This window comes from Nicotiana tabacum, chromosome 6, assembly GCF_000715075.1.
Source record: "Nicotiana tabacum cultivar K326 chromosome 6, ASM71507v2, whole genome shotgun sequence".
Lineage (NCBI taxonomy): Eukaryota > Viridiplantae > Streptophyta > Magnoliopsida > Solanales > Solanaceae > Nicotiana > Nicotiana tabacum.
In genome coordinates, this window is record NC_134085.1 from 89,848,822 (window position 1) to 89,920,910 (window position 72,089).

At 38.4% G+C, this 72,089-nt stretch overlaps 1 protein-coding gene across 2 annotated transcripts; it reads right to left on the minus strand.

Moving 5' to 3' along the window:
- Nucleotides 1-36,285: 36,285 nt before the first annotated feature.
- LOC107808715 (uncharacterized) lies at nucleotides 36,286-42,848 on the minus strand. 2 transcript variants are annotated; one of them, XR_012710457.1, is made up of 8 exons: nucleotides 42,707-42,848; nucleotides 41,429-41,742; nucleotides 39,530-39,615; nucleotides 38,004-38,082; nucleotides 37,870-37,929; nucleotides 37,586-37,687; nucleotides 37,412-37,483; nucleotides 36,286-37,110 (listed from the first exon to the last, which is right to left on the minus strand). XR_012710457.1 is itself a non-coding variant. In XM_075254927.1 (8 exons), the coding sequence occupies exons 2-8, from the start codon at nucleotides 41,570-41,572 to the stop codon at nucleotides 37,008-37,010; spliced, it is 666 nt and encodes a 221-aa protein (XP_075111028.1). In that variant the 5' UTR covers nucleotides 41,573-41,742; nucleotides 42,707-42,848; the 3' UTR covers nucleotides 36,286-37,007. The 2 variants fall into 2 exon arrangements, 1 of the variants encoding a protein (XP_075111028.1); XM_075254927.1 differs by having other exon boundaries at nucleotides 37,566-37,687.
- Between the last annotated feature and the right edge of the window lie 29,241 nt (nucleotides 42,849-72,089).

Sequence of the window (72,089 nt, forward strand, 5' to 3'; positions counted from 1 at the left end):
GCTGGCTAAGTCCTGAACATCCATCGCCATAGGCCTATCCGATGCTGGTAAATAAGCCAAACTCCCCAAACTCTCTGCCCGGCGACTCAAGGCATCGGCCACCACATTAGCCTTGCCCGGATGATACAAAATAGTAATATCATAGTCCTTCAGTAACTCTAACCATCTCCTCTGCCGCAAATTTAGATCCTTTTGCTTGAACAGGTGCTGCAAGCTTCGATGATCAGTATAAATCTCACAAGGAACCCCATACAAATAATGACGCCAGATCTTCAGGGCGTGAACAATGGCAACTAACTCAAGGTCGTGGATAGGATAATTTTTCTCGTGAACCTTCAACTGTCTGGACGTGTAGGCAATCACCCTACCATCCTGCATCAAAACCGCTCCAAGGCCAATCCTCGAGGCATCACAATAGATAGTATAAGACCACGAACCTGTAGGCAATATCAAAACTGGGGTTGTAGTCAAAGCTGTCTTGAGCTTCTAAAAGCTCGCCTCACACTCTTCCGTCCACTGGAACAGAGCACTCTTCTGGGTCAGCTTGGCCATAGGGTTGCAATCGATGAAAACCCCTCCACAAAACGACGGTAGTAACCCGCCAAGCCAAGAAAACTACGGATCTCTGTAGCTGAGGATGGTATGGGCCAACTTTGCACTTCTCTACTTTCTTCGGATCTACCTAAATACCCTTACTCGATACCACATGTCCTGAGAATGCCACGGAATCTAACCAAAACTCACATTTCTAGAACTTAGCATATAACTTCTTTTCCTTCAGAGTCTGGAGCATAGTCCTCAGGTACTGCTCATGATCTTCCCGACTCCGGGAATACACCAGAATATCATCAATAAAAACAATGACAAATGAGTCAAGATATGGTCGGAACACACCGTGCATCAAGGCTGCTGGGGCATTGGTCAGCCCAAATAACATAACAAGGAACTCGTAATAACCATACCGAGTCCTGAAAGCAGTCTTCGGGATATCTGGCTCCTGAATCTTCAACTGATGGTACCCTAAATGAAAGTCAATCTTAGAAAACACTCGTGCACCCTGTAGCTGGTCAAACAAATCATCAATACGAGGCAAAGGATAACGGTTCTTCACTGTAACTTTGTTCAACTAGTGATAATCAATGCACATACGCATAAAACCATCCTTCTTCTTCTTCTTCTTCTTCTTCTTCTTCTTCTTCACAAACAAGATAGGAGCACGCCACTATTGATACACTGGGCTGAATAAAACCCTTATCAAGTAATTCCTGTAACTGATCCTTCAACTCCTTCAACTCAGGAGGAGCCATATGATAAAGAGAAATAGAAATGGGTTGAGTGCCCAGCAACAGATCAATGCCAAAATTAATATCTATATCAGGCGGCATGCCCGAAAGATCAGCTGGAAACACATTAGGAAAATCCCGTACTACTGGGACTGAATCAACCGAAGGGGTATCAATACTGACATCTCTCACATAAGCTAGATACGCGTTAGACCCCTTCTCAACCATTCGCTAAGCCTTAAGGAAAGAAATAACTCTACTAGTAGTATGATCTAAAGTACCCCGCCACTCAACACGCGGTACACCTGGCATAGCCAGCATCGCAGTTTTTGCATGACAATCAAGAATAGCATAATAGGGCGATAACCAGTCCATGCCCAAGATAATATCAAAATCTACCATGCTGATCAACAATAAATCGGCTCTGGTCTTAAAACCACTAAGATCAACCAAACACGATCGATAAATGCGGTCAACAACAAGAGAATCTCCCACAGGAGTAGAAACATAAACAGGAAAACTCAAAGAATCCCGAGGTATACCCAAATGCAGAGCAAAATAAGAAGAAACATAAGAGTAAGTGGATCCTGGATCGAATAGAACCGATGCATCTCTGTGACAAACCAGTATAATACATGTGATAACACAATCGAAGGCAACAACCTCGATACGGCCAGGAAGGGCATAGTATCTGGCCTGGCCTCCCCCTTTAGGGCGACCTCTACCTCCCTGACCTCCACCTCTAGCTGGCTGAGCAGGTGGGGTAGCAATTGGAGCTGTAACCATAGCCTGAGAACTCTGCGGGGCACGTTGTGGCTGAGAAGTCTGTGGAGGTGCACCCCTCCTAAGTCTAGGGCAATCCCTCACCACATGGTGTGTGTCACCACACTCAAAACAAGCTCTAGGAGGACGTGGTGGCTGTGACTGGCTCGATCCAGGTCTACTGGACTGATCTCTGAAAGCACCCCACACATGAGGTGCGCTAGATACCGGAGGTGCATAATAAGGCTCTTGAGGCCTAGGAGGAGCTAAAATACCACTGGATGCTGGAAGAGCTGAATGAACAGGGTAACTCATATAACCCCTACCATGACAACCTGCAACTGGGGCACAAGTACCAGAATAATGGCCCGACTCGAGACCTCTTGGCCTCCCTCTCCTCTCTCTCCCTAGCACGCATACCCTCAATCGTCCTAACAATGCTCACCACCTACAGATAAGAAATATCTATCTCTAACTCATGAGCCATGCTAGACCTGATGCTTGGAATAAGCCCCTCAATAAATCGGCGAACCCTCTCGCGAACAGTAGAAACCAAGGCCGGTGCATGTCTAACCAAACTAGTGTAACAGACAGCATACTCTGAGTCAGTCATAGCACCCTGGCGCAAATGTTCAAACTCTGCACGCCATACGTCCTTGAGGCTCTAAGGAACATACTCTCTCAGGAACATATCTGAAAACTGAGTCCAAGTTAGTGAAGTAGCCTAATCTAGACTATCTAACTCATAGGTGTGCCACCACTCATAGGCGGCTCCTCAAAGCTGAAAAGTAGTGAAGGAAACCCCGCTCGATCCTGATATATCCATGGTACGGAGAATACGGTAACACTCATCTAGAAATACCAGAGCATCATTCGATGCTAGATCACTGAATACAGGAGGCTTGTACTTCTTGAAACTCTCAAGCCTCAGCTGCTCATCCTCGGAAACCGCTACCCTATCCTCGGGCTGATCTCGGACTGCAGGCTGTACAAGAATAATCTCAAGGACCTGCTTAACAGGCACTCACTGATCATGAGTGCGGGCGGCGAGAGTCTGTACTCCTCCCCCGGCCTGAGATGTAGCTGCAGCAAGGGAAAGCAACCCTGCCTGAGCCAAAGTGGTGTACATGCTCATGAACTATGCCAGAGTCTCCTGAAGTGTAGGAGTAGTAGTAGCAGTAAGCGTATCAGGTGCCTGAACTCTAGCTGGAACTGCTGGTGGTACCTCGGTGGCAGCTCGCGTAGGTGCTCTGGCTGCACCACGTGCGCGTCCTCGGCCTCTACCCCGGCCCCGACCTCTAATGGCTGCAGTAGGGGGCGCGGGTGCCTGATCATCTCAGGTAGCACGTGTCCTCATGATCCTGGTTCGCCCTCCATGATCCATTATGACGACACCTAGTCTCTACGACTAGGTAAGCCTAACAATGCGGAAAATAAACAAAATTTGCGGAAGAAATAATTAAAAACTGAAATAGTAAAATAAAATAGCGTTTAAGATGCCGCCCGACATATACAATAACAACTCTCGAAACAAACAACATTTCCCAAAACCTGGAATCTCATGATCACAAGCCTTTGAATGTCTACAAGTATCTAACTCCAGAATGTCTAACAAAGAAACGAAAGTATAGAAGGACTAATAAAAAGGAAGAGTAGAAAGGGACTCTTCGGTCTGCGGATGCGGCAGATACACCTCAGAGTCTCTACGAATGCCTCGTCTCAAGCGTGATAAGCCTAAATGGAGATACTTGGATCTGCACATAAAAAACATGCACAGAAAGGGCATGAGTACACCACAACGATACTCAATAAGTGCCAAGCCTAACCTCGGTTGGGAAGTGATGAGGAAGGTCAGGGCCCTACTGAGATTAAATGAAATATAAGGTGCGACAGTATAAGATAAAGCAGTACAGTTGAAAGATAACAATAAGAATTAATACAGGATAATAAGGATAACTACAACTGAAACAGAGGCATAAACAATCATTAGGAATACCACTCTTCACAAATATAATATCCGGGGATCTCTCAATATCCCGAGGATCTCTTAGTACCCTCAATATATGCCAGGGATCTCTTGGTATCCCGAGGATCTCTTGGTATCCTCAATATATGCTAAGGATCTCTTGGTATCCCGAGGATCTCTTGGTATCCTCAATATATGCTAGGGATCTCTTGGTATCCCGAGGATCTCTTGGCATCCTCAATATACGTGCTGGGGATCTCTCAGTATCCCGAACCTTAGCTCAAATCATAAAATAGGCACATAGGATCTCTCGAGATGTCGTCCCATAGTCCTAAAGTAAAACACACAGCAATAACACAAAGAATACTCAATTAAACTCAATTTCGTACCAAAGTAAAACAGGTAATTCTAACCTAACATGCTTCACATAATACAAATAAGTCAATTCAAGCAATAAGGTAATTAAACATGCTTCTCTAAGCTAACAACAGGCTTAAATTTCAAGTAGAATAAGTAGGAAAGGAAAACACAATTAAAGCTACTTTAGTGAAAACAGGATTTTCAACAATTAGCACAAGTATGCACTCGTCATCTCACGTACAACGCATTTCAATTACCAAAAATACCAAATCCTACGGCGAATGTCCCCCACACAAGGTTAGGCAAGCCACTTACCTCGAACCAGCTCAAAATCAACCCGAAACCACAACTTTGCCACGAGTACTCGACTCCAAATGGCCCAAATCCAATGATCTTCTCTTCAAAAACCCCACAGAATCGCCCTACCCCGAGCTCCAATTCGATTTTTCCAAGTATTGAACTAAACCCTCAAAATTTCATATTTCTGCCCAGCGATTACCGCATCTGCGGTTATGGGAGCGCACCTACGGTCCTGCACCTGCAGAAGAAGGCATCGAAGTTGTGAAAATCATTTAACGGGCTGGGTCCGCTTCTGCCGGTCGCTTGGCCGCATCTGCGGCACCGCATTTGCAAAAACCCAGCCGCACCTGCGGTCCTAGAGTGTTGGCTCAAACTCGCTTCTGCGGCCACCTAGCCGCTTTTACGGTGCTGCACCTGCGGCCCCACACACGCAGGTGCGGTTATGACAGGTTCAGCAATTCAAATTCTTCCTAAGTCCAATTTAATTTCTGTTAAGCACTTGAAACTCATCCGAGGCCCCTGGGACCTCAACCAAACATGCCAACCAATCCTAAAACTTCATTCAAACTTGTTCCAGCCTTCGGAATGCTCGAAACAACATCAAAACGCCAATTTAGCATCGGATTCAAGCCTAAGAACTTAAAAACTCTCAAAATACTCTTTCGATCTAAAAGTCTATCAAACCTCATTTGAATGACCTGAAACTTTGCACACACGTCACATTCAACCTTATGGAACTACTCCAACTTCCGGAATTCCATTTCGGCCCTCGTATCAAAATCTCACTATCGAACCGAAAACTTCAAAAATTCGACTTTCAGAGTTTCAAGCCTAAATTAGCTACGAACCTCCAACGCATGATCCGAACACGCTCCTAAACCCGAAATCACCCATTGGAGCTAACGGAACCATCAGAATTCTATTCCGAGGGCGTCTTCACACTGTTCTGACTATAGTCAAATTTCCAAAACTTAAGCTTTCATTTAGGGACTTGGTGTCCCAAAACTCTCCGAAACTCCAAATAATTTCTCCCGACAACTCACAACAACAGAAACAAACACAAAGAAAGTAGTTAATAGGGGATCGAGGTGTTAATTCCTAAGACAACCGGCCGAGTCGTCACAGTTCGTCCACTCAATTCGAACACTATATAAACCCCTCCCCAATTTCCCCTTTAGAGACCGAATTTTCACTGTTATTACACCTTACTATACTCTTCTCTCACTCATTCACTTATTCTGAGACACTTGAATATTTTCTAGAATCATTGAATTCTTCGCCGGCTGAAAGCCAAGGCCCTAATATTGTTAAAACGACCTCATCTGGTGCAACCACTGCTCGGAGCCCTTCTCGAGGCTCTTGTGAACTCTGAAGCATCGGGGATCTGGGTTTCTCTTGCTACCAGTATTCTAAACTCTTCATTCTTTGATCATTTAACTTTGTTATTGGTTAGTATCCTTGACTCTTGCAATGTTAACTGTTTTCCTTTCTGTTTATCTATGACATGTGTATTTTATGTTCTAATGTTTTTCAAATTTTGTAAGCATGATTCAATTTCTTTGTTATTCATGAATCCCTAATACTGTATTCTTTACTGCCATGATATTGTTTTTATAAACCCCCCTTCAACTCTTTGTTCTTTATTAGTTGAATTTATTAAGTTTCAGTTCAATTAATGTGCTTTCATTATTGGAATACATTCCAACTTTCTTAGGTGCTTCTAGACTAATGTGGGTTCTCTACCTTGTCCTGTATCTCTATGTTTTCTTCTAGCCCAATATGATAGATCTTTAAGGCTGTATTAATTAGTTAAAGCATGTTTCCATTTAAGTTCTATTGCATGTTTGGTTTAGAATGGATTCTAGGGCAAATTGCTATGTTAGTTTCCCTACTGTCTAGGTAAATGGCATAAATGGTTATGCCTGCCTATCTCATTCCCTTTTAAGTTTTGTATATTCTCATGAGTTAGGACACTGTTGAGGTTTATAGTAGACCATGTTATTAGTGTTGCAATGTTGCTTGTGGTCATCTTCGTGCGGAATTGCATGTCCCTCTAACTATAACTATTTTGTATACGGCGAAATCGGAGGAACCAATTTATCGTTAATAAGGTGTCTCGAAAGATCACCTCGAAGGCTCGAGATCACACACCAAGTACCCTCCCTCGAGGCCTATCGGCACCCAACCTGGGAAATTTCCGAAGAGTGCAGCCCAGGCCGGCAAAATCTGTCAGGCTAGTCTGAAGCTAGTCTAAACCCGCATCATGAAGTTAGTTAGCTGTCTCATCCCGGTTTCTTTATCATTAATGTATTTTGTACTATGTTGGGATTTCCCTTCCTATATAAGGGGGACCCTTGGCACTTTGTAACCCCCTGTTGTTCCAGCTTCTCCATAAGAAATATAGAAGAACACATTCTTTGCTCTCTCACACTCTCTTGATACTATAGCTTTTATTTTTTATCCCCGTATTTGTTCATCATTTATTTCTTATCATTTACCATAAAGATCCCTCTTTAATCGCCTCACAATTGTTATCCCTACCCCGATCACCCACGATATCTCGAGTCCGAGCCCCGAAATCGACCTCGAGGCCCCCAAATCGACCGGCCCGAGGCCCCGAATAACTGACCTATCGGTTTGATTATAACTCTCTCCTTTACTTTATTTCGTCTCTAAATCTCATATCTTTAGCATCAACTGCTTAACAAACTAGCATAAAAATAGATCACGTATTTTTAGAGTCTCATCAACAAATTTAATTGTTATTACCATTTTCACGATAAACAGTTTGGTGCCCACCATGGGGCTAAAAATAATAGTGATTATTTTCTTGCTGGTTTTACTACATAATGCAAGTTATCTTTCATGCTTTTTCTTGTCCAAGATCTTCGATTTCAGGTCGAAATGTCTAACTCGGTAAACAGAGATGAAAACAACGATCTTGAGGACCATGGGGAAAATTGTGTGGCTGTTCCAGGCGTTGTTATGCCACCATAAAACCCTGGGAATGCATCGGATCCAGTCCTGGTGGACGCGGTCTCATGAGACGCCCAACGCATGTACATAAGCTCCCACACTAACAGGAGCGTGCACCAAGGGAACCAACAAAAAGCGCGGGAAACCCTAATTAGGGAAGAACGTGAGGTTAGCCTTCATGTTATTTTTGAAATGTCGCAGGCACAATATCTAGCTATTGCTCAGCTGAAAAGTTATCAGAAAACTCCCAGCACGGTAGCACCAGAGACAGCTCCCCCAGCCGAGCAGGTATCTGAGAGATCAAGCAATAATGGATCGATAGCCGACCCTGCCATCGTAAAAATGCTCGAGGAACTCACCAAAAGGATCGAATCGGGCAAGAAAATGATAGAAGCCAACGATAAGAAGGTTAAGACCTACAACTCCAGCGTTGACCAGATTCCCGGCGCACCCTTGGTCCTAAAAGGAGTGGATTCAAAGAAGTTTATACAAAGGCCGTTCCTCGAAGAAGAGGCCCCAAAACCCATTCCAAAGAAGTTTAGAATGCCGAAACTCCCAAAGTACAACGGGACCTTAGACACCAATGAATATGTTACTTCCTACACTTGTGCGGTAAAGGGCAACAATATAAAGAACGATGAGATCGAGTCCGTATTACTGAAAAGTTCAGGGAAACACTTTCGAAGGGGGCCATGATGTGGTATCACAACTTGGCTCCTAACTCCATAGATTCATTCGTCATGCTAGCAGACTCCTTTGTAAAGGCACATGACGGTGCAATCAAAGTAGGGACGAGGAAATCCGACATTTTCAAAATTAAGCAAAGGTAGAACGAGATGCCGCGGGAATTTGTGTCTCACTTTCAAATAGAACGGATGGAGCTACCACTAGTCTCCGATGGCTGGGCAGTGAAGGCTTTCACTCAAGGTCTGAACAAACGAAGCTCGGTGGCTTCAAAACAGTTGAAACAGAATTTGATCGAGTATCTAGCTGTGACCTAGTCGGACGTCCACAACCGGTACCAATCGAAAATCAGGTATGAGGATGACCAGTTGGGAGCCCCCTCAGGCTCAGTATACCCAAGCATGCTCCTGGAAAAGGAGCCAAAACCAAACAAAGAAAGATATTAGCCGTACATTAAAGATATGAGGAATGCCCCGAGGCACAACCCACCTCACAATGATCGAAGAATAGACCGAGGACAAGATCCTCGGGGACTTATCAATAGAGCCAGATTTGATAGGAACGCTGGGCCAACGGGCGCATCTCACTTGTCGGAATACAACTTCAACGTCGATGTATCAGACATCGTGTTCGCCATCAGTAAAATCAGAGATGCCAAGTAGCCCAGGCCTTTACAATCGGATCCTTCACAAAGGAATCACAACTTAGTGTGCGAGTTTCATGACACACATGGCCACAGGACCGAGGATTGCCACAAACTCCGAGAAGAGGTAGCTTGACTACTTAACAAAGGGCATCTCTGGGAATTCCTTAGCGATCGAGCCAAAAATCAATTCCGGGAAAGAGAGGCGACCAAGAAGAATGAGGCAGATGGGCCACAACATGTCATCCACATGATCTTGGGAGGCGTCGATGCCCCGCAGGAACCCGTATGAGAAGGACAAAAATATCCATCACTAGAGAAAAGCGGACTCGGGGATATATTTTCGAGGACGCCCTCACATTCAACGAAGAGGACGCCGAACCTTGTCTCAACCTCACAATGACGCACTGGTAATCTTTTTCCTTGTAAATTCTTTTCAAATAAAACATATACTTGTGAATCCAGGTAGCTCTACCAACATTATCAGGTCGAGGGTGATAGAGCAGCTCGGACTGCTTGACCAAATCGTGTCCGCCACTCAGTCCTCAATGGATTCAACATGGAAAGTGAAACAACAAAAGGAGAAATCATCCTCCCGGTCACCGTGGCCGGCATGACCCAAAACGCCAAATTCTATGTCATCAAAGGAGACATGAGGTATAATGCCTTATTCGGACGGCCGTGGATACACTGCATGAGGGCAGTACTGTCCACTCTACACCAAATAATGAAATTTTCGACAAAAGATGGGATTAAAATCATCTACGGGGAACAACATGCAGCAAAAAATGTTCGCGGTGCACGACGTGGCACCGGTACCCATACCTCCCCTCGCAAAAAATCCAAAGGGTAATCAAGCCACACCCCTGATCAAGCCCAATCAAATGAAATAAAGGACCATACTGCATCCCCACCTCGAATGATTGGAACATATCGATCCTCAAAACACCGCCGGCGCATCTCGCACTAAGATATAACCATCCCCCTTTTCATTTCATATTTCAGACTAACCCTTGCGCAGGCACCCGATCGAAGTAGTCAGAATGTTAACCCAGCCTGAAGACCTTAAGGTTTTAAAGCATCTGTTTCCCTCTTTTCCTTCGACCGAGTTTTTGTCCGAAAAAGCTTTTACCGATAAGGTTTTTAACGAGGCAACATCTACATGCTACCTAAGGGAGACTCAACAAGTGCCCGAGGCTTTTTTTGCAATCAACCTCGAACACTGAGGGGCATCCCCCCTGAAGGTCATCCACTTGAAAAAGCCAAGAGACACCGAATTGGGTCCCTATAGGAAAATGATGTACCTGTCCAAACGATCGAACGAACCGTGTCCATATAGCCGGGCCCCCGACGGTGAAAACGTGTACACTTACACCAAATATGTCACGCCCCAAACCTGGGGAGGCGTGGCTGGCATCCGGTGCCGTGCTGGCCCGAGCGAACCACTCTGCAACTCATGATCGTTCGAACAAAATTATAACATACATAGGTCGAATTAGCTTAACTAATTTCTTTCGTAACTATCATGGGCCCACATGGCCACAACTCATAATGAACAACTTGTAAGTGAGAAAACTATGTATCACTAAACTATTTTTCTTAAAACATGAATACATACGGGCCGTCAAAGCCTCTGATATACTGTACAAAATGAACCTTTGTCTACAAAGCCTTTAAAATTATTAGACATCTAATGGGACAGGGTATCGGGGTACCCATAGGTCCGTAGCAAAACTTTGACACGATGACTCACAAACTGGATTACACTCCGAATGAGGTGGAGTCTTATCGATCCTTCGCTGAATGCTAACCTCGTATACTATGAGGGCTCATCAAACCGATTATCTATACCTGCAGGCATGAATGCAGCGTCCCCAATAAAAGGATATCAGTACGAATAATGTACTGAGTATGCAAGGCATTTGAATAAGTATATAAAGAACATGGAAGGAATATGGAGTAAAGGACTTAACCTGTAAGTCTGGATAACTCTGTAAATCACTTATAGTGTCATGCATATGCGTATGAATGTCATGTCGTACATAGGTACATGTGTTCATAACATCATCAAGCCTCTAAGGGCATCCCATCGTATCATCTCAGCCATTGTGGGCAAAATCATCATCGTATACCAACTGATCAGGTGGTGGTGCGTATATAATGCCATAACCTTTCCCATATCCCATATAAATATATATACATACATATATACGCGTATATAACGCCGTCTGAGTCATGGGTCAATGTATAAATGCATGAAATGCATATGAGGGCATCCCGTCATATCATCTCGGTCACTGTGGGCGAATCACCAACATATACCAGCTGATCAGGTGGTGGTGCGTATATAACGCCATAACCTTCCCATATCCCATGTACATATAAATATATATATATATATATATATATATATATATATATACGTGTATATAACGCCATCACATCATCACGCCTCTGAGGGCTTCCCGTCATATCATCTCGGTTCACTGTGGGCAAATCATCAATATATACCAGCTGATTAGGTGGTGGTGCGTATATAATGCCATAACCTTTCCATATTCCATATACATATATATACGCGTACATTATGTCATCTGATCATAGGTTGATGTGTATGTATAAATGCATGAGATGCATTAATAAAATCTCTCGGTACGTCATAAGACCATTATACCTCTGATAAATATCATGAAACAAACTTTATCAACTTATGTATTTTCTGAGACCCATGAACATATGATAAAATAATAGGACACAAGGGAATTCAAGAATATAGACACCTCTAATACTTCTATAAATAGAGTCATTTATGGAAATTGTGCATTTTCTCTTTTCGTTTGTATCGTATGGATCATGCCAAAAGAAAGGAGGGAAAACCTTAACATGCAGAAACTCAACGAACATTCCAGAATTAATTAGTACCAAACCGAAGCAACACCACTTCATTTGTTATTAAGCAGATTGAGGATAAGGAATAACAAAAATACTTTTACCAAACACACATGAGTTAGAGCTATTGCATTAGGCAAACCAACATTGATGAATGAAATAATCAAACAAAACAAAATATCCATATTCATTTAGAAAGAATCATTCTTTCCTGTGATAAGTTTGAATTAATGGATATGACAAAGAGATGGAATAATAAAGACAGTATTATCAACCCCACATGGGTAAAAAATGAAGCTTGATTAATGACAAAATCAAACAAAGAAGATACACATGTTCATTCACAAAGCAACATGCTTTCTTGTATACCAGTAAGCTTTAAACTAAAGAGTATAAAACAGATATTGAAATGGAACAAATATAATAGAATTATAAACCCCACATAAGTAAAAATTGAAACTTGCAATAGACGTACCAACAGTAATGAATTAAGCAACCAAACAAAGAGAACTACATATTCATTATGAAAGAACAATTCTTTCTTCACTTGTGAGTTTTAAAGTAAAGGGTACTTATTAAAATCAAAGAAAGCTCAAGAAAATGCAGAGTATAATAATACTATTACCGCACAAGCTAGAAGGCCTCACTGTTTAAGCAGAGGCAGAGGGATATAGAAAATGTTATTTTTGCTTTCTCGGTAACACATTTTTTCTTTTTTACCAAAATGAGATAAGGTTTTCATCTCTTTAAATGTTTCCACCTATTTAATGGTGTGGTAGTCACTTATTTGAGCTAAATCTTGTTGCGACATTAGGGGCTTCATCCTTATCCAAAGATTCTTAAATAATCTCCCACTAAAATTCATTAATTACCCAATTATCCACATAATTAAGAATTATCTCAACTTACTTAAAATATAACTCACTTTTAACACACTTTATACATCTTTCTATTATGGTCATGTGGTACCATATAAAATAAATGCATACACTATTATTTTTATTAAAACATCCATAAAAAAAATACATATATTTTCTCAACTTATAAGTTTTCTAATCTCATATAAAGCGTAAAAACTTTTGTACGCTTAATTCTTAAAATGGTAAAAAGATAACCTTCTTTTCTTGTAAGAAAATAATTTCTATCTTTACAATAAAGAAAATCTCCTTTATAGACTTTCTCATATTATGTGTATAATTTAAAACATATTTGAAACTATTAATATTAATAACTATATAAAATCATATTTTTCAATCTTTTTTTACAAAAATATTTCACTCAAAATACCACATCAAACGTATATAACGGTATTAATATTATTAAACTTATAGGATCTTACAATAACAATGTCTTAAATCCTCCATAACCTTCTAATAGATATAATCCCTTTCGTACTCATGTGGATTTACTACGACACATCCTAATGCTAAGGTACGGGATGTCACAAAATAATTGAAAGATATTTTTTATCAAAGAATCTCATGCTCCAAAAGAGGCTCATTACCTTCGCACAGACAACTCCTCTGCTAAAAACATTCCGAACACTCAGGGACTGGCGTCGACAATTCAACACCTAAACGCATGACCTCCGGGTCGGGACTCCAAAATCATAAGCCCTTGATGAGACAATACAAAGTTTGCAAAAAATGGCTTCCCGAGTCAAGAAACTCTCAACGACTCGGGGACTGCCGTCAAGCGCCACCTCCATTGACTTATCAAAACCCGAGGCCCTAAGACCCTGAGCGGGCAGACTCGGTCTCGTAAGACCTACTTAAGGCAACAACTATATCTGTAAGACCTCAACGGCATGAAAAACCTGTAAAACCTCAATGGCATGATAAACCTGTAAGACCTCAACGACATGAAAAATCTGTAAGACATCAAGCAAGGCATGAACCACACTTGTACCAAGTGACAAAACTGTAAGACCTCAACGGTATGAAAAACTTGTAAGACCTTACTAAAGGCATAGACCTGATCTCAAAGTTTCGGCTATATATCGAACTTGTAAGACCCCTAAAAAGGCATACCCTCGATATATATGTCGAAACTACTTCATTTGGGACTCAAAGGCTCCGGCCAAACACAAGTGACTCCGGTCACACGGCTGTACCAGCCGAACTAACGCGACTCGGGGACGCCCGACCGTCGCTACAAGGCGTAAGAGCCATTGTCGCCATCCCACACAGGCCTTCAATTACTCCGAATCTACTTCGAAAAGAACCGGTTAAACAGGATACCCTCGGCATAGGCAAAAGAGCTTCGACCATGTCAGCTCCAAATCACAAGCTTTGAGCTACTCAGCCTCCGAGCCAAACCTCCTGAGGTGCTCGAACATCACCGCAAGTTACTCAAAATCGAGGTTCTTCCCGGACCGACGACGAGTCAGGCAAAAATTACTTTACAAGTCCTTAACGAGAGGAAAATAAAGCCTACATAAATGGTCGCATCGACCAAGCGCGTAAGAGCCATTGTCGCCAGCCTAATAAGCCTCAGAGTCGTACACACAAAAGGTCGCATCAACCAAAATCGTAAGAGCTACTATCGCCAGCTTGAAATCTGAAAACTTAAGGGTCAAAATGAGCTCGAGTCGTAACTTGATTCAGAGACTGGACCCAAAATAGTTAACTATATATTCCTAAGGCAAAACATAAAAGCCATTGTCGCCAGCTTACAATAAAAGGTCGCTTTGACCCAAAGAGTGAGATCTATTGTCGCCAGCTTACATTAAAAGGTCGCTTCGACCCAAAACGTGAGAGCCATTGTCGCTACCTTACATTAAAAGATCGCTTCGACCCAAACCGTGAGAGCCATTGTCGCCAGCTTACATTAAAAGGCTGCTTCGACCCAAAACGTGAGAGCCATTGTTGCCAGTTTACATTAAAAGGTCACTTCGACCCAAAGCGCGAGAGCCATTGTCGCCAGCTTACATTGAAATGCCACACCGGCCCAAGGCATAAAAGCTATTGTCACCATCCCACATACATTAAAAGGTCGCATCGACCAAAAGCGTAAGAGCCACTATCGCCAGCCTAAAATTAGGCCATTCGAAGGTCAAATAAGCTTGAGTCGATGCCCGACTCGGGGACTGAGCCCAAAATAGGTGGCCTAAGTATGCCTAAGAGCAAAAATACGTAAGAGCCTACAAGCTAGTCTAGTGAGCCTTGGGGCCACATCATTACTCCAAGGATTCCTACCAACGCAAAAACCAGCTCGCCTAGTCAAAATCAAGACAGAAAAAGATATGAAAGGAGTAGAGCTGCAAGGTTTTCTTTCATATACATGCAAGAAATGCAACCTCCAGCTACAAACATGCTTTGAAAATGCTACGTACAAATGACAAAATCTATGCCCCCCTAGGGGTTACGGCCTGCTAGTCTCATCCTCACTTTCCTCGGCATTGGGTAAAAGTAACCGAGCATCACGTTCATCCGCCCTTGCTAGCGCCAATTTTTCTGAGAGGGCGAAAACCCTATCACGGATCTCCTCGAGGGTATTTCTTCATGACTTGCAACGAGCATATTATTCAATCATCCCTTTGCAGTCGAGGATCCTTCTCAGCTTGGCTTGAGCATCGACATCATCCTTTGAGTAGATCGCCATCTCCGGGTCAGCCTATGTCCGGCTCATTGCAGCTTCTGCCCGGGCATCAACGATCTCTGCCCTGATTTTCGAAAGCTCAGACTCAAGCTTTGCAATCATTTCTGTCTTAACCAAAGCATTGTCGCGAGCTATGAGAAGTTGAGCTTCAAAAGCAGGAACTTTGGCCAGAGCATCCTTCCCATCTAAAGCCTGAGTCTCCGCCTGAGCTTCCAATTCATCATGCTCACACTTGGCCGGGCAAACTTCATCTCAAAGGCGCTCTAGGGCCTCCATCTTTTTTTGAAGCTGAAATAAACTAACTATTAGCCCTAGGAACCAGGAGGCAGAATGCACACTCACCCGGGACAGAAAACTACCTGCTCCTTCAGGTGGTTCTCGTAATTCAGGCTCCGGCCCACCTCATACTACAAGTGTACTAGGTCGACTTCTTTTTCATCACATAGGAGCCTCAGGGATCTCTTCTTTTCCAGAGCTTTCCGTAGCCTGACTTCACAACAAAGCAGCCCGGACTTAAGCTTGTCGAATTCCTACAAAAGAAGACTTAATAAGGAAGGGAAGGCGCAAAACTCGAAAAACCTGTGCCAAAACTTACCGCAAAGTGAAGACGCTGGGCTTCCTCGAAGGCCGAACGCACACCTACCAATCCAGTCCCTTCGGCCCTGAAAGAGCCTACTCCGGTCAAAGCACGGGGTATATGCAACCCCAGATTTTTGATATCTCCCGAAATGCTATGGATGGAAAAAGAAGGTGACTGCAACGGAGAAGCCCTCTTTCCGGAACCGGGAGCCGCGAACACGACAGGCTCGAATGATGCTTCCATTCCAAAGCCCCGATCCCGCTCCACCTTACTTTGAGCGCCATCGCCCTATGAAAGCACCTCTCGTTCATTGTTACCGTCCTTCAGCCCGGGAGCTGGCAACCCTTCCGCCTCTTTGAAAGAGTGCGGCCTCGCCGCGGAAGGCTCTCCAATGCCTACAAAAGTAAGATTAATGCGCGTAAAGGGGGATATGCTTCTCCACATAAAAGAAGGGAAAGAAAGGAATAGCACAGCACTCACTATGGTATTTTCCTGCCCATCTGCCCCGGGATAAAACCTGCCACTTGCGCTCATCACAGGTCGAGTGGATCACCAACTTTCGAACCCAATCCGGCAAATTGGGAACATTTCCCGATGCCCATGAAACCGCTACAGGAAAAGAAAAGAAGGCACGGTTACGAAACCAGGCTTTCGCCATAGACAGAACTGATAAAGCACTAGATGCACCACTTACAAGTATAATTCCATTCCTCAGGGAATGGCATAAGCTCCTCGGGGATAATGTCAGCGGTCCACACCCGGACGAAGTGACTCATCCATCCCCGATCTCCATCTTCCTCGTCGTCAACAATGAAGGGCATAGTCGATTGGCACTGCAAAGTCAGCAGACCTCGATGGTAGAAGGGCTGGTACAACTTGATAAGATGACTAAGAGTAAAGTCAAGCTCCACCTTCTCCACGAAAAATCTCATCATCAGCACTGTTCGCCAAAATGACGGATGGATCTGTGCCAAGGTAACCCGATACTCTAGGCAGAAGTTGAGCACATCCTATCGAGAGGGCCCAATGTGAAAGGGTATGTGTACCTATTCAAGAATCCATCGGCACGATCTGTGATGCCCTCACTCGGGGGAAGTATTTGCGGTACTACTCTTTCCCCCCATCCGCAGTCTTTTTTCACTAACTAAAGATCCTCTTCCTCTATACATGAAGTGATCGAACAGGCCCCGACATATCGGCCGTGGCGGGGACAAAATTAGAGAACTAAAAGGCAGGAATATGCGCAGACGCATTAGTGTTGGAGTGCCGAAAGGCTAATGCAGAAAAAGAAGGGCAACTGATTAAAATGATGTAAGCCCCGAAAAAGCAAAAATAACCCTATTTATATATGGAAAAGCGACGATTCACCTGCCCCAAAGCTGGTTAAGAATACTAACCGATGCCGCCTTCTCCAGTCCCGAGGTGGTACCCGACCTCGAGGACCTCCATCGGAACAAGGTTAGGCTCCAAGAAGCCAATAACACCTTCTCCAGTCCTGAGGTGGTACCCGACCTCGAAGATCTCCATCAAAGGGAAGTTTAGGCTCCGGGAAGCCAATGGCATTATTACGAGACCCGAGGTGATACTCGACCTCGGGGGTTTTTTTGTCAAAAAGGAATCAGGCTCCAAGGAAATAAGTATTTAAACTCCACCCGTATAGGCTTGGCCCCGGGGTACCGTCCGAGATCAGACAAACCCTCTTTCGAGATCTATCTACAGCGCCCTAAGGCTAGTTACACTAAGCCTAGAGCGAGTTTTTAGGTGGTCCGAATTTGAACGAACCTCTGCTCAGGGACTACCCTCGAGAGATCAAATGCAGTCTCTGTCCACAGGCCTTCAAGAAAATTTCTTCTCAAAGGTTACCACAAAGTTTAAGTAATAAACTATGATTCCAAGGCCGAAAACATTACTTTCATTCTACTCAAAGTAAGGGTCCCGATGTCCCGAGTTCATCGGATCAACCCAGGTTTGGCCCGAGGAATGGCAAAAGATCCCACGGAAAGATGTTTTTGACCAAAGGCTAGAGGGAAAACTCACACCCGAGTTTGTTATTAGAAACAGCAGACGCAGCCATGCATTTAGAGTCTCCACAAACATAAAAGAATATGGCGAGCATCGAAGACAAATTGGAGAAAATGTTTTTGTATTCATGAAACATTCAATTATAGAAGCCCACGAGGGGTCCTTATATATGATTACAAAAGCCCATGAAGGGTCCTAACACGGAAATAAAGAAGCAGGAAGGTGTACATATAATAAAAGCCTAAGAGCCTAGCCTATTCTCAAAGGTGCGTCCTCGATGGCAACATTTTCGGGTATCATCTCCTCAGGCACGCATACTCAAAGACAATATCTTCCAAACACAACCCCCTCGGGAGTCTTATCTCGATCCCCCCAGAATGGCATCTTCAAAAGGGGAGATGACAAAGAGGAAAGCGATGGAGAAGAGCAAAGTGACACGGAAGAGGCAGGAAGGAACGAAGAAGTGGCTGGGTGAAAAATCTAGCTAGTATGGATTTCGCTAGGCTATTATTGTAAGGCCACTTCTTGAGACATTGCTCCGGTGCGTGATGCAACAGTTAGAAGATAGTACCACCTCATTCTATGAAAAACGAAGAGAGCGAGGCGCCGCACCAGATAATCAGGGGAGGTGAGTAGCAGTGTACAGTCTGAGCCCCCTCTTGAGCAGTGGTGTATAATCCAAATATTTCCTCGGGTTGGAGGAAATCGACCCTCTGCTTCGTCGTCCCGAGCCAACGACAACAGTAGTAACAACAACAACACAACAGCGTTATCTCGCTCGACCAAAGAAGGGTCGGGAGATAGGCTGTGACATGCCTAATAGAAGTACCACTATACAATCTTGAGTCCATGGGCCTCAACCATGGCAAACGACACAAAATAAAGATAGCAAGAAAGGAAGAATGGATAGGTACGGGAAGATACTTGGATAAAAGGTTGACCCTAAGAGGCCCCCATTAATAGAAAGGCGGACAACTTATCTAACGGAGCCATTATTGCCCTCGAAAAACGTAACAACAGGCACATTTAATGCATCCATGGGAGCTGAATCAACGGCGACATTATGACTTTGGAAAATGAGAAACCGCAATACATTGAATGATCCTGGAGAAGCGAAATGACGGAACGTTTCAGTGATCATGGAGGCTGGCATCATCAGTATGACGTCATCACGGGAAGTCCGAAGAGTCAGATGTCAAATCATTTCTTGTCGCTCCTCTCTAAGAAACGCGGGGACTATCTGTATACGGCAAAATCAGAGGAACCAATTTCTCGTTAATAAGGTATCTCAGAAGATCACCTCGAAGGCTCGAGATCACAAACCAATCCCTCGAGGCCTATCGGTACCCGACCTAGGAAATTTTTGAAGAGTGCAGCCAAGGCCGGCAAAATCTGTCAGGCTAGTCTAAAGCTAGTCTGAACCTGCATCATGAAGTTAGTTAGTTGTCCCATTCCGATTTCTTTATCATTAATGTATTTTTTACTATGTTTCTATATAAGGGGGACCCTTAGCACTTTGTAACCCCTGTTGTTCCAGCTGCTCCATAAGAAATATAGAAGAACACATTCTTTACTCTCGCACACTCTCTTGATACTATAGCTTTTATTTATTATCCCCATATTTATTCATCATTTATTGCTTATCATTGGCCATAAAGAGCCCTCTTTAATCGCCTCACAACTATTATCCCTACCCCGATCACCCACGATAGCTCGAGTCCGAGCCCTGGAATCGACCTCGAGGCCCCAAATCGACCGGCTTGAAGCCTCGAATAACTGAACTATCGATTTGATTATAGCTCTCTCCTTTACTTTATTTCGTCTCTAAATCTCATATCTTTAGCATCAATTGCTTAACAAACTAGCATAAAAATAGATCACGTAATTTTAGAGTCCCATCAACAAATTTAATTATTATTACCATTTTCACGGTAAACATACTTTGAATAAGGTTCACTTGTTTAAAGTTTTTTCTTACCTATTTTGGTTAATGTCTCGTGCTAGACTTAATTTCTGGAAATCAGCGTGTGTGGGTGTCATGTTAACTTAATAGACTTGCTTCCTAGGCTTTCACCCTTTGTTATATAATTGCTCAACATGGTGTCAATTTTTTCCTATGTCAAACTTGCTATGTCAGAGCTGTCTAGTTGATATGTTCAAGCCCTTTTGTTTGACCAATTTTGTCCCCATAGCTTCTAAGAGTTATGATCATTACTAATACACTTTAGGAGTGTCAATTGGTTACCATGTATGGTTTCTCCCTTCCAAGCCTGATACGAGTTTGTGAAGCCCTAAGTGTGTAGATGATACACTCTCACTCTGGAATATGTTGGGTTGTGGGTTTATTGTTCGTGTGAGAGGTGAAGCTTGCTAAAGGACCATGTGTCATTGGTTATATTCTTTTTAGGCCTGCTCTGTGTATTGGGCTTGTACTCTTTAATATGTAACTTTCGCGCTGGTATTCATTATTTTTGGGTCTATAATAATTTGTAAACAAAAACAGTTGAGAAAAATAGTAAAAAAAAAAAAAAGGGTAGGGTATTAATTCTTTCAGTTATTTTAAAGAGCTACTTTCATTAATAGCACACTATTAAAAATATAATACAAAAGATTAGCATTAATTAATGATTAACAAATATGGCAGTAAAATATTTATATATATAGCAGATTTAATTCAATTCAAATCAACAAGAATCAAGTTGTTTAAAAAGGCAGTCCTAGTATTTAATATATTTCCCTATTTTTCTCTCCATTCCATACCATGTTTTATATTTTTTTTTAGAAACCAATCCATTCCATAACAGATTTTTCCTTTCCATAAATGGATCTTTTTATATAATGTAATGTAGCAAATTATACATCTTTATATTCTAAGAAAATAAAATACATATATTTACGAAAAAATTATAATGTATGTTTGTCGTGTATATACATTATAAATCATATATTATTTTTAGGAAAATTCATATATATATGCATATGTTGTTTATATATGTCTTTATATTTAATTATATATCATCGATCCATTCCATAATAATTTTTTTCCTTTTTACACATGGACCTTTTTATTCAAATTAATCCTAGCAAAATTATATATTTGTATATTCCAATGGAATAAAATACATATATTTCGTGAAAAAAATATAATGTATGTTTATGGTATATTATAAATCATGTGTTTTTTTTAGGAAAAATTATGTATATATGCATATGTTATTTATACACTTATTTATATTTAAAGAGATATTATAAATATGCCATTTATATTTTGCACTAATATAACATGCATATTTGTACAAATTATCCGTATATAAATAGTATATGTGACATATTTTTTTCTTCTATATACATATTAGTGGCATACTAATATTTTAGATTAAATTTTATGTAAGGTATATGCTAGCAATATACTTTGAATAATATCAATATAATAATGTAGTATGATGTATATATATGACATATTGATGGAATATTTACATTATAAATTATCACAATATAATATACTTGAAATATGTTAAATGTATATTTTTAGTTAAAATAAAATTGTACAGAAAAAAGTTTAAAACTCAAAAAAGAAAGAAATACTAAAATTCTCATTGTGTAGAGAGAATTATTTTTGAGATATTATTCTTTCAAAATCTTTGATATATTTGGGTAAGTGTTATTTATGGAAGAGAAAAAAGAAGTTATAGAAGAGTGAGAGAAAAGGAAATGTAGTAAAAAGTGTATTAATGTAGAGGGATCCCTTAGTTAATGGAGTTATCAAAATAAAAGTGCTAAAAAAGTAAAAAAGTGATGTTTTTGGAATAAACAAAGTCTACTATCATTTATGATAATAATTTTTAAAAAGGGACCAAGCATGTAAAAATCTCTATAAAGTATGCCTATATGATCTATGTGATCTATTCTCTATTTGCTTTACATGTTTTTTTAACTTATTGAGTAGAAAGCCTTCCTATAGGACTCACACGCACACACATCACTTAACTTGCCAACACATGTTATTTCAAGTATCTGTTGAACCAGTTTTCACTACTGTGTTTTCTTAGATAACATGACTATAGGGCGTAGCAGCGGAATATTCTACTTACCTAGGTGTTGTGCCTATAGGACTTCGAATGATTAACCTATCAGTTGCCTCCATTATCATTGTATTGCTCATGTCTACACGTTTAATAATCAATCAGCTGCCCATATCATTTGTGTTTCTCATCTAGATATTATGCCTACTGGGATAAAACTATATAAAATCAATTTCAATTGCCAACTATTAGATATTATGCTTCTAGAACATTGTAACCTGCCTAAGAAACTTGTCTATAAAATCAGCATGGTAATTCATGATTCTGGGGTCGTTTCACTACCTTTTGCAAACAATATAGAAATTAAGTCTATAGGTTTTGTAATTTGCAAATCCGTTTGCATGCATATTGCTAAAATCAGAATCACTTAGAAACCATGTCTATAGGACTTATAATGATTTAATATGTTCGTATATTAACTTAAAATGCAATGTTATCGGTTTGATACTAGAATCCTATAGAGATCATGCCTATAGGACCAAAGGACTCTAAGCCTTAAGTTCAGAATGTTCTACTGCTTAATCTAAAAAATAGTCTGTGTGCTTCTTTGTTTATGTGTGGAGGCTAACATGAGCCACTCTTTGCTATTATGTGCAGTCTTATTTGTTTTGAATGCGCGGCTAATTTTATCATTTTTCATCAACCTAAGTAAGTCTAAAACTACCCAAATAGAGGTCCAAAGCCTCCTGGACCATAGGCATGGGACGGGTAGTGCACGAGAGACTTAGAATTGAATTAGAGCATTTTCAGTAAACAACTTCAACATAGTAATCGGGTAGCAGGAGATGATAGTTTGTGCCCACTGAATAATATGAGCAACTCCTATCTAAAAAGTAGTTGCGAAGTATTATTTATGTTGCATGGGATGATCCTTTAGGCTAAAAAACTTAGGACCCCCCCCCTCCCATTAGAGCGAAAAATAGTTGCACCTCTGTATTTAAGATCACTTTGTAATACAATTCTACCAATGTAGTGGTATCCTTATAATCATTAATGATTTGTACCTATTTTTACTGTGCTATAATGTGATTCTTCGATTTTTTATATTCTCTTTGTTTATTTGATCACTTAGCCTAATTACATAATCCATATAGTCTTAAGTTCAGTCGGAACTGTCGTGCCCCCTTTTTTCCTCCGCGGAGAAAGTTCGGGTTCGACATTCATGGGGGTGATAACTCATTTCCTTTTGGGAATTAAGTATTTGAAGAGCCGCCACCTAACGGATTATAGTGCGTTAGGGCACCTAGAGTAATTAACTCATGGACTAGTTGCATTATCAGAGATTAGGGTAAGGGCTCGAAATAACCTTGAGGGGAAGGTGTTAGACACCCCTCGCGGTCCACAACGGTAGGTCCCGACCGAACTTAACTTATGAATTAGTCCATTAACACATAAACAGTTGAATCAAATAAATTGCAAGTAAAGCACGTTGGATGTTGTATAACTCAAATAATAAGACAAAGATTTTGAACAAGTTGTATACATATAAAACAAAGTTTTAAATAGAAGGGATTTGGGAAAGGAGGGGTCCTAGGTTGGTTAGCCTACAGGATCACCCCACACAATGTCCGGTAAACACTCCTCAATGAGGGGCTACACGTGACATTAGCGCGTAGTCACCATATCCCATATCTACACTTCCCACTCCTTAGTGTTTATTAAAGCGAGTGTTGGTTAGAGATATCTATTGTGTGCCATTACCGGTCCCTTCTTAATGGTCCTGGAGGAAATTTAGGACCTCTACCTATAGGCAGTTCTAGACAGACTCCTAAGGTTTAAAGGAGAAAATACTAAGGCGGCATGCAAGAACAAATAGGACCTTACCTTAGCACATAAGACAGAAAAGAAGCAATTAAAGACTCAAGTTTACCTCCACAAACAACGCACATAAGCAACACGACTCAAACACATAAAAGGGCCAAACAGTATCCTAAGACATGATGTCTAAGTGAATATCAAAACATAAAAAATAGGCAGCTTATTTTTTTATAAACTCAGAAGTAGTGGCCCTATCAGTTTGCCTACTAATTTTAAGCCTGTTAATCAGAACAACATTAAGTAACAGAAACAATTTTAGAGTTGAAGGATTTGAAAACGCCTTATAGGCTTGCCTACACGCTGAATAGTGGTGCCCTAAGAGCATGATAACTACGTTTGATATAGTAAAATAGTGGGCAGATTTTAAAACAGACTCTTGAGTTCCTATAGGCATGCTTTCTAATAGTAAATTAGAGAAGTACTCGAAATAATTCATTTTTAGGGAAAATAAACCACTAATTAGACCAGTTTGGAAGTAGACTATTCGTGAACTGGATTGACTTATTTAAACTAAACTGATTTTAGATCTATAGGCAGAATTTCTGATGTTGTTCCCTATAGGCCTGATATCTAATTATTAAGAGCTGCTGTTAGAAACTTGTAGGCATGATTATAATAATTTATCTAAGCTCGAATTTCTAACCCTGAACCAGTGGTTCTGGGTCATACGTCCCCAGCAGAGTCGCCAGAGCTGTCACACCTGCTTTTTCCGCCCCCGCGAGGGTACAAGGATTTTATTTTCAAAGTTGTTATTGAAGCCAGGCGCCTACCATGATAACAAATGAAAACCCATGTAAATACCCGTTATAACAGATTGAACTGGATCATATCCTATATGTATCGTATCTACTTGTGAAGTTGATTTAAAGACCTATAAACATGATTTCTATTATTGGAATCATTTGAGACCTATAGACATGATTTCTAACATGGTAAGGCAAATATAGCAAATATAAAATCCTATAGGCATGGTTTCTACCCATGTTACCCCATAAATATGTAACTACCCACCCCTTTTCACTAGTCATCCCAATATTCGTTTACAAATTATTATAAATCAGATGAATAAATTACATAAATAGATAAAAGAAAAAGAAGAAGTTATACTATAGGGAGCCTGAAGCAGGCCCAAATGATTTCCCAAAACCTCCAATAGCCTCAAATGCAAATTTCATAGACAATATCATTGTCTAGGTGCGTTAGAGTTCCCTAAGGATCCCAAGGATCCTGGGCAGTGCTCACACCTAGACTTTGTAACCAAATTGAGTAAGTGTAGTGTGGAAGGGCCAGCCTCAGTGTGTCAGAGTTCAGAGGGTTCTCAAGAGGATTCCAAGGCAGTACACACACTGGAGGGGGCAGAACCTAGTGACTTAGGAGTAGAGTGAGAGTGCTTGACATAGTTTGAAAAGGTTTCAGTAGGAAAACAGTGTTAAAAGAGATTTGCTTGAAATAGTTTTGTAAAAACACATAGGGAGTTATTAAATAAGACAATTTGAAAAGGGTAAGGTGACTAACAATCAATGCAGAACCAACAGAGGTTCATCAGCACTTGAACACATGGAGTCAAACAGGTACACACATCCACTCAAGAGTAATGGGGATTTGGGGTAAACATAGGGCACATAGTAAGCACAGATGCACATAGGCACAAAATCCGAGGAGCCTTGAAAGGGGTCAAGGGCTTTTAAAGTACAACATGAACTTTAGAGTTAATACAGAATCAAACAAACTTATGATAGCCAATTACTTCATACAGAAAGGTACATGCCAGGAATCAGAGAAATATAGTCACATTGGGGCATACTAGAAAGGGATTCATGAGCAGGCTAATCCTAAAGGGGTATATAACATGCAGTAAAGAAGACAGTGAAGTAGACATGTTAATTGTAGGTTGAACAATAAAACCATAGATAGAAGCATATTAGAAACATGACAAATTAAAGTAATAAGAGAAGCATATTATTTTGGGACTTGAATTATAATCAGAACATACTAGTAGAGAGATGGTAAACACAAAGTGAGGAGTAGGAAAGCATAATAGTTAGCCTTGGCTTGCAGCCGGCTAACTCAGAATAATAGCAAGTAATCAAAGAGATAGCAGAAAGTTTTTTGAGTGTGAGAGAGCTTTTTGAACCAAAATGTTTGTGTGTTTGTGTTAATGAGAGAGTATGTCAAAACTAGGTAAAATAAGGCAAGAATCACAATAGTAAAGTAATTATGGAACTCAGAACCAATTAGAGCAAAATCAGGACAAGTACTCATTTAAGTTAAGGGAATCAGTTCAAACGGTAAGAACAAGTAACAAATAAGGAAAGAAATCAATGTACGACCAATAAGGAAAGATTTCAAATTCAGTAAGTATAGGGTAAACAATTAGGGCTAAGTTCAAAAAACTCTAATTAGGGAGATAGTTAGTAAGAATAAAGTACCAATGCAGACAAGGTAGGCGAATCAATCAATTTGAATAGAAAGGGTAGGAATCGAAGGTTTAAAGGAATGTCTTCCAATCAAACCATGAAACAGGAAATCCAGAATCAATCAAAGAGAAAATCACGAGTAAGTGTTTAGCATATAAATAGAGTAAGATAATAATAATCAGACATGGCAAGCAAAGAGGCAAGTCTTGAACAGTCAAGATGAACACAAGCATATAGAGTTGATGTAAGTTAGGCTAAGAAACTCAGTAGAAACATATTCGAGACAAGATAGTCATAGAAACGCAAACGAGAATAGGCTAGTCCCAAAAATCAAACGAAGAAACCTAAAAAATTAGGGCTTTCAACATAGACGAGTTAAAGATGTGATAAACTCATAGAATCAATTAAAATAATGCAAGAAATAGAAGTTTAAACACAAAGAATCAGTTAAACAAGGTTTTAAAAAGGAAGTTCCGAAACCCTAGTTTTTAGAAGCAGGTGAAAAACACTTGCAATCAACAATTCTTGTAAAGAGTTCCAAGGACAGTGTAAAACATTAACGAAACAAACTCAAATAATCTTAGATCTGTACAAATCTAAGAGATATAGGAAGAAATTAGGGTTTCAGAAGAAACCCATATAGAGATGAAGGAACCTGTCTAGAATCCCCAGGATCGTAACAAATACAGCATGATTTTGCTCAAAATCACACTGGAGTAGCCAAGAACAGACAAGTGACGAACTCTAGATGCAAGTCGACATGGCCCTGGGACTTTGAAGACCTTAGAGAAGGCAGACATGGAATGAGATGAGCCATTAGAGGCTTAAGAGACGATGAGAGGTCACCGGAGATGACCGGAGAAGAGAGGTTAGCTGTTGAAGGGATAGGGTTAGGTTGAGAGTGTTTTGAGAGAGGAGAGGATCTTAGGGCGGCAGATGTGGGAAAAATGGTTAGGGTTGGGGGTCGTTTGGAATAAAAAAGGCAAGACTGAATGAGGGCCGTTGATCTTTTAGATCAATGACCAGGACTTGATAGGTTTTGGGTGCGGTAGGTGCATTTAGGGCCTGGGTCGGGTTATTTAATCCGAAATTGGGCTGGGTATTGGTTTAAATGAGGCTAAGATTGAAATGCAATTTGGCTAGATTTTAAATAGCCAATTTATCCCCATATAATTTATAATAAATAATAGATAATTTCTAAGAAATAATTTCATGTACTACAATGATTTAAAAGAGATATTTAACATTTTAAAATATAGAAGATCGATTTTATGCATATAAATGTGATTATACATTAATAGGGCTAATATTGTAATTATATGCAAATTAGTTTTAAAAACATAAATGCAATTATAAAAAATGCACAAAAAATATTTAAACAATATTTTGGCATAAATATAGGATTTAGATGATTAAATTATCACAATAATAATTTGAAGGATAATTATTGGATATTTTATAAGTGAAAAAGGAAGAAATAAATCAATTATGTTTATATATGCATATATATGCTATTTTGAAAGTATTTATGCATATTAAAATATATAGGGAAAAATTGGGTGTCAACAGGGACGCATACTTGTGGACCTCGAGGAGTGCCTAACACCTTCTCTTTGAGGTAATTTGAGCCCTTACCGACCTTTGGTGGTGTTTACTAGTCAAATAGAGTTATTTGCATAATAGGTGCCCTAACGCATCTTAAAAATTGTTAGGTAGCGGCTCTTCTCTTTTAATACCCTCCTCCTTTAAAAGAGTTATCATGCGTCGAAACCCGCTTTTCACGAGAAAATGGGGCGCGCATAAAGGAGAATTCCGCTTTACAAAACTAAAAATCTTTAATTGAAGTATAGCATTATGAAAACTCTTTCAGAAATTCAATAAGTTTCTCAAGGATTTTGAGAAAACCCGACATAAGATTCAACTTATCTATCTATAACTATGCTGAAACTTCTATTGAGTTTGGCATTTTAAGAAATAAAAGACATCTTTTGCTTAATTTTTGTGCAAAAATATTTTTTTCCATTTGATAAAGTTCGAAAATTTCTTACATCCGATAACTTTAATTTCGGGCATTCATACTTCTGGTTTTTACCCTTTAACTATGAGGGTTTATAAGAGAGGGTCCTTATGTTTACGGTGATCTTGAAGATGACGTCTCATGTTTATTCCGGCACAAACATTTGAAGTTTAAGTAACTTTGAAATGAAAAAAAATTATATCATTTCATTTGGACAAGAAATAAGATAAAAACAAAAAGACTTTAATTTATTCCTTTCATTTTTAAAAGTATATTTACATAAACAAAAAATTTTCTTAAGCAAATAAAGATGCCAATATATGTGGCTAACTTGTACTACTTATTTCTATGGGTCTGATCATGCAGTCCCCGATCCCGATAAGATACATCTTCCAGTTCTAATAGTCCCTGGTCTTAATGACACATTTAGTGCTCTGATACACAATAGCCCCCCTCCCCTCTAGTGTTTGGATGCTAAGTATAAGAATTAGAACACTGGAGGTCTTGATATTGTCGATAATCCTTCTTCATAGTATGCTTTATGTTGCTGCCTTATTAAAAACCTTTCCAGAAAAACTCAATTGGGACAAAAATTGGACGAAGGGGAAAAGAGTGCAACACACACATTCAGTATCAATAAAGATCTTCAACAATAATAACTTTTGAGGTGAGTCACGTTCCAATTGCTTGGTATTTTACTGTATCTTGATTTTCCAACTGATATAAACCTTTACCAGTTATAGGTGAAATCCGGTAAGGCCCTTCCCACGTTGGTCCTAGCCTTCCAGCTTTAAATTCTCGGGTACTTTGAGTCACTTTCCGAAAAAACAAATCTCTGACTTTGAAATATCGAAGATTTGCTATGTGATTATAGTACCTTTCTTTCCTTTGCTTTTGTGCCACCATTCTCACATATGCTAAATTTCAGCGCTCTTCAAGCAAATCCAGCCTAATTAGCATTGTTTCATTATTGTCCTCCCCGTTTGTTCGGGAATACCTTATGGTCGATTCCCCATTCTCTACCGGAATCAAAGCTTCCACGTCGTACACAAAGGAAAAGGGTGTTTCTCCCGTGTTTGACTTCGTCGTTGTTCGATATGCCCATAACACTCTTGGTAACCCTTATGGTTAGTTGCTTTTAGCATCCTCTAATTTCTTTTTGAGATTTTCAATAATCACCTTGTTGGTTGACTTCGCTTGTCCATTAGCATTTGGATGATATGGAGAAGATGTGATCCTTTTGATCTTCAATTCTTCGAGAAATTTTATGACTTTGGAACCTATAAATGGTGGCCCATTGTCTCAAGAAATTTCTTTTGGTACTCCAAACCGGCAGATGATATGATCCCAAATGAAATCGATCACTTCTCATTCTTCAATCTTTTTGAAAGCACCTGCTTCAACCCATTTAGTAAAATAATCAGTTAAAACTAAATAAATTTTACCTGCCCTGGCCTTTGAGGCAAATGACCAACTATATCCATCCCCCATTTCATGAATGACCATGGTAGCACCACAGAATGCAGAAGCTCTGCCGCATGATGCACTAATTTCGCATGATGCTGACACTTATTACATTTGTATACAAATGCCTTCGCGTCTTGTTCCATCTGGGGCCAATAGTAACCCGCCTTATCAATTTAAGAACCAATGAGTTCATACCGGAATGATTTTCGCAAACCCCGTCATGAACTTCTCTCGTCACATAATCAACCTTTAATGTTCCTAAACCTCAAGCCAATTGTCCTTGAAAAGATCTTCGATATAATTGACCATCAGCAAGGGAATAAACAAGCAACTTTAGTTAGTAGCGCCTGGATGTTTTTGAATCTTTAGGCAATTCTCAATGCCTTAAATATTCTATAAACTCGTTTCTCCAATCCCAGATTAGGTTGATCGAGTTAACTTCGCAATACCCGTCTAGGTCCAGGACTGAATCCAACAACTGAATAACTACACCAGAATTGACTCCTTTCATTTTTGTGGACGACCCTAAATTGGCGAATGTGTCTGCCTCCTTGTTCTCTTCCTTTGGAATGTGAATTACCGACCACTCATGCACCCTTTTCATGAAGATGCTGGCAGTTCCCAGTCTTGTGGCCATGCGTTTCGTGGAATTCACACCATAAACTAGAATACCTTTGACTAGGATCTGACAGAATTGGTTTCGAAAATCTTGCCTAATTGATGTTTCTCATAGCTGAAACTAGTTCTACCAAACTAATATTAAAGTTGTAATCATACAACCAGGGATATGCCGAATCTGGGGACCCAGATGGTTCTTTCTCCTTCAAAGACCTGCTACTTCGACCATGGTCCGTCCTTCTATCCGATACAAACCTTTCTGAAGACTGCAAACCTTTAATTCCTTGCCCATCAACTCTTTCATATGGCTGGAAATGATTCTTGGAAGACCTTCGTTCTACATCAAAATCACTTTTTGAACTTCTCCTGATTCTGATCATGATTGCGATGGATGACACTGAAGAACTCAGTTGATCATTTTTAAATCTTATTTTTGATTCATAATGGACATCTGTCCATGTGGTTGCCTGAAACGCTAACAGGCTTTTCCTTCAATTTACTGGAGCCAACGAAGCTCAATGGATTGAGGCCTTTGGTAAATGCTTCAACTGCCCACTCATCTGATACAACCGACAACAACATCCTCTCCTTTTAAAATTGAATTATGAACTCCCGTGATAATTCAGATTCTCTTTGAGAGATTTGAATATGTTTGCTTTCCTAGCTTGGACTTTTCTCGCCTCGGTATGAGCTTTAATAAAAGAATCTACAGGCATTTAAAAAGAGTCAATCGAATGCTCAGATAAAAGAGAGTACCATGTTAAAGTAACCTTGGTTAGAGTTTCGCAAATTTCTTCAGTAGGATAGATTCGATCTCATGCGAGGCCAAATCATTACCCTTTATAGCTTCGTGTAAGTTGTGATATGCTCGTGTGGATCCAAAGTTCCATCATACTTTAGAATATCAAGCATCTTGAATCTTTTTGAATCATCTCCGGGGTCGCACTTGATTTGAACGGAACTGCGTATACTTCTTTGAAGTTGGTCCCTTCAATACCGATGGTGCTTCCGGGATCTGATCCATCCGGGCGTGGAATTCTTTAGCATTTTGATCCATCCAATCATCCATTTTTCTCATGAATCTCATGAGCTCGGTTTTAAATGGATCATTTGTGTTGTTGTCGTTCTCGAATCAAATACCTCCACCACCAGCTTAATTTTCATTAAAATCGAACTCCTCCCTCGAAGCAACGTTATTAGTTCTTTGCGCTGTTTGATTTGTGGGCACGCTGGGAGGGGCTCAAACTCTTCCATTGGAATTATTTGAGGCAACCGAAAGTGCTTACTGGAGCTCCGTCATTATATGGTCTTCTCTTGAGAGATGGTTCATGATTTCCCTTTGTTGTGCTCTCAAACTTTTTACTGTTTCAACAATAGGTTCATCGTTAATATCATCAGGAGTTGGACTTCTCACATGCCGATGGTTTAGTTCTTTGCGAACCAAGGTTGTCTCATCTCTGCCGTTGCGAGTTTTGCTGGTTGAATCATCGCGCTGGAACATATCCTTACGCTCGTTGTTTGGTCCAATATTGAAAGAGTTGTTCACATCGTTAGCTGTCATATCTGTTTTTACTTTGACTAAAGAAAAGTGTCAAAATGCGTTAGTAACAGATGAATGGATCAAAGTAATAACACAATTGTCAATGTCCCCGGTGGGCGCCAAACTGTTTACCCGTAAAACGGTACAGTTGAACTTGTAACGTGATTTATAGACACGTGAGTTAATATTATCCAAGAATTTAAAATAACTAAGAACATAAATAAATTGATTAAATAAACTCGAAGAAAATACAAACGTGATTGTGAGATGAGCTTCTCCAGAAGTAAGAATAAGAACAATATGTAGAACATAAAGAAAGAAAGTAGTAAATAAAATTAATACCCTTTTAGCGTACATATATTTTTGTGTCCTACAATGAATACAAAATTCTTCTGTTTATTCAGGGAGATAAGATTCCCAAATCAAGCTCTTCTTTAATATGAATAAAAACCCTCTTGATAGCTGCATAACGATTGAGTATTAATGCAAAGATTCTTTGTAACGGTTGCTCATTGAATGTTGTTTTTTTCAACCGATATCTTCCTTTCAGATCTTCGTCCCCGGTTTCAGTACCTTCGAAACTTATTCAGCACCATCCATATATTCATAATCGGTGCCAGCTATTTGCTGACTCATATCTTACTTTTCTTTACTTTCACGTGTCAACTCGTTGAACACCTACCTGTCGTTCATCAATTTTATCCCGTACAATTACATAGTATCTTATCTGTCAAATAGTTTCGAGGGGAAGCCAAGAAAACGGGAATAATTGCTTTTGTCAAGCAGCCTATAACCGTCTTGTTCGTGGACATATGACAATTAATCGAATTATTTTATATTTTGTTTCATATTATCTTTATCAATGGGTTAATTCTACAACCGGTCGATGTCATGATTCTAATGTTTTGTATATATCCAAAATCAATATGCATGGGAATAAGATAGTTTGAATCTCACATGGGGTCAGCATAAGAAATTAAAATACAACCATTCATTAACGTATTAATTAAGATCACCGGCATCGGTTTAAGGGTCAACAGCAAGGATATTTGTCTTCATAATGGGAAACAGGTTGATTCGAATTCATATCGTAAATGTCAATTAACATAATAATTAATTATTCCAGTAGGTTTGGAGTAGCTGATGATTGAGTTTGAGCTTTTGAAATAATAGGGCTTTGTTCCTTTGATGTGCTAGTTTCAGTTCTTAGGCCTTAGCAGCAAACATGGACCATATATAACAAATTCAAAGATGGAATCATTTCCTTCCTGTCTTTATCGGTACAGTACTATTTTTGGAAGATACATCTCCCCTTTGCTCAAGGGCATGTTAGTGTCAACTTTCCACGAATTATTTAACCACCATCTTTCATTTGACAATAATAAGTATAGTTCTTTCTTTAAAATAAAAATAAAAACAAGGACTAAGATTTGAAATGCAACAATAGTACGTACATGTCACAACAAAGACAATATTTAGCCTTGCAAGATGGTCCTTACTGATTCACACTGAATTTCACGTGTCCTATACTATTCGGGTCAAAGCGTAAGCTAGTGATACTTATGGGCAATGGCTACTGGACTTCCTCGATCTAAGATGTTGCATTCAGGGTATTTCGCCTAACAGCACGTTGCTTGTAATGCTCTCCTAAATCTCATTTTCACAGTTTAGACTGCTCCCATTTTGCTCGCTGCTACTATGAGAATTCACTTTTGCTTTCTTTTTCTCTGGCTACTAAATTGTTTCAGTTCACCATGTTGTCTCTTACTTGCCTATGGATTTAGCAGCAATTTGAAAGGTTGCCCTATTCGAAAATCTCTGGATCTATGCTTAATTTCAATTCCCCGAAGCATCTCGCCGATTACTATGCATTCCTCGTCTTTGGGTGCCTAGGTATTTAGGATGGATGCAGTATCTGAGCGCAATTGTGCAATTCCTAATTGATTTTTAGCTCATAAATGTGTATATCAAAATAGGGAAAATATATATAATTACGTTAGCACATATTTTGCTAACGAGTGCACTGATAATTCGCATATTAATTTACTATCTTGATTTTGTCTTTAAATGACAATGGATTTGTCATTTAACAAAAAACGTAACATGCAGTTGCAGCAGTTTCACAGCAGTAAAATTTACAAGTTGAGCAAGATAATACTTAGTAGATTCTTAAAGTAACTTGGGGTTACATTAAGCATTTTTTACCAAAAAATTAATTATTTACGTCTTACAAGAAATGTACAAACTATGGCATACGGTTAGTTCCACTTTCGTGGAAGGAAAATATTTCATTTTCAATGTCTCAAATCTTAGAAATATAGAGACGTGCTTCTTACTAGTTACTAGTAATTTTCTTAAAAAGGAAAATGAAAGAAGAGAAGAAGAACGTCGCTGTGTATTCAGTTGATTTGGTTAGTAGTCTCAATTCATTCGATTCCAGACCTTAATTGGTAACAAACTAGAAAAAGCAGGTGGAGTTGCAATCCGTAGATAAGTCATCTTTTATTAATTTTAGGTAAACCGTAAACTTAATAAAAGATAGAGGTAACTATGAAGTACTATATATGTCGTTGTTGCTCTAATTTGCCCATCCTTTTACCTATCCTAAACCGAGGGGTTATTGTTGTTGCTTTAATTTGGTCCAAATCCATATAGCTTAAGTTAGTTGAGCATCCTTATTTTTTATGCTTTTTTTCAAAACTATCTCAAAAAATATTTAAATATCTTTACAATAAAAGTTCAACTTTCAAATAAAAGTAATGTCAGTTATCTTGTGGAGAATCTGTTAGACTTTAAAGTTTACACTTATCTTGATATTGAAGTATAGTAGATTGATTTATTTTATTAATTAGATAAAAAGGCCAAAAAGAACAAGTCATCAATTAGAAATTTTTTACTTTAACGTGTAAAATAATGACATGAAAATTTGATAGTAATTGATTAATTTTATGTGGACCTATTTAGTGAAATACCAGATCTAGCTTGGACAAAATAAATAGATAATGTCATGGCATGTAGAACATGGACCTAAGGATGTTTGTCATTTTGTAGTAAAAATTGCACGGGCGCCCTATTTGGTCGCCCCTATTTAATCTATACCCATTTTTTTTAAAAAAAATTTAACTTGTACCCATTGTTAAACAACTTCAACACCCTTTCTTCTTCTTCTTCTTTCTTCTTCTTCTTCTTCTTCTTCTTCTTCTTCTTCTTTCTTCTGCTGTTGGTGCTGCTATGAAACTTCAGTTCATAGTATGAACTTTCTGCTAAAGATTAACGTTTGCTGCTTATGTACTTCGACCAACCTAATAACTTCCAAACAAATAAATACAAAAAGCTAGCCACTAGTTCATCTTTGTTGCGAGCTTGTTGTCTTCAAGCACTTTCAATACAGAAAGCTAAGGGATGATAGCAAGAGAAAACAACATAATGGACCTCGCAAAAGAAGAAACTCCTTTGTAGTTTACAACCTTTCCAACTCAATGTTGTGTTTGTCTAATTGGTCCTTCAACTACTTCCTCCAATTTTGAATCAGTCTCTTCTGCTTGGTTATAAGCTCAGTCTTTGTTTTCAACTCTTCTTCCATTTTTGCAATCTCCTGTTCTTAACTTTTGGTTATAAGCAGCAAAAGTTAATAATGCTGAAGTTTAACAAATATAAACAAAAACTTCAGCTCCTAGAATGTTGAAGTTCAGCAAATACAAAAAAAACTTCAACCCTGAAGTTCATCACAAACATAACAAAACTTCAGCTAAAACATGCTGAAGTTCAGCAAATATAGAATAAAACTTCAGCTAAAACATGCTGATGTTCAGCAAATAGAGAACAAAACTTCAGCTACTAGAATGCTTAGTTCAACAATTACAAACAATAACTTTAGCAAATAGAGAACAAAACTTCACTTACTAGAATGCTTAAGTTCAGCAATTACACACAAACTTAAGCAAATAGAGAACAAAATTTCAGCTACTAGAATGCTTAAGTTCAACAATTACAAACAAAAACTTCAGCCAACACTTGGTTCAACAATTTTTTTTACTTCAGGCCCGTCTACTAGAATGTTGAAGTTTGCGTGATTGCCTTTGCTACTTTAGGCCCGTATGCCTGAAGTTACGCGAAAAGTGGGTACGATTGTAATTTTTGTTGCAAAGCGGGTATAAATTAAAACGTGACCCAAAAAGCGGGTATAGATGCAAATGCCCCATTTTGCAGTAATTGAGTTCACCTTGATAAATTCCAGGAATCATGCAGATTGATAACAAAGTGGTCAAAAAATATCTGCATTTGGTTGATCGAAGCTTACACCTTCGCACCTGTAATAGCATGTGATAGATGAAACTTATATGTTTCTTAGTTTAGAAGTCTATCAAACGTAGCAAGCAAAACCTTAAAAGCAGTTTCTCATAGTACAATCGGATGACACTTTCGCATTGTATAATGTGATTTTCAACCTCTAATTTGAGAATTATTTCCTGCTCTACGCATGAAGATGTATCTAATTTGTTGTTTCAACTTACAGTTGATGATGAGTGAGGTTTGTTATAATGGTAAAAACACTTCCACTGCCAATTGATAGGTGGTGGAAGATATTGCTTTGATACGACTCTGTCGCTTACACGAAGTTGTAGTCAAAATCTAAGGGAAACCAGTCAAGAGGAAACTTGCAGCTTTCTATACTTCTGTTGTCCCTCACACCAGCATGGCTACACGTACCTAATCAATATAGAGGACCGTAGGCTAAGTTCATCTCCAAAAAGTACGGATGTAGCGAGTCCAAAATGCATTTTTGGAAGCCAAAACTAGATGCTTCATCAAGAAGTTGAAATGCTTCTGACGGAAAATCCTCGAATAGCACCAGTATTAGCAGCTTGAAAGCCTGAGTGGTAAAAGCCTGCTCTCTGTAGTTGTTTTTGTCCTTACAACCTTTCTTTACCTTCAATATCTTTGTTTCATCTTCTCATAAGAGCTTTCAGAGTCAACAGTCATCTATATCTTGTGAACACTGTAACCGGCATCCTCCGATGTCAAGTTCTCCCTCCAGTTCTCAAATTCAGATTCACCAAATACTACTTGCTTGATACCAACATAGCTGTTCAGAAGATATTATCGAGGTGAGTCTATGGCTACAAACTAGCAACATGCGGAAAACAAATGGCAAGAATACAACACAAACAATCTGCCTGAAAAGTACAACTTAGACAGCCTATTTAATGTGATGCTTTGTTGACCAACACAATTAATTGAGATGAAAAGAAGGTGGTGTTTGCCAATAATGGTCTGCAGAGGCTAGGATTTAGGTTCCAGGCATACTCATCTTGAATCAAAAAATTGTTTGCATGTTGGGAGAAAGAGAAAGTCTACTTCAGAATGAAGAAGGAACTGAAGCTTACTCGGAGCTTATCTGTGTCAAAGCATTAATCAGTACATCCAACAGTAAATGCTCACTTGTCCCAATGTCCACCCTATCATAAGAAAAAGTCAATTTATAAGCAACAAGCACCATTTCATATCCAAGGATAACTAATTCAACAAAATAACCTTTACCATATGCGAGCCAGGTTAACCTGAATCTCAAGATCCCCAATGTTATAGAACGTAGTAGGATTAACATTTGCCCCCTGAACAGCATCATAACTTGGCCTTTTGTCCAAAGGAGATTGTGACAACTGCCATGAAGAAACTTAGTTGGTTGAGCCTAAAATATAAGACCCCTCTGACGCTGTGAAAGGCTATTGTTTGAGCTTCATCAAGTAAACACATTACTACCATTTTAGATTGACAGATTATTTCTTTTCGTTTCCAACCTCTAAAATAAGCACATAAAAAGTACATAATTTGCGGAACTTACTTGCATATTCAATGAATTGCATCCACCAAGACGTCCAACAATGTGCCAAGAACGAATTGTCTGCAACAAAGTTATGAAAACTAAGTCGATAAATAAGCAAATGTATCAAGAATCATGAAGCGTAAATTACTTACATCACAAATCAAGGAGATATCCTTCTCCAACGGGGCATTGTAGAACTCAAACCATATGTAGGAGTTTGTAAAATCAAATCTGAATCAGAAGTAAGCAAAATTTGTTATGAAAAATTCACTCCTGAAAGGATCTGCCAGCAAATCTCAGATCTAGCATGGTACTCTTTCAACGGCATGCAGAATATTTGTCAGATAATTATCCTTCAGTCAGGATTGTGGGAAAATGTAACTGTAATGAGATACAACCAAAGGACTAGAATTGTACTACTACGCTAAAACTCACACTTTCTGTTCAATTGCTGACATAAACGTGCTTCAGAGAAAGGTGGAATACAGAAGAAGTTGTGCTCGTTGCGGGGTAAGTCATCACCAGGCATATTCACCAAAAAACAGAGAAACTGTCGAGCATTTTCACTCAAGAAAAGGTTCAATCCCCTATCCTTCTAAATATAATCAAGCATACAAGTCAAGAGGGAAAGGAGTTGAATAAAAAGAAAGACGACTTTTGATTTCTCTCAAACAGGCACCTCTTTTATCTTTCCTAACAAAACTTTAATATTAGGCATTTCAGGACTATATTAGCAATGGGGTGTTCTAGTCTATAGTCATCTATTGTTGAACTAGAAATCCTTCTCTGACAATTTAATTGGAATGGAACTGACAGCAGTTCTAAAGAAAGTCATGCACGTCGAGTGAAGGGCTAATATCAAATTTATAGAATTACTCGATACTTGTGATGGTGGGAGGTACCTCCCGAAATTAGTCGAGGTGCGCGCAAGCTGGCCCCGACACCGCGGTTATGAAGAAAAAGTATTGTACAAAAGGCAAAAATGAATATAATTTTGGTACTTTCTTGTTATTTGGATTATTTCTTGTTATGTACATTGTGACCTATAAAATAATCAAATATGTCCTTTGCAGACATTAATGTGTTCTGACAATATATATAGATTATGAAACGATTCAAGATATTTTTTCAGATAACAATTACAATTCATTTTTGCTCAACGGATACAAAACACCCATGCTTTAGCACCTGGTGCAACAGCAAGCAGAATACCACTTGTAAATAATCCAAGAAGCATGACGGATATAATAACTACTAAAGGTAGTAAGAACAACGACAACTAATTCATCAGCTAATTCCCAAAAAGTCGAAAACTAAGATTATATATTAGTATCAGTTGTTTCATTTACGTTTAATTTTTATTCAGTGTGAATCCGTTCATGCCCAATCCTGATGAGCGAGTCCATGCTAGACTAGATGCATCAACATACGTGTTTCACCAACTTGAGGTTAGCAGATAAAATAAAACCCCAGTCAATGGAATTAAAAAGCAATCGTATGAAGAACAAGGAGATCTCACGGATTTGTTCAGCTTTAGAGTGGAACTCAGTGAGAAAGGTAATATTGCTAATTCTATCAGACAAACCAAAAGGATGCAATTAATGATTGTTAGATTCATCAAGTAATATGTTTTCTCAGCATGGTTAGTGTCTACTCTCGTGCATGAGTCTAAACTTACTTGTTGAACGTCACATTCATGGGTGTTGCTGAACCTGTCTTCGTATGTACTATTTTATTCCTTTTCTTTCTCAATCTCTCCTCCATCTGATAACAAAGTAAATACAGTTAATTAGCAACAATATTAAATTAGAAGTAGACAGAGCAAACTACGAGCAACTGGAAAAGTAGACATTTGTTTTACTTCACTGATGCCCAATATACCTCTAACACAGATGTTCAAACCAACAAAAAATTCCAATTCTAACTCACACCCAATTGAAAAAAGCCACAAACATGAAACACAGAAGACAAGTGTAACAAAAACCATAACCTGCATAACTATATCAAAGTAATTGAATTAATTTGCACTTCCTTTCAAGAGGCAAGAGGTGAAGCAAATGGTGGTTGCTACCCTTGCTGAGACTGGTATGAACCTTTCAGATGATATTATTGAGAGCATAATCGACAAGGTATTTCAACAACCTACAATTAAATGCTAATTTTGATCATTTTTTCATTTGAAGGAGCGTTTTCTTATTTATATCTGTTTAATAGTGATATATCCAATACTAGTTTCCCTTGATTATTTGGCTTGTTTTCCGTCTCATTGAAGTTTCGTCCCGTCCTGTTTCTATCTTCTCAGAACCACATCATATTCTTAGAGAAACTTTAGTGATTTAAAGCGTGAACAGGAATTAAGGATGGGACCATCTTTAGCTTTGTTCCTCCCATAGACAAGATATCGACAGTGTTTGATACCAACAGTGTCAGTAAGAAAGTTGTTGAGAAACCATTCAACTTCTGAGTTGGAGTCTCTTCTTTCAACTCTCCCCTGCATTATGCCACAAAATGGTATAGTATAGATATTTTATATTGGGAATTTTCTCGTTTATTTGACTAATGTTGAGTAGTTTCTGATTCACTGTTAATTATGTGTTTGCTAAGACTTAGAGGTCTTCCATCTGGATGGCAAGTATACTTCTCGGCTCAGATGTTTTCTACCCTTGCATGGAAGATGAAATTTTATTTTAGTGTGTGCATGATACACGACCCTTGAACCGAGGGTCTATCGGAAACAACCTCTCTATCCTCACAAGGTAGGGATTAAGTCTGTGTACACATTACCCTCTTCAAACCCCACTTGACGATCCAAGTGCCTTCATTCTCTTGTTTCTCTAAGAAGTTGAGACTAATTTTGAGCTACGAAATAAATATCATCCTAATTTCTATTTGTGAGTATGTCTGGAAGATTAATGTAGAAGGTTTTTAGGTAGCCGAGCATTTCTCTTTGTCTTACTCAGTTCGCTAGCATTAGTGTTAGTATGATATCTGTTATTCATAGATGACTATTACTACCTAGAGTTTGATTGCATGATTGCATTCTTGGATTCGATCTTATATCATCTTGCTATTATTCCTACTTGTTGCAATTAACTTTTCTTTTTCACTCGTTCTCTAGCCGAGGGTCTATCGGAAACAGCCTCTCTGCCCTTCCAGGGGTAGGGGTAAGGCTGCGTACATCTTAGCTTCCCGAGACCCCACTCATGGGAAACCACTGGGTTTGTTGTTGTTGTTGTTCCTTTCAAGAGAAATTAACTAAATGGATACAAAATTATTAGGAACAAACAATCGGGCAATCTTTTTTTATTTTTTACGATGATATTGTTCGGTCCAGCTTGCGCGCATCTCGCTATTTTATTGGGTACCTGCTACCTCCCACAACTCTGCCCACCAAGGCTTGGGTAGCAAATGGAAGAAATCACCTAGTGCTTTATTGTCTCTGCTGAGATTCAACGGATTTTAACCTGAAACCTTATGATCGGCAATAATTAAGATGATTTGTACCAAAGACGAAGGAAACAAAAACAAACAACCGCAAATTAATTCAAAAAGCATATGAGCCAGCAAAAAAACTGACCATTGACTGAGCTTTATCCGGATCATCAAGACAGCTGCCAAGAATCTCAGCAAGCTCAGGATCTTTGTCATAATTCTTCTCATCTTCTCTACCTCTAAACCCTCTACTACGAGAAAAGCCCTCCTCCTCCTCCCCCTCCTCCATTTCCACATCAATATAATCGCCATCATCGTTGTTTTCTTCGAATGTGGTCAGCAAAGTTTGGGATGAAAACTTAGAATTGAGTGGCAATGACTAAATTGGGGTGAAAAAACTCTGCTATGGGAAGTCCGAGGTAGTTGGAAAAGAGATGCACTGTGCTGCAACATAAACATCTACAAACAGAATCTTGATTATAAACAACTAAAAACAAGAACATATTAACTAATAAATGTATATATATATATATATATATGAGACAAATAAGAACATATATTGGGTGCGTTTGGTATGAACAATAAGAACATATATATATTTGGTTGGCTTAAATGTTTTGGAACCATTTTTCTTATGAACTCATTTTCCTCCAATTGGAGGAAAATGTTTTACTTATCTAGAGACTTTCTCTTCAAAAAAAAAAAAAACTTTTTTTTTTTCAAATTTCAGTTTTTCCGTTACCACCCCACCCCACCCCCTGCAAAAAAAATTATTTTTTACCTAATTTTCTTTTTTTTGCAATTTCAAATTTCTATTTTTTTCGTTTTTCGACACCATCCGCCCCCCACCACCCACCCCAACCCCCCTTTCCCCCACCCGCACAATTTTTTTTTTGTAATTTAAAATAATATTTTTTAAATATATTTTTCAATTGTAATATTTTTATTTATCGGTTTAAAGGTTCAAAATTTTATAAGTTACAAAATTATGAGTTCGGAGGTTTATGTGTTTGGAAGTTTACAGGGACACTATAAAGTTTACGGGTTTGAAATTCCGCGGTTTCGAAAGTTTAGCGGTTCGAAAGTTTATGAAATTTGTGGGTTTGGAAGGTTATTGGTTTGAAAGTTTATGACTTCATGTTTATTATATCTAAATTATTTATGAATACTCTTGAGAAGTCATTTTCCTTAATTTGCATACCAAACACCGAAAAATGACTAAGGTTACTGCTTGTTTTCCAAGAAAAAATTTTCTTGGAAAACATTTTCCATGGAAAATATTTTTCCGTTATACCAAACACACCCATTAACTAAAATTAGTTGTTAACACTAAAAAACAACGCAAAAGATAAGAGTTTTGGCCTAAATGGTAAGTAATATGCAGGAAATAAAATATGTATGGAGAGAAAAAGCAGAAACATACACTTTGATGCCGTAAGGGAAAAAGAAGCTGAAGAGCTCGCTGCAGAAAGAGATACGAAGGAGCAAACTAGCGCAGATGATAGATGTCCAACGTAGCTTGGAAATTGTCGATCCAATAGTTTGTTTTTCGTCCGGCTAGTAGAAGGTAGTTGGGCTTGGGCCAAGTTCCTTCTAACCAAGGGGAGAAATTCAAAAATACCCAAGTTTATAAGTGATCATTCAAAAATAACCACAGTTTCAAAAGTCATTGAAATTTAGACTCTTTTTATGTAAAGATAAATTTGAACAAAAATACTGTTCAAAATCCGAAAAATACTCCAGCATAATATACTGGAACTCCAGTATAATATACTGAAGCTCCAGTATATTGTATTGGAGCTAGCAAAGTATAGTGGTCCAGCATAATATGTTGGAAGTTCATACACAGGTGTACCAAACTCCAATATATTATGCTGGACCGGTCTCTATTGCAGCAAAATAGTAGCTATTTTTCAATGACTTGCAAACACTAACTATTTTTAAATGACCAGTCTGAAAACTGGCTAGCTCGTGCTATTTTGACTCTAATCAAGTGGTCCAAAATCTTCTTGGGCTTTGGCATATTTGACCGGTCCATCAAAAATAATTACAAGCGTAAGCCAAATATATAAAAAATATATATATTGATTATATATATATCGACTATTATTTGAAGGCGTCTATAATATATAAAAATCCCAAATGTTTTTCTTTCTAAAATATTTCATACCAAAATACTTGTATTTATAATTTTATAAAGGATAATCCAAGGGATAAATGAAATATTGATGTCAAAAGTATACTCTAAGGGGTCGTTTGGTTTGAATTTAAATTATGCTAAAATTAGTTGTATTGAGATGAATTATGTTGGAATTAGACATCCTAGTATTATTCCTTATTAATTGTTTGGTATGTTGTATTAATCCTAGGATGTCAACTTTACTGCTTTATCACGGGATAACTTATCCTTGGATTGCTGTTCCACCCTCTGGCAAAGGTATAAGCTATATCAATACTGTTTTTAATTAGGATAAAACGTATCCCAGGATTAGTAACCAAACAAGGGATAAAGGGTACTAATTTTTTATCCCATGATTATTTTTGCTTATCCATCATACCAAACGACCCCTAAATGTATGTCATACTTATAAGCTCAATTTACAAATTAAATTTAACAAAGTAACAATTCAATTAACTCTGAATAACAAATATTGCAACAACAACAACAACAACTCAGTATAATCCTACTTAGTGGGGTCTGGGGAGGGTAGTGTGTACGGAGACCTTACCCTTACCCTGAGGTAGAGAGGTTGTTTCCAAATAGAACCCCGACATCCTTCCCTCCAAGAACTTCCCACCTTTTCTCTTGGGGAGACTCGAACTCACAACCTCTTGGTTGAAAGTGGAATAATAAATCTTTTTCAATCATTCTTTCTAGTCCATCTTTGCTTTTAATTTCTCTATTAGTCCTCTTTAAACATATAAGATACTTGGTTATTAAGTCCGCCAAGATCAAATGGTTTGATGTGTGATGACCTATTTCAAGGATCGCTCTATTGAAGTTTTGCTAGTATTGGACATTCAGACTAGTGGCTCCAAGCGGACAACTTGGGATAAGAATAACATCAGAGTCGCACGGCTGCACTATCATCCAACTAACTCATAGTTATCTCATTTAAAAGACAAGCTTAAGGTTGCAGAAGAACATCGTGTTCCGGCGTGAGTGTGCGAACATATTTTTAGGAGTCACATGATGACAATTTATATTAGTGATAATAGATAGGAAAGCGGTAAATCAGCAATAACATGCAAATAACATGAATAGAGCAAATAATAGAAAATACATTATTTCAATTAAGTTTATGTAAAAGTCAACCCAAAATTATTTTAATTTTTTACGGTTGTTCAAAATCAAACCGAAACCGTTAACCGAATTGAATCGATGGTTTATTCGTCACGACCCAATTTTCATTTCAGGCCATGATGGCACCCAACACCGCTGTTAGGCAAGCCAACACCGATCAAACTAGTGGTTTCCAGTTTAAATAAATTATGAAATGGGTGTTACTTTCTCATTTGTTAAAAGATTTAGAAAATTTGCAAATGGAACACAATTAAATGGAAGCAAAAGAGTACATATCGTAATCATGTAAACAATTCCAAAATCATAAGTCTACTAACGTATGTGCCAAGACTTGGTGTCACAAGTATGTGGGCAATCTAGTAGAATATACAAAAGAATGCTAACCTACTGTATGAAAGAAAATAGATAGAAAATATAACATGAAAAAGACTCCAACTGCTATAAAACGGCTCAGAAGGCAGCTCACCGTAAAGTCTCGAGATGGGGGTGTCACGCCCCAAACACCGAGGAGCGCGACCGGCGCTCAACCGAGTAAACCCGACTGAGCAAGCTTGTTAGGTTTCATTTTACCCAAACTGATTCATGAATAAATAGGAGATAGACTCCATTAATCATACTTTGTAAGTATTTCATTAACAACTTCAATTTTATTTCCATTAGCAGCTTAATTCATAATTATCAAAATATTACAAGTTTTATAAATCTTTGCCAAATATCAAGATTTCTAACTCAATTTCCCATTATCAAACACCACCCACAACCTGTCTACGGAGCCTCTAAATACAACTGAAGAGTAATATGGAAATGCTGACAACAAGGCTCCGGCTATACCTCAAAATACAAAGTACATGATAAACAATTGATACAGGACCCCGAAATGAAGTGGGGCTCACTATGTCAGCTGAAAGGAAGATGCGTCACTAGCTGCGACCACCACTGCCTGCTATGGAACCACCTACATCCATTTAAAGACGTAGCGCCCCTGGAAAAAGGGACGTTAGTGCCATCGAATAGCACTAGTATGTATAACTAAACACCATTTCATTAGAAAGAATAACCATACAAGAACAAAGAAATCATAAGGATTCAACAAAAGCTTTAAACAATCACCACATCATCAAATAAAAGGAATCACATAGCTTTCACATAATTTTCATAGCTTTAGTTTGGGGCATTTAATACCGTTCATCATCATTCACAATACCACCGCTTTCTTGAGCGGAGTCCGATCACGACCCGATCGGCCAGGTTGCCTCATTTGAGACATGTACCTCAATCACAATCTCATTCTCACTTTCCGGAATTCAATATCAGCACAATACCACCATGTGTGCGGCATGGCATCTGATCACGACTAGGCCGCCTTACCAAAGCGTTGTTCCTTTCTCATTAATCATCTCATTTCAATCTTTATTTCACATATATATCAATTCATAGGCACTTAGGGCCATAATTATCACATCATACTTGGCATTAGGCCACATTTCATAACTCACATTCTACATCACTTTCACTTTCAACATCAAACTTGCAATTTAAGATAAAGGGAACATACAAGAGCAATTCAGGTTGTAAGCATAGAGAGGAATTCTCATGATTAGGCATAATAATCACAATTTAAACTTGACTTCAAATCTAGGCAATTTAGCATATAGTTCACATTCTTCACATATCACCAATTTAACAAGAATAGCAGATTGAACACATTGAGACACACCTTTCACATATATTCTTGCAACACCAAATCCTTTGAAATAACAAATACTCCATAAATCAAATTCCGAACTTACAACATGTGCGGGGACACCATGGGAGCTCAATTTCTAAGAAGAGGGGGTTTTAGCCATACATACCTTGTTTAAGCTTTTCTTAAGTTTCTACAATCCACCAACACCTCTAGCAATAACAATCTATAAGGAGAAAGCGAAATCAATTAATAATTTAGAAGGATTTCCTATGGTATAATTTTCTTAGGAATTTCATCAAATACCTAATCATGTGAAATAGACTACAAGGTTCTACAATGGAAATTCCTTCATACCTCAACCAATTTTAATAGGAACTAACCAAATTAGTTCTTTAATATCACATACTACAACTTAGTCACACATGCATGGCCTATTAGTAATCCTCACAACATATTTGAACCCTTAACCTCTTATATGAAATCTTGGAAGAAGGACTTACCCTGATGGAGGACAATCAAGTGGTTATCTTCCTTGATTGAAAACGTGAGCAAGATTTGGGTGATTATGAAGCTAGGCTCCTTTTCTCTCTTTCTCTCTCTATATGCTCTCAACTCTCTCTAAAAGAAGTAGAAAATGACCCCAAATGAAGCCCCAAAACCTATATATTAAAATGGGGTCGGGTTATAAAAATAAGAAAAATAAGCCTCCGAAATCGGATTTGCGATCGCATAATGGAAGCAAAACAAGAATGTGGGTCGCAAAATGCATCGCGGAATTGGTACCCAAAACTGGGCTACACTGGTCCAGTTTGTGACCAGATTTGCGATCGCAGATCAATTATCCGGACCATATAATGGTTTTGCGATCGCAGAACTGACACAGGATCGCATTTTTCCAGTCTTTGGTAATTTGATCGTAACTTTGTGTAGGAATGTCCAAATGATGAATGGTTTGAAGCATTGGAAACTAGACTCAAAGACCTTTTATATGATAGGTTTTTCATCATATAAAACCTTATGTATATTTAGATATGCTCTTTCAAATTGTGGACTTGTGCAAACTTATTTGGAACTTTATCCCATTATGAAATCTTCCGATTTGACTTAGACTTAGGCCCCTCCTTGGAACCCATATTACTTATTATATGATTTATACACTTATTTACCAAATCCAATTGATGTCAATCATGTTAATAACACATAAAACATTATATTTAGCCTACATGGCACCACAAAATCCTAATTTACTTAGCGAGATTTTTCGGGGCCTTACATTCTCCCCCGCTTAGGATCATTCGTCCTCGAATGAGAGGTAGAGCCCTCCCTAAACACCTAACATGACATATCTCTTTTCTAACCTACCTCAAGTCCCTAAATTTTGACTAACTCCTAAATTTTTCAGAAATTTTGGCAGAGTCTCCTTTGTAACTAGGCCTATCCACCTGCCAGAGAACCACCAAAACCATCCTCAAAACACATCCACAATTCGACAACGCATCACAATGTATATATCAATAACACGAACCTCGGCATTACAAGCACTACATTATCACGATGATACCTGGACTGCACATTTTTAAATCTTAACACCTAGAAGGTACCTTTCAAATCAAAACCAACTGCTATACAATCGAGAGAAAATATTTTATTTCCACAACACTCTCGACCTTTAATGTGGCCTCTTATACCTATAGACTTCTCTAGAATACATTCACGGAAGCAATCACCACCCCCAAACTTACCTAACAAGGATAACAAGTAGATACCCTTCATAGGCCAACTATCCATTACCTCCACTTTCAGTAATTTCCACTGAAATGATGCACAAGGGATTTCCAACTACATTCTTAGACATAGACATATGAAAACACAAAATATATGGGGAACAACTATGGGAAAACTTCATACTCCTAGTGCAACCTAATGTGATATACACTTATGCAACCTTCATTATCATCTCACATAACATCTTCATAGGAAAATATTGGGAATAACCTGTTCGACCTCCTAAATTCTAAATTTCTACGCGAACACCCACACTAAACCTTTGATGACCTTCAACGATTACACTAAGATGTGCTATCTTGAACTGACCATAAAAATTACCTATCAAATATATGTGATCACACGGGGATGCTCCCTTTTTGACATGTTTGAACCTTCAATACCCAATAGATTTAATACAATGAGGAGCAACGGAGTTCAAGATTGGGCTGGAATTATTCAGGAATCCATTAATGTTCTGAGTAGAGTATTTCACGAGGTTATATGCTAAGAGACACAAAGATTACTACTAACAATACCGACATGGTTAACTATTGTGATGCCATCAATTATTAGACAAATGAGGCATAGGGGTAACTTGTACATTGGCATTAGGAATCATTAAGGAGGAATATTCAAGTACATGCCCAGTCGTCTCCTGGAGTGTAGGGAAAATCCAGTTTATTGGGAAGGAGAATACTCTGGCACCTTGAATGCGATATGGGTTTCAAAGTACATGAAGTTGAATTACACTCCTATCGTTAACTGACACAAGGAATCTATGCCACAAGCCCATGATGATGAAAAGAAGTTGAACACTTATGAGATTATCATGTTTCAAACAGCTTAACCCTTCCTGATAATTGATCTTATATGAGAGAACTAAAGATACAACAACTTGTCTTCCAAATCAATATGCTCATGATATGTGCAAAAATCTGAAGGTATCTAATCTCAACCTTTCACGAGTGAAACCACATAGCTAGAACATCTTAATATTGGGACGAAATCATGTATTGGTTAGAGGGGTTCTAATGGTTAACATGATGCTCCGGGGAGAAAGACAAATAACACTTCTATCCACCCAGAAAGGTGGAATACCAAGGGTAGAAAAACTCTCTGCCCATGACAATGATCCTAGAAGCCGAGTGAGCTGAAGGCCACGTAACCCATACAATTCGACCCATTTAAGACTTTTGAAAAGGGGATGCACTTTAGTTTGAAATCATGGAAATATAAGCATGAACTTAAGGGAAATCATTACTTTTGGAACCTATGAGACAAGCCCACATAGCCCTAGAAAATCGTTAACAATGGCGAGAAAGTACTTAAAACCATTACGAGTTGGTGTAGAATATGGCCTCAAAGTGTCCACATGAATAAGTTTGAAAGAATGAGACATCGTAACGTATTTAACAGGGAAAAGTAACCTGGGTTATCTACTCACAGGGACAAGCAGAGCAGGTAAATGGTTGTTAGAAGAACATCTACAAGGAATACCAACAATATTTATTTATTCTAACAAAAGGAATATGTCCCCATCCTTGATGATATAAGACTTCCTCTTTGATGCCATAAACATAAATGAATTTTACAATAAGAGTTATCAGATTAAATAGATAGTAGGGAAGCAAAACTAAAGAGCACCATTTGGAACCAACAAGCTTAAACTGAGGTGAAGACATTAGAAGTCTATAGTAAAGGGGAATTTACCCACTTCCAGTGTCTCTTTTTTTTTTTGAAAAGGGGGCTTGTATAGTACATAAAAGTGAGGTAAATTGAATCGAATCATATAGTTGGATAGCTAGCCGAGAAAATGAGATAAGATCGTATTGAAAAATATGGAGAAACGATACATGATGCAAGGTAAATGAAAAAAAAGTGAGAGAGCCTATGGAAGAATCCTTTACATTGTAACCACTAGGAAAGGTGGTAATAGAAGGGATTACGAGAAGCTAAATTTTTGAAAAAAGATCTCTATATGTAGTCACGTGATGTATAACTCCAGAATTCAAAAATCCAATTATGTTTAGCAACTCTACTTTACAATGAAGCACTACAACACACTTCTACACAACCAGCTATTACCAGCCACATTGAGAGATGCTATAAGACTTGACTGAGAGAAAGGCTTTGACATATGAATGTGTTACTAGGTGTATTGCTCCTTGGTCAACCCAAAATCAAAAGGCGAGAGTTAGACTGATAAGAAGATCGATGGACTAGCATATGTGTAGATAATCCATTATCGAAAGGATATCATTCAATCTCAACAATTGCGGTATGATATCAACCCTTGATGAACTTGAAGTGAGGTGGGAACCCAATGAGATAGTATAAAATAATCATGGAAGGTTTGCAGGTGTTCATAATGATTTCTCCATGGATTTTGACTTGAGAAATACCCAGATGCTAATGAAAGATAGAAAAACATGAGAAACAGGCGTTGTGCTATGATAACCCCCAAAGGTGCGCTTGGTCTTGACGGAGAGCCTAGTAAGGGTCCTTATGAGAAAGGAGGTGTTACAATTACACATAGAAGGATATGTTCTCTTATGGTTATCGAACAAGTGTTGGGAAATTAGCACAATGAATTCACTAACTAAGGAACACAATTAACACATGTTGTAGAGGTGTAAAGAGAAAATAAATATTTGTTATGAGCTAGACGTGCTTCTGCTATATTAACTCCCAACCGCAATACACGACCACGCCACGAGCAACTACAATACTAGGAACAAAGTGAGCTACTTACTGTGGGATGTCCCAAATGGACACGAAAGATATACTAAGATGGCGACACAAGATCTTCCTATGACAGGGATGTGAGGATCTCAATTTTCAGAGAGACTTTATGCACACGGTGACCATTTCGATTGACATGCGCTCATGTGATAGGTGTTAAGGTATGCTCTTATGTTAGTAGACTATGAGAAGCTTTCATGGTGATACTCGCAAGAGAGTAGAGTGACTATTCAAACCATATAAGCTATATACACAAGTGAGTAAAAGAGGGACTTGAGAAGGATCGCAACACTGGTATGCTTTACATGGAACTTGACACCACATAAGTAAACTTTACGACGGTGCATGCATAGGCACAAATGAGCAGATGTTGTCCATTTAAATAAAAAGATTTTGTAACAAATTCATCAGATGTAGTCCCCTGTTGAGAATTTAGGAAAGAAAGTGGGAAGTATTAATCCTAGAGTTATAACTCCATTCAAGGACGTGGTTATAGAGCTCAATGTCATAAGTTATTGCATATAAGAAAATTTGCGGGCGGAGTGGATTCATGAAATAATGGATCTCGTTCAAGGAGTAGACACATGTAATGTTTTGTGATTCAGTGTCTTATCAAGACCATGTTTATAAGAACTTCCCCTAGCGACATGTTCTACTAATCCCTCCATGGCTCAATACATTCTTTTAAAAAACCATTGGGAAATCTCCTATGGACTCAATGGTGGGAACGATCCCTCCTTACATGCTTCAACTACGTGGATTATGGTATAAAGATTACTAATCTTGAGAATAAGACTTAGAGAGGAAATCAGCTCCCTATCTTGAGCTATATCACACGATCTGGAGTATCAAAGAAGGGTGAAATTCCTAAATGTCCGAATAGCCTCCAACTTATAGATGTGGTCGACAACACACCGATAAGAAGGACTATACTAGACATGACTCCGAGACATCCTAGGACACTTTAAAAACTTAGGCTCTGACACCAAGTTTATCACGCCCCAAAACCGAGGAGCGCGACCGGTGCTCAACCGAGTAAACCCGACTAAGCAAGCCTGTTAGGTTTAATTCTACCCAAAATAATTCATGAATAAATAGGAGATGGACTCCATTAATCATACTTTGTAAGTATTTTATTAACAACTTTCATTTTATTTCCATTAGCAGCTTAATTCATAATTATCAGAATATTACAAGTTTTATAAATCTTTGTCAAATATTAAGATTTCTAACTCAATTCCCCATTATCAAACACCACCCACAACCTGTCTACAGAGCCTCTAAATACAACTGAAGAGTAATATGGAAATGCCGGCAACAAGGCTCCGGCTATACCTCAAAATATAAAGTACATGATAAACAATTGATACAGGCCCCCGAAATGAAGTGGGGCTCACTATGTCAGCTGAAAGGAAGATGCATCACTAGCTGCGACCACCACTGCCTGCTATGGAACCACCTACATCCATTTAAAGACGTAACGCCCCCGGCAAAAGGGACGTTAGTACCATCAAATAGCACTAGTATGTATAAGTAAACACCATCTCATTAGAAATAACAACCATACAAGAACAAAGAAATCATAAGGATTCAACAAAAGCTTTAACCAATCACCACATCATCAAATAAAAGGAATCACATAGCTTTCACATAATTTCCATAGCTTTAGTTTGGGGCATTTAATACCGTTCATCATCATTCACAATACCACCGCTTTCTTGAGCGGAGTCCGATCACGACCCGATCGGCTAGGTTGCCTCATTTGAGACATGTACCTCAATCACAATCTCATTCTCACTTTCCATAATTCAATATCAGCACAATACCACCATGTGTGCGGCATGGCGTCCGATCACGGCCCGATCGGCTAGGCCGCCTTACCAATGCGTTGTTCCTTTCTCATTAATCATCTCATTTCAATTTTTATTTCACATATATCAATTCATAGGCACTTAAGGCCACAATTATCACATCATACTTGGAATTAGGCCACATTTCATAACTCACATTCCACATCACTTTCACTTTCAACATCAAACTTGCAATTTAAGATAATGGGCACATACAAGAGCAATTCAAGTTGTAAGCATAGAGAGGAATTCTCATGATTAGGCATAATAATCACAATTTAAACTTGACTTCAAATCTAGGCAATTTAGCATATAGTTCACATTCTTCACATATCCCCAATTTACTAAGAATAGCACATTGAACACATTGAGACACACCTTTCACATATATTCTTGCAACACCAAATCCTTTGAAATAACAAATACTACATAAATCAAATTCCGAACTTACAACATATACGGGGACACCATGGGAGCTCAATTTCTAAGAAGAGGGGGTTTTAGCCATACATACCTTGTTTAAGCTTTTCTTAAGTTTCTACAATCCACCAACACCTCTAGCAATAACAATCTATAAGGAGAAAGCGAAATCAATTAATAATTTAGAAGGATTTCCTATGGTATAACTCTCTTAGGAATTTCATCAAACACCTAATCATGTGAAATATACTACAAGGTTCTACAATGGAAATTACTTCATCCCTCAACCAATTTTAACAGGAACTAACCAAATTAGTTCTTTAATATCACATACTACAACTTAGTCCCACATGCATGGACTATTAGTAATCCTCACAAAATATTTGAACCCTTAACCTCTTACATGAAATCTTGGAAGAAGGACTTACCCGGATGGAGGACAATCAAGTGTTTATCTTCCTTGATTGAAAACTTGAGGAAGATTTGGGTGATTATGATGCTAGGCTCCTTTTCTCTCTTTCTCTCTCTATATGCTCTCAACTCTCTCTAAAATTAGCAGAAAATGACCCTAAATGAAGCCCCAAAGCCTATATATTAAAATGGGGTCGGGTTATAAAAATAGGAAAAATAAGCCTCCGAAATCGGGTTTGCGGTCGCATAATGGACCGCAAAACAAGAATGTGGGTCGCAAAATGCATTGCGGAATTGGTGCCCAAAACTATGCTACACTGGTCCAGTTTGCGACCAGATTTGCGATCGCAGATCAATTATGCAGACCGCATAATGGTTTTGCAATTGCAGAACTGACACATGATCACATTTTTCCAGCCTTTGATAATTTGATCATAACTTTGTGTAGGAATGTCCAAATGACGAACGGTTTGAAGTGTTGGAAACTAGACTCGAAGACCTTTCATATATATATATATATATATATATATATATATATATATATATATATATATATATATATATATATATATATATATATATATATATATATATATATATATATATATATATATATATATATATATATATATATATATATATATATATACTCGTTCAAAGTGTGGACTTGCGCAAACTCATTTGGAATTTTAGCCCATTATGAAATCTTCCGATTTGACTTAGACTTAGGCCATCCTTGGACCCCACATTACTTATTATATGACTTATGCACTTATTTACCAAATCAAATTGATGCCAATCATGTTAATAACACATAAAACATTATAATTAGCCTACATGGCACCACAAAATCCTATTACTTAGCGAAATTTTCCGGGGCCTTACAGGGGGAGGGGGTCAATTCTACGTGCCGGACTGGTGGCCAGATGCACCTGCCTCAAATTCTATACAATTAAGTCCATAAGTGTAGCATGAGTACATAAAAAGATATACCCAGTAATTATCTAGTCTAACCTCGAAGAAGTAGTAACGAGGGGTCGACTCCGACACTTACTAAGGGCCAACAATATAATAACATGAAATTCTAATTAAGCATGATATATAGAGATAACAATAAAACTTAGAACAAGAAATAGCCGAACAATTCTTTTATCATATTTAAGAACCCAAAACACTTCCTTCATTTAAAACAAATGATCTCTCAAACAATAAATTTATACAAGATACGAAAAGGACTTCTAGTTCTATTATCACACACAAATTCCACCGAGGACGTTCGGTCCGATCCAACATAAATGTAAGATGTGCATTGCCAAGGGTCGAACGGCCCGAACCATAGATGCATTTATTACTCCACTCGCGAATCATACATGTGACGTGATCAAATATAAATTTATCAATAAAATCATAATCCTTTCTTGATACTTTTTAAAATAAAGACAATTCAACTTAAAGCTTTTAAATCTTTAGAAATCCTCAACTTAATTCCATTTGATACAATTAACAAATATAATCAAATAAATGTGTCCACAAAGCATGGTGTAAACCTAAAACAACCCGGACGTAAATAGTAATAGTAGCTACGTACGGACTCTCGTCACTTCGTGCGTACTAGCCCCCACAAATAAATCATATATTAATTAAGTTCACCTATTTGGAAATTTTCCTCTTACAAGGTTAGAAAAGAGACTTACCTCATCTTAAAGCCTACTTCCGAATTCAAGAATGCGCTCAAACCCTCAAATCGGAGCCCAATCAATCCAAAACTATTCAAATAGTGTAAGAACTAATTAATATATATTCAAAAGTTCATATCCCCACTATTAAAGTGCTTACCCAACCCAAATCGCAAAATTCCTAAAATTCACCCCCGGGCCCACATGCCCGGATTCCGGAAATCTTTGAAGAAAGTTGTTACCCATAACCTTAGGAACATAAATATATGATTTTTACTAAGTTCCATAACCAATTTTGTGGTCAAATCTCATTTTTATCAAAAGCCTAGGTTTTCATCTAAACCCTTGATTTTCATTAATTTTTACATGTTAATCCATCCATAATCTATGTATTTAACTCATATTGTGTAGAAATTACTAACCTCAAAGTGCTAGATGAAAACCCTCTTGCAAAAGCTCCAAAAATCGACGAAGAGATTAAGTGAAATGAAATAAATAGCCTAAGTCCCGCATTAATAGAGATAGACACATGCCTCTGATATTGCATTTGCGACACTAGGTACGCAAATGCGAAGCCTGGCTTCAGCTGCTCAGGTCGTAAATGCGACGCAAGGGTCGCAAATGGGATCACTGTTGAGGTCTTAATTGCAGCTCAAGTGTCCCAAATGCGAACAATGCCCTAGTCGAGCTTCTTCGCAATTGCGAAGCTCTTCTCGCAAATGTGAGGTTCGCATTTGCGAGACCTGCAACTGATGCCAAGAAACACCATAAATCTTGTGTGTTTTTCATCCCTTTCGAACGTCCGAACCTCACCCGAGCCCTCAGGGCTCCACACCATTATCCCACACAGGTCTAGCAACATCATAAAAACTTGCTCGCATGATCGGAACACTAAAATAACATAAAAAACCACGAATTGGACGCCAAAGCGTATGAATTTACTCATGAATTCCAAAACTTCTAAAACACTTCCGTGCGTCCGATTCCTATCAAATCAACTCGGAATGACGCCAAACTTTGCGTGCAAGTCTTAAATGACATTATAGGCCTACTCCAACTTGTGGAACTGGAATCCGAACCCGATTATAAATAGTCCACCCTCGGTCAAACTTTCCAAAAAACTTCAAGTTTCTAACTTTTACCAAATGACTCTGAAATGATCCACGAACCTCTGAATCTACTTCTGGACATGCTCATAAGTACAGAATCACCATACGAAGCTATTCCCAGGCTTGAAATTCTAAAAGGATGTCTAGAATGTAAAAATTCATCTCAACCCAAACTTACGGAATTTGCTCAAAATGACAACTTTCACTATTAGGCGCCGAAGTGCTCCCGGGTCGTCCAAAACCCGCTCTGAATATATGCCCAAGTCTGAAATTATCATACAAACCTATTGAAACCATCAAATCCCAATTCCGAGGTCGTTTACTCAAAATATTGACTGAAGTCAAACTTGACCTTTTAAGCCAACTTTAAGGAACCAAATGTTCCAATTTCAACCCGAACTCTTCCAAATCCCGAACTAACTATCCTCGCAAGTCATAAATCAGTAAAAGCAAATACGTGAAGTCTTATTTAGGGAAACAGGGTTCTAGAAAGCAAAACGACAGGTCAGTTCATTACATTCTCCACCTCTTAAACAAATGTTCGTCCTCGAATGGGTTTAGATTCATACCTGAAGTGCTGAATAAGTGTGGATATCTGCTCCGCTTGTCCTCTTCGGACCCTAGTTCACCTCCTCTGCTAGTTGGCCTCTCCACTGAACCTTTACTACAAAAATCCTCTTGGATCTCAACTGGCGATCCTGTCTAGCAACAATAGCAAATGGCTCCTCCTCATAGCTCTCATCTAGCTGAATAGTGCTAAAGTATAACACATGTGACAAGTCGGTGTGATACCTCCAGATCATTGACACATGAAAAAACGGATGAACCCCTGATAGGCTGGGAGGCAAAGCAACCTCCCCAACTCGCCTCAATACCTCAAATGAGCCTATAAATCTTGGGCTCAACTTGCCCTTCTTTCCGAATCTCATGATCCCCTTCATCGGTGAAACTTTCAAGAGAACCTTCTTGCCTACCATAAATGAAATATCACGCACCTTCTGATCCGCGTAACTCTTATGTCTAGACTGTGCTGTGCAAAGTCATTCCTGAATCAAATTTACCTTTTCCAAGGTATCCTTTACCAAATCACTACCATATAACTTAGCCTCGCCGAGCTCAAAATACCCGATGGGAGAATGACATCGCCGACCATATAAAGCCACAAATGGAGCCATCTCGATGCTGGACTAATAACTGTTGTTGTAAGAAAACTCGGCCAAAGGCAAGAACTAATCCCACTGTCCCTCAAAGTCAATCACACATGCTCTGAGCATGTCCTCCAATATCTGAATTGTCCGCTCTAACTGCCCGTCGGTCTGTGGGTGAAACGCATTGCTGAGCTCTAGATGGGTCCCCAACTCACTCTGTACGGCTCTCCAGAAGTACGAAGTGAATTGAGGGCCTCTATTTGATATTATGGAAACAGGTACTCCGTGCAACCGAACTATTTGCCGAATATAAATTTGGCTAACTTCTATGAAGTATAAGTAGTTGCAACTGGAATGAAGTGAGCCGACTTGGTCAACCTGTCGATTGTCGCCCCCCTTTTTTCCCTCCACGGAGAGAGGTCCGGGTTTCGACATTACATGGGGGGTAATAACTCATTTCCTTTTGGGAATTGAGTATTTGAAGTGTCTCCACCTAACGGATTATGGTGCATTAGGACACCTAAAGTGATTAACTCCTGGATTGGTTTGCATTACCAGAGATTTAGGGTAAGGGCTCGAAATAACCTCGAGGGGAAGGTGTTAGGCACACCTCTCGGTCCACAACGGTGGGTCCCAATCGAACTTATACTTGTGAACTATTCCATTAACACATAATTGCAAATAAGAGCAGGTTTTGGACATTACATGACTCGAATAATGAGACAAAGGATTTGAACAAGTTGTGTACATATAAAGTTTTAATCAAAAAGGATTTGGGAAAGAGGGGTCCTAGGTTGGTTAGCCTATAGGATCACCCCACACAATATCCGATAAACACTCCTCAATGAGGGGCTACATGTGACATTAGCGCGTAGTCATCATATCCCATATCTACCCTTCCCACTCCTTAGCGATTATTAAAGCAAATGTTGGTTAGCGATCTCTATTGCGTGCTATTACCCGTCCCTTATTAATGGCCCTGGAGGAATTTAGGACCTCTACCTATAGGCAGTTCTAGACAAACCCCTAAGGTTTAAAGGAGAAAATACTAAGGTGACAAGCAAGAACACATAGGACTTCAACAAATAAAAGCATGAAATAGTAGATAAGAGGCCCAGGTTCACCTCCACAGATAATGCATGTAAACAACACGACTAAAACACAAATAAGGGCAATATTGTTAAACAGTATCCTAAGACATGATGTCTAGGTGAATATCAGAACATATGAGATATGCAGTTTTTATTTTGTAACCCAGAAGCAGGGCCCTAATCAGTTTGCCTACTGATTTTAAGCCCGTTAATCATTAGGCAGTACACACTAAAGGCAGTTTCTAGTTTTACAAGAGTTGAATACCTAAGGCTTGCCTAGGCGTGGGATAGTGCATAGTCGTTACCAGAACCATTAGAAGTTTAGAAGTCGTTTTTGCCTAAGAGCATGCTGTTCTAAGTGTTACAAAGATACATGGTTATTACTAATTTGTTTAAAGCAGGATGTGACTGTTTATACTCCTTTTCATGCATCACTAGTTTAACTAGGCGTAGCTAAGTGAGGATGAACGAGAACCTAAACATGGTATCTAATATGCGCACATAAGGTATAGAGTGATTGATATGCAAGATTCCTAAAGCAGGATTTCTAAATGCACAACATAATTGTAGAATTTCCTAAAAAAGCAGGATTTCTAGATGCCTAAAGGTTACAACATTGTAAAGCATGCTGTCAAGTGTGCAGGAGTAGCAATTTTATGTTAGTGCTGTTATTTAGCCTAACACAGGGTTTCTAAGTGATAAAATAATGTCAAGCAAGATGCTGAAATAGTAAACCTAAGAACATGATATCTAATGCATGACATGCTTGGAATATATTAGTCCTAAACATGGATTCTAATGCACATATGATAAATGTAAACCTAAGGCATGGTTTCTACCCATTGATATTGATAACATATATGACTACCCTCCCCTTTTCACTAGCCAAACCCCAATGTTCGTTTACAACAAATTATTACAGACCAATATTGCATGAATTACATAAGTAGAAAAGAAAACAAGAAGTTATACTATATGGAGCCTAAAAATAGGCCCAAATGATTTTCCTAAACCTCCAATAGCCTCAAATGCCAAATTCCATAGACAATATCATTGTCTAGGTGCGTCAGAGTTCCCTAAGGATCTCAAGGATCCCGGCAGTGCTCACACCTAGACTTTATAATCAGAAGTGAGTAAGTGCAGTGTGGAAGAGCCAGCTCCGGTGCATAAGAGTTCAGAGAGATCTCATAGGGATCCCAAGGCAGTCACACACTGGAGGGGTAGGACTTAAGGAACTAAGAGTGGAGTGAGAGTGCTTGACATAGTTTTGAAAAGGTTTTAGCAGGAAAGCAATGTAAAAAGAGACTTGGTTGAAATAATTTTGTAAACAAAAGAGTTGTTTAGTAAAATAGCTTTTGAAAATAATTGTGTAATTAAACAAATAGCAGGTCAGTCAAACAAGTTCAACAACACTCAAATAACAGTTCTTCACACAAGGGAATAGGAATTGAGGACACATAGAGCACATAACATATAGGAGCATACCAGTTCTTGTGGGGGTTTAAAGGATTAGGGGATAGCTATTGGTACCAACACAATAGGAATTTCAGAAACAATCATAGAATCATCCATTTAAAGTGACAGATCAGTTTGCATATCAAAACTAGATAACAAGTAGACAAGCATTCAAAATAGGGTAGAGTCATGTTGAGACAGACTACTGGGGGAGGGGAGGTAGACATGTTCTGAAAGGCCCTAAGAGGGTTATAATAGCATGCTAGACGAAGTAGTAATGTAAACATGTCAATTGCATGATGAACAACAGAACCACAGATAGAAACAAATTAGAAACATGATAAACTGAAGCAACAAAAGAAACATATTGGTTTTGGGGCTTGAACTGAAATCAAAACATACCAGTAGAGAGATAGTAAACACAAAGTGAGGAATAATAGAGCACAATAGTTAGCCTTGGCTTGCAGCCGGCTAACTCAGAATACTAGCAAATCCAAAGAGAGAGAGAGAGAGTAGAAAAGTTTTGAGTGTGAGAGAGTTTTTGAACTAATGTGTTCGTGTGTGTTGACTATTAATGAGAGAGCATATATATAGTAGTTCGAAACTAGGTAAAATAAGGCAAGAATCACAATGGTATAATAATTATGGAATTCAGAACCAATTAGAGCAAAATTAGTACAAGTACTCCCTTAATTAAGGGAATCAGTTCAAACGGTAAGAACAAGTAGCAAATAAGGAAAGAAATCAATGTGTAACTGGAGCATATCAGACAAGGATATAATTCAAATATAGTGGGCATAAAGTAAATAATTAAGGCCAAGTTCAGAAAATTCTAATTAAGGAGATAGTCGGTAAGAATCAAGTAACAATGCAGACAAGGTAAGGGAATGTTAGTTTAGGCAAGCAAATCAATCATATTGAGTAGGAAGGTAAGAATCGAAGATTTAAAGGAAAGTTTTCAAATTAAACCAAGAAACAGGGAATTCAGAATCAATCAAAGAGAAATTTGTGAAAAGAGTTAGCATTTAGCATATAAATATGATCAGTGAAAGGAAAAATAACCTTGCGTTGTCATCTAACAAATACTCTCTTAGCTCCCTCAGGATAAAGTGACCAACATTCACATGAATGCCATCTAGAATGCATGCAATGATCAAGGCTCTGGTGTAGGAGACATCTTAAACATTTCCATAGGGTGACACCCTATTGCAGACGATGTAGAGCCACATTTTGGCTTCAGCTATGAAGTCGATCTACTTCAAACCCTTTCTCTTGTTGCCTATTTTTCTCTCACGCTTGCAGGATAGAGTTTAGAGACATGCCATTCTCCGTTGTCGCATTGATCCTTTTCTCGCACTGGCTCAAGTGGATAGTTAGGAATCCTGTGTATGTCATTAAACTGCTCAATCCCAAAACTCACTATTTTGCCTCTAATGATGAGTTGTGTGTCGGCAAAGTTTGTGCACTTAATATTTGCATAAAACACGAGTACCCACTCTTTATTGGCTTTGCACAGAGTAGGAATGATGCATGATCATCCGGAGGCTTGGAGACGGACATAGAATTCTAGGAGCTGCTCGGCCAATTTATCCTCGGCGATCCCTTTTTCAAGCACGATCTTCTTTGTGATAAGATTGTCATAATATCAGCTATGACAATCAGCGAACATGAAGTGTGAATTATCAAATGGTTCATCAGCGTCCTCCATAATTCTTGATGAATCAGAGCATTTTCGTTCATGTTTGGGTCAATTTTAGCTCAAAGTCCTACACAAGATCAAAACAAAGTTAGTCAGGCAGTAGAATCATGTTAAACAATTTAAAACAATGCACGCAGGCCAAAGAATCAAGTTGAACGGTCCCGGGAAGCTCCAGTTGCAAAGCTAGTGGATTTGTAGAAATTGCCTACTTTCCGCACCTTCGGAAAGACCATCGCAGTTGCGGTCCCGCATTTGCGTGTTTTCCTCCGCTTCTATGGTTTTGCCAAATCAGCCAAAGGTCACACATACGAAACAGTCAACGCAGGTGCGGCCTGCTTCTACGGTGTTCGTCCAAGGGTTCAAACACATAGATTTTTTCAACTCCTTTCAAGTCTTAAACATGATTTTGGCACATAATTTACACTCAAGACTTCTAAATTTGTGCAATACAAGAATTTGTGACTCTATTATGACTGAATTTGTGGTACTTAGCACATAATTTTCTTTTGGACAATTTGTCAAACACATCACAAGCAGTGAGAATTTTATGCCATTTCACACAATTTTCGGTTCTTAGATTTCCTAACAATTTGTTCTTCTTAATTAGTAGCACACACAAACCTACTCTCAACCAATTTCCCTCACTTCTAAATCTCCTAAAACTAACAGTTGTAAAAAAATAAAAAATAAAAAATGAAAACGTGACTGTAGCATAGGTGCGATGAAGAAGAAGAAAAAGAAAAGAGAAGCAGAAGAGAGGAGTAGATGAGAGCCATTCTACCTGTGTGATCTTGTGCTTGAGAATTCTAAGTGAGATCAGTTGTGTGAAGAGTGGTAGCGAGATAGGAGAGGGAGTTTTGGGTTTTGGGGGAAAAGGTTCAGAACATACCTGATGAAATGAGGGTTCAATTAATTAATTTTGCCTGCTTTACTGCACCTGCGGTTATTTTAGCACTTTTGTGAAGCTACTTCTGCTGCAAATCTACCGCATCTGCAGGATGTGTGCATCTGTGGCTCAAAAACTGCTTCTGCGGAAGTGCACCTACATTTATTGTCCGCAGGTGCGGTTACAACAAATTTCACTGGCCAATTCTGGTCAGCTACTATTTTGGGTCGTTCCAACATCCCAAACTCCTTAATTCAACTCCAAAAACTCTGATACTTGGTAGATTAGTCAAAAATAATATTCTAAGCTATTTTAAAAAAGGAAATATAAAAAATGACTAAAGATTTGAAAAACGATGGGTTGCCTCCCACCAAGCGCCACATTTAACGTCGTGGCACGACGTGAATCAACTTTACCACTTTTCGCGTCACTTGGACGATATGAATTGGGCACCAAACATGAAATCAAGCTTGTGACCACGAGCGGTGGGGGCAGTAAGTAGATGATCAAGCCAAGCCTTAATTTCTTCATTTTTCACTTCTTGACTTTCATGTGAGGAATGTCATTTTTCCTTCTTGTTCCCTCAAATTGTAAGATGTATGGCATTTGTATCTCTTCCTCGCAATCCCTCATTGACTCGTGTAGTTCAATTCCCATATCACCATACAATTCCAATGTTGAAAAATGCTTAGAGAGTGACATCAAACCTCCAAATTGCAATTCTTCCCGGATTTTGACATCCTCTTTTTCCCAGGGATTAGAGTCAATCTCAACCATATTTTCATTCATACCGGTTGACTCTAATTTCATATTTTTCTTGGCATCACTAACACTCGTGGAGTCATTTGGCGGATGTTCAATTCATGATTCCTCAAAGTAAATCTCACTTTCTTCCCCGTAGTCGGACTCTTCTTGACTTCCTTCTACACTCTCAAGTTGGTGGGCATAGTGAGCCTCAACCAATATTTTCATTTGATCTTCAAAAGTGCAGATATGTTCGTCATTTTGAATCAAGCCTTGTTTCAAGTCCTCAAGTTCAAAGTTGTGCTTCTCCTCATTTTCAAGAATGGTCTCCAACATGAGCATCATCTTATCATTTTGAGCATTTGAGAGCTCCTCTCGGTTTTGATCAAGTGCCAAGGATGTATTTTCGGCTTCCACATCTGAGGAAGATTCTTAGATATCATTAACTTCCAAGGCTTTTTGGACCTCTAAAGCTTCAAGCATTTCTCCTATTTGTGAATGCAACATTTTAAGTGCCAAGTCATTATTTTCCAAAAGCTCCTCCAAGGAACTTTGCTCTTTGTTTCCTCCTTCAATTAGGCATTCTAACATGAGATTGAACTCTCCACTTTGACTATGCTCAATTTCTTCCACTTCCATAGTCCTATCACTTTCATCACAAAAAGTAAAATCATCATAGCGGGGGCTTGGGGAAGGGAAGGACAAATAAGCACAATACTCCTTATGACTATTTTGATGACCACACTTATCACAAATACTCCACTCATGGGTTTGAGATAGTGCGCACAATCCACCCTCAGGAGAATTTAAACAATTTTGCCATGAATGTGGTCTTCCACAATAAGGGTAAGGGTTATCAAAGTATGAACCACTACCATCCGATCAATTTTCATTATATGATGCCCTTTTTCAAAACTAAGAAAATAAACAAGAAAAAAAATTGACCAAGGTAAGAAAAATAATTACACAAATATTCAAAAGTTTGGACCAAATCACTTACGCTTATTTCTCAAACAACCTAAATTATGGCAAATTATTCCCCGGCAATGGCGCCAATTTTGATGACGTCCAAATCCACTACTAAAAATTAAATGGGCACGGTCACATGCAATATAATTTACCCAACTATGAGTCGGGGTGGAATCCCACAGAGAATAATATATTGGCGATTAGGAATGTAAGAGAATTATCACTTGTTATGCAATGCCAAACACTAAGATTTATTTTGAGATAATATTTATAACTAAATAAGGAAATGTAAAATAACCTAGAAAGCAAGTAAAATGATCAATGGCTACAAGTATGGATACACGGGGAATTACACTCAAGTAACGATCCTATGTATTTCACTATTATACAAATATGGGCGATTTTATGTTAATTAGCCACGTGTAATAATTCTATATTAGCTTCTTCCAAAGACTAACAAGACTTTCCAATTGAATTATCCCTAAATCAAATAAGAGATCAAGCACATCCGGATATGGCTACAAGTGGTTCAATCCTATCCCTGGGTAGAATCTATAAAATGAGGGTTAAACCCTCAAGTTCTTGTTAATTAATCTTTCCCAACCCCAAATAATCTTTCCCAAAATTAATTCGAAGTTAATGGGTGAGTCCTATGGTTAGCTAATCCCTTTGGAAACATTAAAGAACAAGAATAATTAAAGAAACAATAACTTACTTCATAAAAGATAAAAAATCATTCAATACATATGCACAATAAGATATTTAATCTACACTTTAATTATGAATATTCCCATAAACAAGATTCAAGTGATGAAATAAATACTACACACTTAGATATTCAATACAAATCAAGGAAATGAAGAAATGAGTACAAATGAATAAGCAATTCTTAACCAAAATCTTCAAATCATCAAAACTCAAGTGTGTGTGCAAACCCTAGCTTCCAAAACTTGTTTTTCTCTAGTATAATGACTGAAAATAAGCCAAAGATATGTTTCCAATAGGCTAGGTCGTGTATTTGTGGGTTTGGAGTTGAGAAAATGTGAAATGTCATCCAGTCCAGTTCTGATTCCCGTTGACCGCACATGCGGAAGAATCCACGCAGGTGAGGCTCCAAAAAAGTGGACAACCAATCGCAGGTGCGGAAACTTGAAGGGATTTCTTGCTCCGCAGATGCAGGCTCCAAAGCGTAGATGCGCAATCGCAGAAGCGGTTCTTTCACCACAGATACGATCCTAGGCTAGGTTGCTCAATATCACAGATGCACTTCATTTTCTCACTGATGCGAGGTCGCTTCTGCGACCAGTCTTCTGCAGATGCGGAATCATAGGAGATTTTTGCATTGTTTCAACCTTTTTTTGCTCAATTCCACTTCAATTGAATTCAACTCTCTTCATGTCATCATGTACCTGAAAATGTAACAATACACACCATAAACGCCCTTATATTATAATTAAAAGACATAATAACTAAAGAAAAGAGACTAGAATAAGTGGTAAAATGCCACTCATCACAAATCCATGTCCAGGGAAATCCATCCTTCAATAATATCAACCACGCTCACTAGGGGTGTGCAGACTTTGTAGGGGCTCCTACGACCCACACGCTATCACAATCAATATAATTGTTGTAGCATGCAGCCCAATCCCATAACTATCAACCATAATCAGGCTCTCAGCTTCACTCAGTCATCACTCTATAGCCTCACCCACGGGCTCACAATGTCATGGAAACTAGACTGTAATCAATGATAAGCTATGCAAATAATAACAACTGAGACTGAGATATAATATATAATGAAGGAACATGACTAAGTAATAAAGTAACAGTAATTCACTGAGATGAAAGCAAGAAACGACCACTAGGGGTCCCAAAAGTATCGACGTAAAGCCCAAACATGATAACTAGCATGGTATACAGCTCATTTACTTATCACATGATGAAAACACGGATATCAATAAGATAGAGTCACGATACGGTGCCATGGAGTGATCCAGGTCATAGTCCTAACGGTGCATGCCCGTACGCTCGTCACTTGGCATGTGCGTCACCTTAATACTAACCACATAACATATAGCTTGGGGTTTCGAACCCTAATAACCAAGTTTGAAAGTGTTACTTACCTCAAAGCAATCAAATTCCTACTCCACAATGCCTTTTCTAAAGTCGGCCTCCGAATGCCTCCAATCTAGCAACAAACAATTCGATACAATCAACACGAGCTAAAGGAATCAATTCCATAAGAAACTACTAAGCTTTAGGTCAAAGTCAAAAAATCAACTCATAAGTCGGGCCCGGGCTCGCGCCTCAAAATCTGACAAAAGTCACAAAATACAACAACCTGTTAGACTGCGAGACCAACCATAAGTTTCACTCAAATCCGACTTCGAATCAGCATTCAAATCCCAAAATTCATTTTATGAAATCTCTACAATTTCCCCCAAATTTCCATCTAAAAGCACTAATCAAATGATGAAGTCAATGATATATTCATGTATATTAGCCAAATCCGAGTTAGAATCACTTACTCTGATGAATTTTCTTGAAAATCCCACGAGAAATTGCCCAAACCGAGCTCCCAAAGTCCAAGATGTGAAATAATCCCTAAGCTTCGCTTATATAGTGCTCTCTAAATCTCCACTGTGCGGTTTGCAAAATTCCGCTACGGTCGCACTCTGCCAATCTCCGCGGTCGCATAATTCTGCTGCGACCACACTCCTTTGGTCTTCCTCTATTGCGGTCCATACAATTTTGTTGTGGCCGCACTCTCCTTCTGTTCTGCACTCTACTGGTGTGGTCCGCACTCCCAAGAGCATCTGACCAATATTAGAGTGCCGAAACCTACCAAATCACGACAAATTGACCTTAAATTTCACAAACAAGACAAAAATGACACCATGAACCTACTCCAACTTTCGAAAATTCAATCCAACTCGATATAAAAATTTCCACTACTAACCAAAATTGTCAAAATTCCAACTTCACCAATTCAAGCCTAATTCTACTACGGACCTCCAAATCACAACCCGAAAGCGCTCCTAAGTCCAAAATCACCTAACAGATCTAACCGAACAATCACAATTAAAATCTAAGGTCGTTTACACATAAGTCAACATCTGGTCATCTTTTCTAACTTAAAACTTCACACAAGAGATTAAGTGTCTCAATTTAATACAAAACCACTCCGTGCCCGAACCAACTAATCCTGTTAGTCAAAATATAGCTATAAAACACAAATGGAGTAGTAAAATGGGTGAACGGGGCTACAACTTTGAAAGTGACCGGCCAGGTCGTTACAAGCAGTTACATATTTACCACCAAGCTACAGACGGTTGGGCAGTTACAAAATTACCACCCAGCTACGGCTGGTCAGGCAGTCATACATTTACTATCGCACTACGGCCAGTCGAGGAATTGCTACTAATCAGTTGGGCAGTCATGCATCATACGACATGGATAATAGTCTCAAAGAGAAGCATTATATATAGAAGTATAACAAGTATGCATATACAGTGATTCAGGTTAATTCTTGTATCTCTAATTAATGTTGACTTATTGTTATGTTCACTTCCACCTTACATACTCGGTACATTCTTCGTACCGATATCATTTTGTTGTGGACGCTGCATTCATGCCTGCAGGCATAGATAATTAGTTTGACAAGCCCTCATAGTAGACGAGGTTAACATTCATCAAGGATTGGTAAGACTCCACCTCAATCGGAGTGCAGTCGAGTCTATAAGTCATTGTGTCAGAGTTTTTTTACAAACATATGGGTAGGCCGGTACCCTGTCCCATTTGATGTCAAAAAATCGTAGAGGCTTTATAGATAAAGGTTCATGTTGTAAAGTATGTCAGAGTCCTTGATGACCCATATGTATTCGTGTTTTAAGAATGATAGTTTATCATTACAGCGTTTGCCCACTTATACTTATACATTATGAGTTGTGGCCATGTTGGCCCATGATAGTTACATAAGAGAAACAAATGAGTTACAGAGTAGTTCACTCGGGCCAGTACGACACCGGGTGCCAGTCACGCCTCCCCAGGTTTGGGGCGTGACAATACTGTTTGGGATGAGTTCTATGAGATATGAGCCATTGAGACTTGAGCGGTGGATGATTGGTATGGGCCATAGGGCTGCATTGTGATTTATATTGGATCGGGATGCACGCCGAAACAGATTGATATTTAGATTGGGCTGCACACTTCAATGGTTATATTGATTATTGGCTTATATTGATCAACGCTTGGTCAAGGATCCGCCTCTTCGGTGTCTGGTATCCACAGTGAGCGCAAGCATATTGTTATATATATGCATTGGTGAGGGGCATTTATGCCAGCACATGTACAGTGCCGATTTGGTTGTGTGTTTGATGGTGAAGGGCACTTGCACTAAGCACCATGGGTGTGCTGAGTGTGAGTATACTTGATGACTTAACTTTGATGTTATTGACTTGATATGTATTTTTGACATGTAAGCATAGATATGTATTTTTCTCATGCTAGATGGTGTATAAAACGTCTTATCTATTGTTGAATGTTTTGAAAATCATACTTTCCCTAATAAACTCATATTTTAGTGATTCCGGTGAATGATTGGGCTTTGACTGTTATACTTGGAAAGCATATATTATTTCCCATAATTATTAATAAGTTGAACATTATATCCTTCAGTTGTTTACTTTTACTGTCATTATTATTTCATGTGTTTTTATTAATTATTGGGGTTGGACACTGACTTTCTTCCGAGCTCGTCACTGGTTTCAGCCCGAGGTTAGATTTATTACTTATTGAGTACATGGGGTCAGTTGTACTCATAATATACTCAACACTTTATGTGCAAATCCAGCTACCTCAAGGCGTGGTGATTCTAGAATTTGCACAGGTTCTAGCTTGTGGATACTATGAGGTAGTTGCTATGCCATCCGTAGACCTTAAAGTTCTATTTTGTTTATTTTTTATCCATATTCTATCATTCAAATGCTTTTGTATTGAGGGTTGACTATGTATTTTGAGTTTCTGTAGTGCTCATGTACTCGTTGAAAACAGATCATTAGGATGGCTGTAGTTGGGCTATTATTGCTATAAGGCATATTTTATGATATTACCATTGTTGAGATTATTAAGTTCTGCTATTTTAGTTTATTGTCATTGTGAAATTGTTGGCTTGCTCAGTAAACAGTGTTAGGCATCGTCACGGCTCTAGATTTTGGGTCATGACATGATTCGCGATCATGATGAAGGAATTCTTGAGGGGGCAACTATTGTTCTTCGCTAACGTGAAGAAGACCCCACGAACGTAATGGAGAACCTGGCTCCTCTTTGTGAAAGAGAAGGATCCTATGATGACGTACAAATCCACTACTAAAAAGTAAATGGACATGGTCTCATGCGTTATAATTTACCCAACTATGAGTCGGGGTCGAATACCACAAAGAACAATATGTAGGCGATTAGCCATATAAGAGAATTATCACTTATTATTCTAAGCCAAACACTTAGAATGATTTTTGAAAATATTTATAACTAAATGAGAAAATGTAAACTAACCTAGAAAGCAAGTAAAATGATCAATGGCTACAAGAATGTATACACGGGTAGTTACACTCAAGTAACGATCCAATGTATTTTACGATTTTACAAATATGAGCGAGTCTACATTAATTAGCCTCGACTAATAATTCTATATTAGCTTCTTCCAAAGACAAACATGACTTCCTAATTGAATTATTCCTAAAACAATTAAGGGATTAAGCACACTGGAATATGACTACAAGTGGTTCAATCCTATCCCTAGGTAGAATCTATAAAATGAGGGTTAAAGCCTCAAGGTCTTGTTAATTAATCTTTCCCAACTCCAAATTATCTTTTCCAATATTAATTCGAAGTAAATGGGTGAGTCCTAGGGTTAGTTAATCCCTTTAGAAACATTAAAGAACAAGAATATCTAGAGAAATAATAACTCACTTCATAATAAATAAAAATCATTCAATACATAAGTACAACAAGATATTTAATCCACAATTTAAATATGAATATTCCCATAAGCAAGATTTAAGTGTTGGAAAAAATACTACACACTTAGATATACAATACAAAGCAAGGAAATGAAGAAATGAACATAAATGGGTAAGGAATTCTCAACCAAAAGCTTCAAACAAGTGTGTGTGAAAGAACCCTAGCTCCAAAACTTATCTTCTCTAGTCCAAAGACTGAAAAATAAGCCAAATATATGTCTCCAATAAGATAGGTAGTATTAAAGAGTTTGGAATGAAGAAAATGTGAAATGACAGAAGTGCCCAGAAATGAAGCACGATATTCGCAATTGCGAACCAGGGATTACTGTTGCACATCCCATTTGCGATTCTTATGTCCGCAATTGCAAACTTGGCACTGTGCACTTGGTTTTGCATTTTTGATGGAGATCTTCACATTTGCAAAGGTTGATTTTCTAGTTTGACTTCGTATTTGCGATTCCTCCATCGCAATTGCGACCTCTGCTGTCTTTGCATTTTCCACACTGATGTCGCAATTGCGACATCTAAGGCCATTTTCCAGATTTATTCTTCAACGTCTTTTTGGATCGTTTTCACTTGATTTCTTCATGATCATTCCGAAATAACAGAGAACCTATAAAATAGAATTAAATTAAATTAAACACATGATTTTATCACACAAACATAGTAAAAATATAAGCTTAAAGACAAGATAGGTTTTTAAAATACCAACTTATCAAACCCCCAAACATGAACTATTGCTTGTCCTCAAGCAACGAAAGCGACAAAATCCCCTTCCAAATATTTAACTCAATAGTGTGTGAATATCATGCCAAGTCAAAAAGGTTTCCTGTTGGCACATACACATGACTTCGATTGGTACCAACAATTAATCCAAAACATATGAAATGCCAAAAACTTCTCATGAATTTCATTACAATTCAAGTACTCAAACACTAAGTAAATCAAAGTAGCAATCAAGTCATTACATTAAAGCTTCAAAATTTGCCTCTCTATCACAATTAACATCCCTCGTCCATTCAACCCAATTGAAAATGGGATTAAATTCACAACTCAAATCTCATGTGCCCTCACACTTAAGAGAGAATCTCACACTCATAAATTACAATTCAAAACATAAATGGGATATCAAATGGAATGAATTTACTCTCTCTAACAAAGATGTTCAAATGCACACAAGTAGTAACATAGGCTTGCCCTTCATATATTTCTCCACTAATGTAGACAAACTTGGTTCAAAGTCATTGAGGACTTAAAGAGTTGTAGTTTATGCTTTTGGTTAAGGTAGGACATAATTTTTGTTAGAATGACTCAAAACCTCCCTAAGCTCTACAAGTTTCAACAATCAAAGTACACCTCCTTCAAGAACTTTTCCTACCCTTTCTTTATTTTTTATTCATCACCTAGTCTTCCATTTATTCACATTTCCTTATTTTTCCTTCTTTTTTTTTTTCAAATATTACTTCTTATTTTTTTAATTTACCTTTCACCTTTTAAGCAACTTCCACATCACAACTTTTCCAACCTTCACCCCCAAACTTAAGCTTTTAGCCTATGTTTATACTTTCAAAATAGTTAGGGAGGTAGGGTGCCAAAAGATAGATTAATAAAGAACGAAGGGTTAAAGCTTGTAACATGGTTGCCATAGAAAAAGTTTAAAGGCTCAAAAGAGTTTGACTAGGGAAAATATAAAAGGGTAGGAAACTTAAGGTACAATAGATGTCCAAGGAAGGCCTAACATCATTTTTAAACCCAAGTTAGTTTAGGATATAGCCTTGAAGTATATTTTGGGCAAGTTCTAGAGTACAAATGATGCAAAAGAACTCAT

What these genes read in the sequence shown, in the direction of transcription:
- LOC107808715 (XM_075254927.1), bottom strand. Translation starts at nt 41,572, where the DNA reads ATGGAGGAGGGGGAGGAGGAGGAGGGCTTTTCTCGTAGTAGAGGGTTT. An exon ending in CGGATAAAGCTCAGTCAATG is followed by an intron (nt 39,616 to 41,428) that starts GTCAGTTTTTTT and finishes CTTTGTTATCAG; the next exon opens with ATGGAGGAGAGATTGAGAAA. An exon ending in GTTAACCTGGCTCGCATATG is followed by an intron (nt 37,484 to 37,565) that starts GTAAAGGTTATT and finishes TTCTTATGATAG; the next exon opens with GGTGGACATTGGGACAAGTG.